At 49.4% G+C, this 70,244-nt stretch overlaps 3 protein-coding genes across 3 annotated transcripts in view; 2 read left to right on the top strand and 1 right to left on the bottom strand.

Annotated features, from left to right (window-relative positions):
• Window positions 1–14,367: 14,367 nt before the first annotated feature.
• DHCR24 (24-dehydrocholesterol reductase) lies at window positions 14,368–40,283 on the top strand. Its single transcript, XM_054573664.1, has 9 exons — window positions 14,368–14,681; window positions 17,892–18,047; window positions 22,663–22,768; window positions 23,481–23,599; window positions 26,098–26,361; window positions 31,067–31,210; window positions 35,746–35,943; window positions 36,327–36,505; window positions 37,541–40,283. Exons 1-9 carry the CDS (start codon window positions 14,451–14,453, stop codon window positions 37,692–37,694), a joined length of 1,551 nt encoding a protein of 516 aa, XP_054429639.1. The 5' UTR covers window positions 14,368–14,450; the 3' UTR covers window positions 37,695–40,283.
• Window positions 40,284–44,697: 4,414 nt separating this feature from the next.
• CIMAP2 (ciliary microtubule associated protein 2) lies at window positions 44,698–58,545 on the bottom strand. The gene is made up of 10 exons (XM_054572484.1): window positions 58,496–58,545; window positions 56,961–57,048; window positions 56,344–56,508; window positions 56,057–56,179; window positions 50,796–50,933; window positions 50,502–50,645; window positions 48,692–48,853; window positions 47,590–47,706; window positions 45,890–46,023; window positions 44,698–44,770 (listed from the first exon to the last, which is right to left on the bottom strand). The coding sequence occupies exons 1-10, from the start codon at window positions 58,543–58,545 to the stop codon at window positions 44,698–44,700; spliced, it is 1,194 nt and encodes a 397-aa protein (XP_054428459.1).
• Window positions 58,546–63,327: 4,782 nt separating this feature from the next.
• The window catches only part of TTC22 (tetratricopeptide repeat domain 22), a 21,100-nt gene continuing 14,183 nt past the window's right edge, over window positions 63,328–70,244 (top strand). The window contains exon 1 of the mRNA XM_054572475.1: window positions 63,328–63,932. Coding sequence (XP_054428450.1) covers window positions 63,363–63,932 — 570 coding nt within the window. The 5' untranslated portion in view covers window positions 63,328–63,362. The remainder of the gene's footprint in view (window positions 63,933–70,244) is intronic.

Raw genomic sequence — 70,244 nt, 5'->3', positions numbered from 1 at the left:
GGGCTTTTATTCTTTTAGGGCACGTCTCTCCTGGCTAGTTTTAGCAGACTTTTATTGCACATGTACAAGTAGTTATATTACTTTAAAGTTACTGCACATGTGGTCTCCCATGATTTCCTTGATTGGCCACAAGGAAGAAGGGTCCCACAAAGCTAATTTATTATAATGCTATTATAATGAAGCAGGGGTTAGGTAGCATCTTCTGCGCAGGTGCATTCTTGATTCACTAGGATTCAGTGCTTTTCTAGAAAGCAGGAACTGCCAGTGTTAGAACAGGGTCTCCGTCCTTCATCAATGTTCTTTATCTTAGCCCTGGGGTACCTCCCAAGTTTCCTCCTTCCTGACTAACTCCTGCCTCAGAGCATCTGGGTAGAAATGGCTTGAACGAAGCTTCTCAGATAAGAAAACCAACACACGTAATATTGTGGAGCGGGCAGGCAGGAATGACCACATCCCAGCCCCAAGGAGGCCCGCCATTTCTCCTGCCTGGATCTAGCCTCATCATTCTTCTGTGGACAATGACTGTACTTCCTACCAGGTATCCTTGAGAGATCACACAGGATCCCAGATAAGAGCAGAGACTACGCGGTTAGGCTGACCGAGGCTTGAAACCTTGGTTCGGCTGCATTACCTCATTGTTCTGTGCCTCTGTCTCCTCACCTGTAAAGTGGGGTGGTGATCACAGCCAGCACCTGCCCTGGTCTCACTCTGTGCCAACTACAGTGCTTAGCACTTCATGTACACACAGGGCTTTTGTTGGGATTGGATGAGCCTATTCATGGGAAAGGCTTGGAAGAGTGCCTGGCACATAGTAAGTGCTCAACAGATGTGGGCCATTATTGTTATTGAGGAGCCCAGCTCCAGCCCAAAAGTCTGTATGTGACCTTTCAGGTCATGCCACAGGCTGTTACAAAACTTTACCTGACAGGCCTCCGGGAAAGGCTGCCCTCCCACATGTGCACAGCCTGCACACAGCTGTCTGTGAGCGGAGCTGCAGCCAAGTACTCAGCCCCACACCCCTACCCCACGCCACCCCTGCAAATCTCTTTCGCTTATCTGCATCTCTACCCCAGGCGACACCTCCCCCCACCCCGCCGCACCCCCGTCTCCCAATCCCCCCCACCGCAGTCCCATTTGGATTCATCTCTGTGGGGCCTTTGACAACTGCCTCTGCTGGCACCTCCGTATCAGGATGGACCTGGGGACATGGAAGACATTTTCCTCCACTCTGACCCAGTATTCGGGGCTCTTATGCCACAGACCTCCCTCTCTCCCTCTCCCTGGAGGAGCCTGTTGTTTGGGGAGCTATCTCATCCTCCCTGTCTTTGCTGATCCAGCACTCCATGGCAGGAAATGGAACAGAGGTTTAGCCCTTCGTTATCACAGGAAGTGATTAAAGGCTCGATGACTTCTTTCCGTTAACTATGTCTTAATCAGCTATGGTTCTCTTCAGGCCAACAGCAGTTATCAACAATAATACCCACTGCCTCCCCCGCCTTGTCCCCTCCGGCACCAAAATGAAATCCTTAAAGCACAAGGCCCACCCTATCACTATGGAGCTTAATACCTTCTGCCTCTGTTTCTAATGGCAGAGTATCTGGACTTCTTCCTCAAGGCCACAGCCTAGCCCCTGCGGCCCTCCAGCCTCAACTCTGCGCCTCTAGGTTCCCCTCCAGGGACACTTGCTGGGCCTGCACACAGGAGGGCCCTCTGCCTCACTGCTTTGTCTAATTCCCACTTGTCTTTCAAAAACAATGGACCTTTAATAAAAAGGTAATAATAATAACTACCATTTACAGAGCACTTAATATGCGCTAGGCACTGTGCTGAGCATTTTCCGCACATTATCTCCTTTAATCATCACTACAGCCCTTTAAATTACATATTATCCCATTTTACAGATAAAATCCGACTTAGACCTGCTCAAAGCCACACAGGTAACAAGAGGAGAAACTAGAACTCAAACCCAGATATGTCTGCCTCCTGAACCAGAGTTCTCAGCCGCTAAGCTCTTTTTCAGGGCAGAGCTAGCCTCAGGGGTAGGCTTGCAGTGCCAGTGTATTAGCAGAATGGATTGCAGAGGAAGGCGGGAGGCAGCGAGGGCATTTAAATAGTAGGATGCCTCCAAGCTTTATGTTATTCTCTTGTTCTCACTTGCCCCTTATTAAATTCTGAATTCCTGAGGGCAGAGCCGACTTTAATCCACTTTGTAGCCCCAGCCGCCAGCCCAAGGCCCAGCACCCAGGACCGAGCACCCAGTAGCCTCTTGCTGATGGGAGTTGAATGAATTGATTCAATGTAGCGTGTGCTTCCAAAACAAGAAGCCTGTGCCATGTGTTTCTGCGTCCCTAGTGCCCAGCACTGGGTCTGGCAGCACGTGGAGGGTCCTCGTGTTTGTGAGCTGATGGGCCCTCTGTAGTCACCAGGCTCCTCATGACCTCAAAACCTTTGAGAAGAGTTTACACCTGACTCCCTCCCTGTTTACTTCATCAGAAAATTACCCCCCATTTATCTCATCTACATGGACAATTGAACTTCCCAGTTTACCAGGTGCTTCTTGTTCTTCTCTGCTGGAACCTGATTAGACCAGCAACTTATCCCCTGTGAACACACTGTGCCCTGGCAGCTCTCCAAGTGTGTTCTCTACCCACGTTACTTCTCATTCTAACAACAGCCCAAAAGTAGCGATTCTTATCGCTCATCTTCCAGAGGAGGAGATGGAGTAGAAGCGGGAACAATTTGCCTAATATGTGCAAGGATTGTGATTAGAAGCCTAGGTCCTGTTGATTTCAAAACTTAAACTGTTTTTTCATTTCTTACCACCTCAAAGAAGCCAAAATCTTATTTTCAGTTGAACCGGTATATATTTTATAATAAGGCCCTTCTGTAGGTGGAGCATGAAAAGTACATGACCGCCTCATCCATTCAGTGTGCGTATGCATTTGCTGCTATGCTCCAGGTTGTCCCTCCCATAGATGCTAGTCTCGGTGATGCAGTGGCTGCCCTCCAGGAATTTGGAGTCTAGGGGGGATGTTTTGCTAATTTGTAAATTAACATATCATAGAGTATATTAGTCACGTTCCAGTTATTTTAGCAGAGAATTTAGTATACAGAAATGTAAACTGAGTTAAAGCTGTTGACTCAGTCACTGAAAAATCAAGAAGAAAACACTTAGCTATTAGGGAGGGAGCCCGTGCAAGAAGCAGCCTCACTCCAAGGGCTCGGGTGAGAGGGGCAGAAGGAAGAGGTTGGAATTTTCACCAGATGGGCCAGGTCCAAAGCGAGTCTGCCTCGGGCCGGCTGCTAGTGTGTGGGTTCTTGACCTCATGCAGGAAAGATTTCGCGCAACACCAGTCCAGGTGATTTTGAGAGTGCATTTATTAAAGCTGGGGACAGTTAAACAAGGAAGGGCTTAGGATAGAAGCAGCAACAGGAGAGGGCCGAGGCGGGGCTGCCTTAGCTCTCTGGAAACGCTGTAGGGCCGAAGTGAGCCAAGGCGGGGCTGCTCTTAGCTCACTGAAAAGTCAGAAGAACCGGGGCCTTGGAGGCAGGTCTAGGGGGTTAGCCCCTGGCAAGCTGCCACTGCCTGCTGCTCTCCTGGTTGCAAGCCTCATGGGGGCCCTTAGAGTTTAGGAGAAAGTTCACACCCAACAAAGAAAAGCCATGGGCATGATCCAGAAAGAGCGGGCCCCAGCGTCCTTTGTCCTGAGGGCTTTTATGTCTCCTGCAGCAGGAACACTGTGGGGGGAGGGGAGGGTTCAGCAGCATATTCAGCAGTTTTCCAGGTGAGATTTTAATATGTTGATGTACCAACTTTTGGGGTTTCTGATGACCTTTCCACCAGCTCCAGGTCCAGGGACAAGACCATGGGTCTATCTGCCTGTGTCTCTACCTTTAGATCCCAAGGAGAAGAGGTTGGGGACAGGGTGGTGTCTCAGGCCCTCCTCTCCCCAAGGCTGTTGGATTCCTATGTCATTTGGCCCATGCTCCCCCAGGTCCTCTACTTATCAAGAGGAGAGGCAGTTTTGCCTAAGAGCCTCTTGTCCCAGAACTGTGTGGCTGAGTCCAGGCACCCAAAAACATCATTGCCAAGGCACTTTGCCTGAAACCTGCATTTCTGCCTTCCCAGACTTTCACCTCCCAGACAGGTGTGGGAGCCTCTGCATGTGGATGACGAGTGAGATTACACTGAGGGCGGGGGGAGGGGTCAAGCCTAAGGACAGAAGTGGGCCCTGAGCCACTCAAGGAAGACCCAGGCCCAGGGCTAAGGAGTCATGCTGGTGGAAGGAGGGTGCTGGCTCACAGGCCAGGGAGGACAGAGTTTCAAGGAGAAGAGAGAAGACCAGGAGGGCAGGAAGGAAGACGGAAAGCGGCCCTCGGGGTCTGGCAATTCTAAAGTCATCAGTAGCCTGGACTCAGGTATTTAGGAGAGGGTCACGGGAGCCAGCGAGATTGCCACGGTAACAGGAGTGAGGAAAAGGGGCAGGAGTATAAGCAACTTACCCAAGGAGCAAGTCTATAAAGAGAAGTGATAGTCCAGATGGCAAAGGAAGCAGGATCAAGGGAAGGCTTTGTTGTGACAGGGGCTCCTTGGAAGATAGGACAGAGAAGGGTAATTGAATGAGAGAGGAGAGAGAGAGACTGAGGGCAAAGGTGGCGGAACAATGGGAGGAGAGAGAGATAAACAGGAAGGGTGGGGTGGCCCCATCTTAGGTCATCTTGTGACGACTGATCTGAGGAATCTGTGCTTATACAGACAGCAAGGAGCTCTGGAGCTGGTTGAGCAAGGGCCGATGGGATGGAGCTGGGCTCGCAAAAGGCTCATTTCCCTGGGGCAGGTTCATACAGCCTAGCTGAGTGTCTCTGGGGTTGACTGTGTGTTTTAAGCTGGTTTATCAAGTGATTACCAATGACCTAATTAAAATATACTTCCACACTGATTTGTCAACGCTGCCGTCTCCACAGTGAGCTGAGCATATCACTGTGCTGGTGAAGAAAGCAGTGCTTGACTTGGACAAAAGCCCATGTGAGAAAGATAAACAGGCCAGTTTTAGGGGGCGGGGATCAAAGTGTTCAACAACTGAATAGAGTGATGGTTGCACAACTCCGTGAATATACTAAATAACCATTGAACTGTACACCTAAAACAGGTGAGCTTTATGATATGTAAATTCTCTTAATTCTCTTATTAAAACTGTTTTTAAAAAACCTAGTACCCAACTGATATGCAGCCTCCTGTGAAGCATCAAGCCAAGGGAACCAACTAGTGTTCCCACGATGATGAAGACCTTCTGCCTGGGAGCTCCAGCCTCCCAAGCTGCCTGCACGCAGCCTGTCTAATGCCAGCAGTAGCACAGTGCAGTCCCCGCCCCTGCTCCGGCACCAGCGCTGGCCGAGTTTTCATTCTGTGGAACAGAGTTCTAATTACAGAACATCTGGCCTATTCCCCATGGCATCTGAATCGCCTAACAGACCACCTGACACATGATAGGTGCCCCAGTAGGTATTTGTTGAATACATGACAGCACGACGTAGCTGAATGAACATTAAGGTTAATTTTAATATCACTAACTTTAAGGACCAAAAAACTGATGTTCATAGGGGTTAAGTGAACTGAGACCACTTAGCTAGTAAGAGGCAGAAGGTTCATTTCAACATGCATTTATTGGGCATTTATATATAGGGAATTGTTCTAAGCATTGCAGGCAATACCAACATGATGAAGATGCAGTCCCTGTTCTTCACAAATAGGGAATGTAAGTCATAGTACGTACACCAGGGAGAAGGGAACAGACACTGGAATTGGGGGACTTCTGTCTCCTACTCTCCTTTGGTCTTCACAGACACCACGTGAGGGGGATTTTATCCCCAACTTGCACATGAGGAAATTTAACCTCGGGGACGTGAAACACTAATTAGACGGACTCAGAATTTAAACCCAGGTCTATCTGGCGGCAAAAATCTAAGTTATTTTCCTAATACTAATATAATTTAAAACATGAAGTCCAAATGAGTTCAAAAATAAGAATTCAGACAATAAAGACCAAGTGAGTTCAAAGGAAGAAGTTGCCTGTGCTCCTTGGAAGTTGTAGGAAATGTTTCATGAGAGAAATAGCACTGGGTCCTTGAAAACATTTTGACAGAGAGCCGTGGAGCAGACAGAGCGTAAGATGGAGTCAGGGGCCTTTACAGGCAGAATAAATACAGGAGAAACTTCACGTATGAAGAAGGCCAATATCTTGGTTCAGCTGGAACCAGAGTCCATGTAGAGCAATAGTGGGAACAAGCAGGGAGGGGGAATTTAGGGCCATATCATATACAGACCCTTGAAAGCTTGGAAGAGAAACTTGAACTGAATTTGAAGATGGTGTTTCAGCAGTGAGACAACACCATAATCAGAACTGAACTTTAGGAAGATTAGCTTTTTAGCATGGGTAGGCTGGCTTGTGTAAGTCAGAAGCTGGAGACAGAATCAGTTAGGAACTTGCTGAAACAGCCCAGGTTGAGGAATAGGTGCGTGTGCAGTGGAGCTGGAAAGGAGACACTGATTTATATTGCTGTAATGAACATGTATCTGGATACAACCCATCTGTGTTATAATTATGTAATTGCTGAGTACAACTACTCACTAGTAATAACGGAGATACTTACCAAGTACTCGCTATGTACCAAGCACTTTGTTAAGTGCTTTATCAGCACTAATTCATTACTATTCATAACAGCCCTGTGAAGTGGAGGTTATTATTACCCCCATTGTACAGATGAGGAAATTGAGGCTTAGAGAGAATAGGAAACACATCGGAGGTTGTATACTTAGTAACTGCCGACTACAGAACCCCACCCAGATTTTTTGACTCCAGAGTCTCTGCTCTTCCCCACATGTTACATACTCAGCCCTCATGACCATCCCTTCCTTGCTCAGCCTCCCCTAAATTAATAAGATTTTGGTTGGAAATTTAAGAGCAGCCTGGTACAGTGGAAATAGCATGAGACCTGGAGTGACACACACCTGCGTGTGGAATCCCTGGCTCAGCTACTTAAAAACTGGTACCTGACCTCCCTGAACTTACTTTCTTTCTATAAAGTGGAGATAGCAGATCACCTTCCCAAGGTTGTTGAGAAGATTGAAAGTAGTAAGAGTGGAATATTCCTAGGCAGTGCATGGCAAGTAGTCACAAGTATTCAATAAATGGTGGTAGATGGTGGATGATGATGATGATGATGATGATGATGGGCATCCAGATGAGAGTGGTCAGGCTGACAAGAGGACTAGAGATCAAGCCATGAGAGGGCTGTGCTTACCTGCAGAAGGGAGCTCTGATAGTCACCTTCAAATACATGCAGTGTTGTCAAGTGAGATTAGACAGAGAGGACTCATTCCATGTGGCTCAAGAGGACAGAGCTGGGCCCAAGGAGGCTAGTCTAGGAGTTTCTAACCACCTGAGGTGACTCACATGGGAACAGGCTTCTTTGTGAGATGGTGGGATCCTGCTACTGAAGTTTTACAGAGAAAGCAGGTACAATCCATCTAGAAGGGTGCTTTCCATCAGCGGCTCCCAGGCTTGGGTGCATCAGAATCGCATGGGGGCTTGTTAAAACACAGATGGTTGGGCCCACATCCAGAATGTTTGCTTCATCAGGAAGTGGGTAAGGCCTGAGAGTTTGCATCTCTAACCAGTTCCCAGGGGATACTGATGCTGCTGGCCCTGGGCCAGCACTTGGAGAACCACTGCTTTAGAGATCAGTACTTTCTATATTCTAGGTCCATTTGGTTGGTCCATAACAATGCTTTCAGAAGTTACAACAAAGTCAGAAAAGCTATGAAATGCGTCAGGTGTTTCACAGTGCCAAATGTGTTCAATTTGAAGGATCGTCCTTTATTTTGAGACTATGACCTTTTGACTTTTTCTGACATTAAACTCCCCTTTCTTTCGACAAAAGATAATGATAATAGATGGTGGATAATAGATAAAAGATGGTTCTTTTGTTAGTTTGTTCCTTGGTTTCTTTACATGACAAAATAACAAGTCAGCAACCCTGGAATGGTCCTCAATTTTAAAAAATCGTTTTGGTCCAAGTACTTCTTAAATTGAGAACACGTTGCTTCTGGACATGTAAGAGTTTAGACCATGTGGTTTCTCTTCCCAAGTTCAGCTCAGGTGTCTTTTAAAAAGGCATTACACACCTCTTTGCCTGGCTGAACAGCTTACTCGGAACATATCTGACCTTTTATTGATGCTTCGAGTGACCATTATGCGCATCTATTACCAGAGAGAGCTGTCAAACCCACAACCATGCCCTGTAGGAGAAAGAACTCTTTGTCCCTCAGGAAAGGATGAAGGTTGCTTTTCCGTTGGTGTGAAGCTATCCTGCTGCCTCTGCAGTCCCCTCTCACCCCATCAGCTGTCCCTTCTCTGTGTTTCAACTTGTTCCCCTACCCAGCGCTCCAGAATGTCAGGCCGCCAAGCTTATCAAACCAGTGGTTTGATTTTATGCATCAATTTAAGTTACTAGTTTGTGACTTTGAGACCCCTCATCTCTGCTAAAGAATGTGATCAAGAACATTTTACGCCATTCTGTTGAGAAATGGTAATGATAGATAATATTTGCTGGAAAATTACCACATGCCAGAACTTATCTAGAGCAATTAAGTAACTTGCCCAAGGTTAATATAGGAAAGAGTCAGGTTTCAAACCAGAACTATCTGAATAAAATTGGTACAGCTAACTTTACTCTATTTGATTTCACTGGTGTTTCTAATAATGAGCTTCTGGAAGTCTGATGGAATGGCTGATATGTACAAACAAATGAAGATATATAGATGTTTTTGTTTGTACGTGATGCTTATTTACCAATAGTATTTTAAGGGATATTCTGACATTATTAGAAGAAACTGAAATTATTCTGATTCAAGAATCAAGCTGGGGACCAGTTGACCTTGGGACACTGGCCCTATGCTGGGCCCTGGGCACACAGATTAAAAATATGAAGACAAATAAATAACAAGGGTCACAAGCTAACGCATGGGGGCTTTATGATCATTCTGTTCAATAGTATTCAGTGGTTTATTAATTGATTTTTAAATGTATGAGCGTTGCAATCAGGAACCTCAGTCAGAAAGTTGGTGGCTCACCTGCCTGCGAAGAAGGCTGTAGCTACAAAGGAATTGCAAGAACTGCCCTTGGAAATGAAGGTGAAGTGTGAAAACACCCCAGGCTGCCACAGGGCCAACAAAAGAAATGACCATACCTCTGATCCCTGTGGACTGCCTCTTGATCAGTTGATCTAGGACTGGTCATTCTGAAATATTTACTTCAATCTTTCCTATCTAGAAAGCACTGAGAACTGGACATCACGGCAAACTGGAAAAGAGAGTGGTGGCTGGAGTTCCTTTGTGGTGGGCTGGTCTTCAGCAAACTCCGTATATGTGCGCTATGAGACGTGCTGCGAGGCCACGTGGCACAGCCAGCAACCGTGTCTGAAATTCCTGTCCTCTGAACAAACATGAGATACCACATTGTTAGTAAGGGCGTGGGGAAATTGCTATTTTTATATCCTGTGAGTAATGTTGTTGGAGAGCAATTGGGCAATGGGTTTTCTTTTTAAAATATAAAAAGAAATTTAAGAGAATGTCTTAAGTTCAAAAACATACACGATAATGAAAATTTGTTGGAACTTTGCTCATTATAATAAAACTTTGGAAACAAATGTCCTGCAATAGAGGATTGACTGAATAAATTAAGCTACATATATGCATGCACACACACATACACATTGGAATACAAGGAAACAACAACAAAAAAGAATCCATAAGTGTCAATAGCATATGGGTAACTTTTTAAAAAGTAAATTGTAAAGCTCATGTTGAGTTGACCTAGTTTTGTAAATTTATATATGTATAAGTATGTAGGCCTACAGATAAGTCTAGGAGGATGGTCATGACTATGTGAACTTCAGTTATCTCTGGATGATGAAATTTGAGGTGATTTTTTACTTTCTCCTCTGTGTTTTCCTGTATAGTTTTAATTGCTTATTAGCAAAAGCAACAAAATTATTTTTACATAAAAATAGAATAACTTATAGCTGTCATTAATCATTTTTTTAAAATATTGCTCCTTCTAAGAACCCACGCTTTAGTAAGGGCTAATTTGTCAGATTCATCATTGACATCTTAGAAAGAAGACAACAGCGCCCCAGAGGAAAGGATACCAGAAAAGGGCTCTCATTGCTCATCTGCTACTCCCTGATGCTGTCCAATTATTATTTCTTTGGACCAGACCCAATGAACTCTGACTCATTGCATCTGTCAGTTCAGTGTGCTATAACAGAATACCATAGACTGGGTGGCTTAAACAATCGACATTTATTTCTCATAGACATGGAGGCTGGAACACTGAGATCAGGGTGTGAACATGGCCTGGTTCTTGGTGAGGGCCCTCCTCTCAGTCCGTAGATGGCTGTCTTCTCACTGTATCCTCACATGATGGAGAGAAAGAGTTCTGGTCCCTTTATCTCCTTATAGTCTTACCATGGGGGCTCTACCCTTATGACGGCATCTAACTCCAATTACCTCCCAAAGACCCCATCTTGTAATAGCATCACATTGGGGAGTAGGATGTCAAAAAATAATATAAACGGAAAGGATTTCAATTGACATTTCTCCAAAGAAGAGAAGTGATTGGCCAAAAAGCACATGAAAAGATGTTCAACACCACTAGTCATTGGGAAAATGCAAATCAAACTACAATGAAAAAATACTTATGGGCATGGACAACAGCATGGTGATTGCTGGAGGGAGGGAGGCATGAGGGGACTAAATGGTAATGGGAAAAATATGAAGATTAATTTTAAAAAAACTAACAATGAGATACTACCTCATACCCATTAGGATGGCTACTATTAAAAAAGTGCAGAAAACAGCAAGTGTTGGCAAAGATGTAGAGAAATGTGAGCCCTTGTGCACTGCTGATGGGAATATAAAATGATACAGTCACTGTGGAAAACAGTATGGCCGTACCTCAAATATTAAACATAGAATTACCATATGATCCTGCAATTCCACTTACAGTATATACCCAAAAGAATTGGAAGTGGGGTCTTGGGAAGATATTTGAACTTTCATGTTCATAGTGGCATTATTCACAGTAGTTAAAAAATAGGAGCAACCCAAATGTCCATTAACAGATGACTGAATAAACAAAATGTAGTATATACAATGGAATATCATTCAGCCTTAAAAAGAAAAAAAATTCTGCAATATGCTGTAACAAGCATAAACTTTGAGGACTTCATGGAAAAGTGAATAAGACAGTCACAAAAAGCCAAATACTGTGTGATTCCACTTTTATGAGATCGTTAGAGTGGTCAAAATCAGAGACACAAAGGAGAATAGTGGTTGCTGGGGCTGGGGAGAGGAGAATGTGGAGTTACTGTTTAATGAGTATAGAGTTTCAGTTTACAAGAAGAGTAATAGGAATGAATGGCGGTGATGGCTGCACAATAATGTAAACGTATTTAATATCACTGAAATGGTGCACTTAAAAATAGTTGAGATGGCAATTGTTTTGTTAGGTGTATTTTACCACAATAAAAAACAAATCTTTTTAAAAACAGTTAATGGGGCCCAGATTACACACAACATGATTCTATTCATACGACAGTCTAGAAAAGACAAAACTATAGTACTGAGAATAGAGCAGTGGTTGCCAGGGGCTAGGGGAGGGGAATGGGTGTGAGTACAGGGGGGTTCAGGAGGGAGCTTTGGGGGAATGGAACTATTCTTTATTCTCATTGTGTTGGTGGTTACAAGAACCCTTACCTGTGCTAACATTCATACACTATACACAAAGATAAACACTTTTACTATACGTTAACTTAAAAAGTAAAATTAATTAATTAATCCAACTCATGGTAACTGTTTTCCTTGCTTAGATAATAGCAACCCAAGTTGTCATTTGTAGAGAGAGAAAAGAGTAATCAGAGGTACAGGTGAGTAGGCAGGAAGGGAGAATGAGAACATGCAAGCTGCGTAAACAATTGTTCTGAGTATTTTTCTATTCCTTTTCTTTTTAGAGAGTTGTCCCCTAAAGATCAGTCTTATACATTTCTTAGGGCTTCCTCTTTTTTCCAAGTGCAAAACTCTTCTGATTACTGGTAATTTCTGTTGTTTCTCCTACAAGGCACTAAACACTTTGGCCCAATGTTAATTTTTAGGTTGAACTTTGCTTTCCAGATTACCTCATTCCCCAATAATACTTAGGATGGTTGAGCTTTCAAAGCAACGCCTTCTCTAACAGTGCCAAAAGTTGAATTCAGACAGAGCCAGGGTTAAGACATTTTGCACAGTGCCTCACCTCTTTACTCTTCAATTATGCCTTCTTGATTGGAGCTGCTAGAGATATAATACAAGACAAATCTGTAATTTTTAATTTTTTAGTAGCTACATTATAAAGTAAATGAAGCAAGTGAAATCAATTTTAATTCTATTTTTATTTAACCCAATATATCCAAATATTATCATTTCAATATGTAATTCATATTAAAATTATTAATGAGATATTTTGCATTCTCTTTTTTGTACCAAGTCTTTGCAATCCACTGTGTTTCAACCTTAAAATACATCACAATTTGGCCCTGGCTGGGTAGCTCATTTGATCAGAGTGCTGTCCCCATAGGCCAAGATCATGGGTTTAATCCCATGTCAGGTACATGCAAGAATCAACCAGTGATTGCATACATAAGTGGAACAATAAGTCAATGTTTCTCTCTCTCACAAATTAATAATAATAAATGTTATTTTATTATTATTTATTATATTATTAATAATATATTATTATATTAATATAATAATATATTACTATATTATTAATAATACAATAAATAATATATTATTTATTATATTATCATATATTATTATATATTATTATATTATTAATTATATTATATATTATTATATTATTAATAATATAATAAATAATATATTATTGTGTTAAATAATATATTATTATATATTATTAATAATATATTATATATTATTATTTATTATTTATTATTAGTATTACAATTTGGACTAGCCACCTGTCAAGCCTAATGCAAACAGCCTCTATTTGGACTTTGATCATTACTGAACATTTGCGCCACTGCCTACATTCTTCATTCATTCATTGGTAAACAAACACCAGGGTATCCTCTATACACCAAACATTATGCTGGAAACTGGAAATAAAAATGTGAATCACACAATGATCGCTCTAAAGCTCAGTTTTTGAAGGTGAGAAACACATAAAGAGACAATTATGAAAAAATGTGAAAGAATCATGCATGACATAGGTGCACTATTTTTCAATACCTGGGAGGGAAAGGAAGTGACAAAACTGTAATTTTAGGGGTGGCCCTGAGCTGGCTTCAAGAATGTGTAATGCTAGCTCTGTGAAGGGGACTGGAAAGAGCATTCCGGAGGGCCAGCTTGAGGGAAGGCACTGAAACAAGCCTTTCCCAGGGAGCCCCCTAAGAGTGCATGTGAGGGGAAAGATGAAAGAGGAAAGTGGGTAGGTACGTAACGCCAGTTGGCAGGCCTGGTAAGTTATGTTTAGCTTCTAAAATAAAACATCTCCGACACTTCCTAAAATTTCAGAAGGGATGAAATGCAAATGACACCGGATTTAGGCTTTTTCCGGAAACAGTCACCGCTTCTCTGGGTTGGCTGCTCCATGAGGGCAGAGCCATCTGCTTTGCTCACCACTCTACCCCCGGCCTGCAACACTGCCTGGCACTGAGTGGGCACTGGAGGGTTTAAGGTAGCTAGAGTTCCCTCCATCATTCTTTCCCTTCCAGTTCTCCCCAACCCTCTCAGCAGAGTGGGAAACGGGGGAAGGTTGCTAGTCTGGTCCGGAATCCCCATGCTGCAGGGTGACTAACCCAGGACCGTGGGGGGGGGGGCCCACCCCACCCCTCCGGAGGCAACCTGACTCATGACCGCTTCACCCTCCTCTCGCGAAGGGGCTATACCTATGGATGTGGGGAGGAGGAAGCAGTCGCGCCCCTAGGTTGAGGAGCGGCCCTGGCAGTCCTCAGGGCGGGAAGCCCTAGTCACCCCCGCCCGCGCCCCCGGAGACCCCGCGCGGCAGAGCGCAGTCGACCCCGCCAGTGTGTGGGTCCCCCTCCCAGTGCGGCGGCGAGGAGAGGAGGGTGGAGCGGCCCGACTCCCGCAGCCAATAAAAGCAGCAGGTTCCTGGTCCGATCTCCCGCGCGGCTCGCCATTGGTCGCCACCCGGGTCTCGGCCCACCGAACCTTTGCAACCCGAGCCAATCGTGAGGCAGCGGGGCGACCCCCGGCTCTCTGGGAGCCGGCAACTGGAGCTGGCGGGCGCAGGCGGGCACTGAACGGGTGGCGGTGACAGGCGACGCGAGTCGGCACTCCCTCCCCCGCGCGGCGCGCTGCCGGCCCCACCATGGAGCCGGCTGTGTCTTTGGCCGTGTGCGCGCTGCTCTTCCTGCTCTGGATCCGCGTGAAGGGGCTGGAGTTCGTGCTCATTCACCAGCGGTGGGTGTTCGTGTGTCTCTTCCTGCTGCCGCTCTCGCTCATCTTCGACATCTACTACTACGTGCGCGCCTGGGTGGTGTTCAAGCTCAGCAGCGCGCCGCGCCTACACGAGCAGCGCGTGCGGGACATCCAGAAACAGGTGAGCTCTCCCAGGTGGTCGTCGGAGCCCCGGGCCCACGGGATTGGGTAGTCAGCATGCACAGCGGGGCGCGAGGCGCGGAGTGTTGTGCGGTGCTGGGAGAGCCCAGACTGCACGGAGTAGGTGACGTTCGAGGGGGATTTGAACTTAGAAATGTGTTGGTGGGGGCTTCCCTGTGAGGAAGTGTGGTAAGCAAAAGCTTGTAGAGAACAAAAAATTGTTCCGATGTTTAGGGAGTTCGCACAATGTGCAGAGTACGTGCGGATACCAGGAGGAATATAAAGAATCATAAGACAGGGGGTCGGTGGGCAATGAACGGGTAGTTATCACCAGGCCGAGCGATTTCAGAAGGAGGGTTTCCGGGAGGTGGAGCTGGCTAAAGACTGAGAAGTAGGGGACATGATTGGGGAGAGGTGTATGGGTGGAAGGTAGGGTGTGAGCCGAAGGCCGAGGTGGGGATAAGATTGGAAAGTCAGTTTGGAGCTAGGTTATGGAGGGGCCTGGAGTTTAGAGTTTACTCTGTAGCGGCAAGGAGCTTTTGACACACTTCAAATAAAGAACTAAAGTGACAGCCTCTAGTCCAGGTGCACACTCCTGGACAAGACAGTCGTCCACTTCCCAGTACCTCTGTACATCCTCCCATGTGTCAGCACCCACAGAGCTGTGCCCTGCTGCTGCTCAGAGCCAAGCCTCCTCCTTGTGTCCGGGGCCGACATGGGCACTGGGCCTGAACAGGTTCTTGGCTCCTTCTGCCCCTCCTTATGTTCCTCTCTTACTGGAGTCTGGTTGCAAAGGGCTTCTGTTTCCTGCTACCCCTCTCTCCGCAGGTGTAGCAGCCTCCATATTCTTTGTGCACCTTGCTGGGTGCTGCAAGCAAGAGTGTGAAGATGGATGCTGAGAGCATTCATTCCCATGAGAGAGAAGGTCGTGGGCCGGGTGGGAGAATACAGGGTCTGCAAGTACTTTACTTGGGCCGCCCTGGGTGTTGCTGGTCACAGTCCTGGCTGCAGAGCCCTGCCTACCCTCCCTCCACAGCCGCACCCTCTGTCATCGCACTTTCCGTGCGGTCAGATTCTCCATTTCCATGTTTGTCGCCCCCATCAGAGTGTGTGCTCCTGGAGGGCAGGGCCTGTTGTCCAACTCTTCTCTGGCCCAGAAGAGCCCACTGAACTCTTGTTTATTTAAACTGACCCACAGTGTTCACTGTGGACGAGAAGACAACGGGACCTGTCATGGGCCACACACAGTGCCACTGATGTGTATTATTTCTGATCCTCAGAGCAACCCTGGTAGGTCTTATACATGTTCTAAAGGTGGGAAAAATTGAGGTTCAAACTGTAGGTCAGCTGATTTCAGAGGCTGAACTCTGACATTTTTTCTTTCCCATTCCATTCCATTCCATTCCATTGCACCCCGTAGGTCTGGTTCTGTTGCCTCACACCTGGCATGTTGTAATAGCTACCAGACTAGTTGCCCCTGTCCTGCCCACCATCCCCACCTGCTTTTGGCCTGTACATAGTCACAAGGGCCCCTCTCCACAGCATTGCCTGCCTGCCCAAATCGTGGTTGACTTCAATCCAACCAATGTTTCAGGCTTCCATTTCACTTCATGTCTTGTGACCACCCTCCAGCTTGACTGTAGCACCCCCAATCCGACCCCCACACCTCTGAGCTTGGATTATGTCCTGGGACTGCAAAATTGGGCAGGAGCAAGGTCTACTCCGTCCGGGAATCCCCCCTCTGTGCCTTCACCACTATTCACAGGATCCCTTCCTCAATAATTTCGCCCTGTTCAGGCACCTCTACTTCCTGTGGCACCCTGGCCTCTGATCACAGCAAAGTTCTTATCCATGTTGAGCTGTTTGCTCCATCCAGCTTCAATGCAACCTCTTCCCGGATTCTTGGTTGCAAGTGATAGAAACTCAACTTAAACTGTTGAGCCAAAAAAAAAAAGAAGGGACTTTGTTGACCCAGGTCCTGAAAAGTCTGGGAGTAAAACTGGCTCGGGCATGACTGGATTTGGACCCGCCACCTCCACCTTTCCATCCACCTGCCATCCCTTGGCTCTGCTTCCCTCTGGGTTGACTTCGTTCTCGGGGAGGCAGTCTCCCTGTGGAGGCTCCAGCAGTTTCTGGTTTACATCCAACCAGCTTAGCAGCCCCAGTACAGCGACAGTGCCTCTCCTGGAACCAGTCTTATTGGCTTGACTTGGATGGTAGGCCCCATCCAAGAACCAGTCACTACGGCCAGGAGGATAGACTCAGACCTCAAGTCATATGCACACCTCCTGGGGCTGGGGGAGAAGCAGCATCGCCTGGAACCAAGGAAGATGGGAGCATTAGAAGCAGATAAAGAGGAAGTGGGTGGTCACAGGTTATAGTAACAGATAGCCACCTCCCTGCCTTTGTCCACCTCAGCAGGAAGGAAGCACTTCCTCCCATGTTCTTGATGGCTTGTCATCTTCTGCGCCATCTGTTCTCTGTGTTTTGTGCTCTGGTCACTTACAGTAGAGGTTTTGCAAAAGCTTTTCCTTTCATTGGTTTGGTGGTCCTTCCCTGCTCCTTCTCTACCCTACAAGTGATACAAGAGTTAACACATGCAAATGCTTAGAACAGGGCTTGGCACATAACACCCCTCTGTGCATGTTAGCTGTTACTCTCTTGACTACATACAAACCCTTCTGTCCTTCCAGAAGTCTGATAGTCCTGGTGGCGGATCTGGGCTCTGGCCTTCATTGGTTGTATGACCTTGGGCAAGTTATTCTGCTTCAGTTTTCTCATCTGGAAAAGGAGACCATCCCAACCTCCTGGGGTTGTTGTGAGAATTAAACGAGACAGTGCCCGGCACAGCGCAAGCATCTAATAAATGGTTATCATTTATATGGTTGCTCCTATTACCGTTACAAAATCTTCCCTGACCTTCCCAGTTAGACTTAATGTTCTCAGAGCATTCTGATCCTGTATTTTAGCTCTCTCTTCACTCTGCTTTGTGGTGCGGCAACACCCCAGCTTTTCTCTAAGCCTCACTAGCCAAAGAGATTCCAGAGGGTGAGGCCAGTGGGCCTTCCAGTGCCCAGAAGGAGGCAAGGGCTCAGTAAATTCTTGCTGACAAGTGAAGGTATCCTTCCCAGCTCCCTCTCCTGAAAGCAGGGCTGCAAGCTGCTCTGGGGATCCAGGTGGGGCTAACCCAGCCTCTGTCCAATGGTTGCAGGTACGAGAATGGAAGGAGCAAGGCAGCAAGACCTTCATGTGCACAGGGCGCCCCGGCTGGCTCACCGTCTCACTCCGAGTTGGGAAGTACAAGAAGACACACAAAAACATCATGATCAACCTGATGGACATTCTGGAGGTGGACACCAAGAAACAGGTGAGAGAGGCATGGTTCCCTGGCTCTGGGAGTGGGCGGGGCACTGCTCCTGCAGCAAGTGACTTGCGGGGAGATGATTTCAGCCAAGGCTGCCCCAGAGTGGACAGGATTGAGGACTCTGGCCATCACAGAAGGCTCTGTTCACCGCTGCTATCCTCCGAAGCCTCAGCTTTGAAGGAGCTTAGTCATAGCCCCACCTCACAGGAAATTTTTCAATTTATTGAAATTTACTTGGTGGCTCAGAATATGGTCTATTTTGGTGTATGTTTCATGCACGTTTTTTCTTTTGTTTCTTTTAAGTATTTATTTATTTACTTATTTATGTAGGTTACATTCAATATTATCTTGTATTAGTTTCAGGTGTGCAGCCTAGTGGTTAGACAATCATATACTTCATGCACATTTTTAAAAAATGTGTATTCTGCTGTTTTGGGGTGGTGTATACTATAAATGTCAATTAGGTCAAAGTGGTTGAAAGTGTTGTTGAAGTCTATATCCTCAAAAATTTTCTCTCTACTTACTTTTTCAGTTATTGAAATAAGGCTATTGAAATCTCTGCCTGTGATTGTAGATTTACTTGTATCTGTTGCAGTTCCATCAGTTTTTGCTTCATGTATATTGAAGCTCTTATTAGATATATGTTTATGAATTTTATGTCCTTTTGATTAATTGAAACTTTATAATTACAAAATGAACTGTTTTATTCCGAGTTACATTCTTTGCTCTGAAATATATTTTGTCTGATATTAATAAAGTCGTTCCAGCTTTTTTATTTGACTTGTGATAATATGGTGTATCTTTCCCATCTTTTTAATTTTTTTTATATATTTTGAAGATGAGTTTCTTGTAGGCAGCATTTAGTTAACTCCTGCTTTTTTATCCAATCTGACAATCTCTGCCTTTTCATTGACATGGTAAGACCATTTCCATTTAATGCTATTATTGATAAAGTTTGGCTTAGCTCTGTCACCTTGTTCTTTGTTTTCTTTTTTTTTTTCCCCCCATTTGTTCTTTGTTCCCTTTTTCTTTTTTTATTTTTTCCTATCTTCTTTTGGATTACTGAATAATTTTTTTTGAAGACAGAATGGTGTTTGTTGAATATTCTCTTTCTTTTTGTTGTTGTTTTCAACTAATATTTTTTAAATTTTTTTTTCAATTACAGTTTACATTCAGTGTTATATTGTATTAGTTTCAGGTGGATTACCAAGTAATCTTTATGATTCTATTTTAGCTCTTTTGTTAGATTTTAAACTATAAGTCTCTGTTTTGTTATTTTAGCAGCAGTTTTAAGATTTCTAGGGTACGTTTTACTTATCACACTCTACCTTCAAGTGTCATCCTATTTTAGGTATAGTATAAGAATTTTATAGTAATATATATACTTCCATTTCTCTCCTGACTTCTGTGCTATTATTGACATACTTTTATGTATGCTATAAAGCCCACACTACATTATTACTTTTTAATAGCTATCCTTTAAATAAATTTAAATAAGAAAAAAATCTTATGTACTTATCCATATAGTTGCCATGCCTTCATTCCATTGTATAGATTCATATTTCCATCTGTTTTTATTTTCCTTCTGCCTGAAGGGCCTCCTTTAACATTCTTATATGGTGATCTTGCTGGTAATGAATCTTTCAGCCATTGTATATCCAAAAACATTTATTTTACCTTCATTTCTTTTCCAGGTTTTACTGTGGTAATGCATACATGACATAAAATGTACAGTCTTAACCATGTTTAAGTGTACGTTCAGTGGTATTAAGTGTGCGTATATTCATAAGGTTATGTAGCCATCACCACCATCCATTCCCATAAGTCTTTCCATCTTGCAAAACAAGCTGAAAACAGTAACTCCCTATTCTCCCCTTCCTGCCAGCCCCTGGCAACCGCTGTTCTACTTTCTGTCTCTCTGAGTACCTCATGTAAGTGAAATCATACAGTATTTGCCTTTGTGTGACTGGCTTATTTCACTTAGCATAATATCCTCAAGGTTCATCCATGTTATAGCATATGTCAGAATTCCAGTCTTTTTTAAGGCTGAATAATATTCTATTGTATGTATATATCACATTTTACTTCTCCATTCATTTATCGTTGGACACTTGGTTGCTTCCACGTTTTAGCCATTATGAATAATGGTGCTATGAGCATGGATATACAAATGTCTTTTCAAGACCCTGATTTTAATTCTTTGGTGTATATATCCAGAAGTAGAATTGCTGGGTTACATGGTAATTCTGTGTTTAATTTTTTGAAGAATTGCCATATTGTTTTCCACAGTAGCTATACCATTTTACGTCCCCACCAGCAGTATGCAAGGGTTTCAGTTTCTTCACATCCTCACCAACACTTGTTATTTCCTGTTTTTCTTTTTATAGGAGCCATCCTAATGGTTGTACAGTTGCCTTCTTTTTTCTCTTTCAATCCTCACCCAAGGACATGTTTATTGAGTTTAGAGAGAGGGGAAAGGAGGGAGAGAGAGAGAAAGAGAAACATCAATTGGTTGCCTTTCCCACATGCCCCGACTGAGGACGGAACCCGCAACCCAGGCGTGTGCCCTGACCAGAATTGGACCCGTGGCCTTCTGGTTTACAGGACTGTGCTCCACCTAGCTGAGCCACACCATTCAGGGCTGCAATTGCCTTCATTTCTTGAAAGAAAGATATTTTCACTGGGTATATAATTCCAGGTAGACTTTTAAAGATGCTTCACTGTCATCTTGCTTACATGGTTTCCAACAAGAACTCTCTTATCCTTATCTTTGTTCCTCTCTCACATCTTTTCTTCCTCTGCCTGTTCTTAAGACTTTCTCAGTGTCACTAGTTTTGAGCAGTTTAATTATGTGCCCTGGTATAGTTTTCTTCATAATTCCCTTGCTTGGGTTTTTTATTATAATTTTCATCAAATTTGGAACTTCGGGGATCTTTATTTCTTCAAATATTTTTTCTGTCCACTACCTTCTCCGCTGTGAGGAGTGCCATCACGTATATATGGAGGCCACTTAAAGATATTCCCCTACTCAGCTCACTCTGATATACTGTTGATTTTAATTTTTCTTGGCTTGAGTGTTTTTCATTGTGGGTAGTTTCTCTTGCTGTGTATTAGTAAGTTTACTACTTTTTTCTTCTGCAATGTCTAATTTGCTGTCAGACGTGGTTTTATTTCTAGAAGTTTGATATGGGTTTGTTACTATTTTTTTAGTGTGTCTACTTAACTTTTGAGCATTAGGAATACAGCAATAATTATTTTAATGCCCTTGTTTGCTAATTTTAATAAACAGATTAATTGAATTTTCACCTCATTGTGGGTTGAATTTGTCTGCCCCTTTGCATGTCTAGTAAACTTTGATTGGATTTTAGACAGTGTGAGTTTTACTTCGTTGGCTACTGGCTATTTCTGTATCCCTGCAGATCTTCTTAAGCTTAGTTCTGGGATATAGCTAAGTTACTTGGAAATAGTTAGATACTGTTGGGACTTGATTTTTCAGGTGGGACCAGAGCAGCATTTAAATCTAGGGATAGCTCTTCCACTCCGTGAGGCAAGAGGAACTGAGTACATTCTGAGTACTGTACCCAGTGCCCTGTGAAGTATGAGGTTTCCAGGCTGGCTCGTGAGAACAGATACTGTGCTCTGCACTGTTACCTGTTATCCTTTCTGGTGGCTCTTTCCCTGGCCTCAGCCTCCAGGAATTTCCTCCTGATTATGCACCGATCTGTACTCAGTTGAATACTCAGTGGGCACCCTTTGCAGCTCCTCAGTTTTCTCTCTGTACAATTTGTTCTTCAGTACTCCGTCCTGCAGATTCGGTTCACATCAGTCTTCTGGGGCCCTCAGCTCAGAGTCCCCTTGAGTCCGTGGCCCGGCACTGCCTAACTCCCGGCAGTTAGCTGGGGCAGTCACAGAGCTCCTCTTGTTTGGTTTCTTGTCACTCAACGATCACTGACTTCCTTGCCTGGTGTCCACTTTGTTGAAAAACTTTGTTTTATGTATTTTGTCTGTTTTTGGTTTTCCGGCAATAAGGTAAATCTGGTCCCTTTTCTTCCATCTTGGCTGGAAGCAGAAGTCTACATGATAGCATATTAATGTGTCCATTAAAAATAATATTTTCCAAGAGTATTTAATAACAAAGGACAAAAATTACAGTATTGTGTTAAATTTTAAGGGCAAGACAAGAAAGTGTATGTCTGTATGTGTATGTGTATGCATTGCATTAAAACATACAAAATAGCAACATAGACATGCATGGAAAAAGACTGAAAGTAAATACACTCCAGTATTAACGCTGATACAGATGACTTTTATTTTCTTCATATATGCTCTTTCTTCCAAATAAAGGATTACTTTTTCTATAACCTAGAAGAATAATAAACTAAGTATTAATTGTAAAGATATTTGCAAGGACAAGATTAAACAGTAGCAAATCCAGATTCAGAAACCCCATTCACTAGAGGGAAAACTACTGTAATGTTCTGGAAAGAGACCAAAGGCTGAGTAGGAACCTCTGCAATGTTTGTTTGGGAAGGTGTGAAGGACACCTGCATGCAGATGGCCCCATTAGGCCCCCCCGCAGCCTCCTTGTGACTCAGCGTTTCTCTTCTTACGTCAACAGATTGTCCGTGTGGAGCCCTTGGTGACCATGGGTCAGGTGACTGCCCTGCTGACCTCCATTGGCTGGACCCTGCCTGTGCTGCCCGAGCTCGATGACCTCACTGTGGGTGAGGACTCAGGCGGCCTTAGCATCAGAGCTGGGGCACCTTGGCCCACCTTCCCTCCAGCACAGGAGTCACCACTTTCCATCTATAACAGAAGTCCCCGCAGTTCCAAAGACAGGGAGCTCCCTGCTGGCCATTTCGTTTCTGAACGGCTCAAATTGTCAAATAGCACTTTTTACTCTCTGGCTTAAATCTGCTTCCCTGAGGCACATCCGTGGCTCCAGTTCTGCCCTGTGGAGCACGTGGAATAAGTCTAGTCTCTCTTTCCTTCTGGAAGACTCGTGGTCCCCAAAGCCTTCTCTTCTCCAGGGGAAGCACCTTCAGTTCCTTTAACTCTTCCCATGGGGCACAGCTTCCTGCCACCCAAACAGCCCCCCTTGTCATTAAGGTCTCTCTGAAAATGAATGCATACATGTTTGAAGGCAGGGCCTGGCCAGAGATGAGAGCGGGAGAGCCCTGGGCAGGGTCCGTTCCCCATCCCCTGCCTCTGAGCAAGCCCTCGCGCTTCCATCCAAGCCCTCCCTGCGCTCCTGCTCTCCTGATCCACAGAGATGGGAGGTCGCCCCTAAGTGGACAGCCCGTGTCTGCCAGCCCTATCCTATCACCCCTGTGCCATGAGCACCCCAGCTCCAGTGACGTGTCCTTTACCTGATCCCCTCTGCCACACACAGACACCCCCTACAGCTCCTCCTGGCTCACACGTGTGTCTCTGCAGGGGGCTTGATCATGGGCACAGGCATCGAGTCATCGTCCCACAAGTACGGCCTGTTCCAGCACATCTGCACTGCCTACGAGCTGGTCCTGGCCGATGGCAGCTTTGTGCGGTGCACACCGGTGAGTGCAGAAAGTCGGGGTGTCCCCACCTGCCTGCCTCGGGCATCAAGGACCCTGGCGTTGGGCAAGTGGCACCTTGGGGTTGCTTTACTGCAAATACACCTGTTCAGCCTGGGTCTGTGTTCATAACAACAATAAAGATTTATAAGGCCCCTTTACGTGCTCAGACACTGTTTAAATGCTTTACATACAGTAAGGCTTTTAATCCTTCAACAACTTTATGAGGTAAGGACTATTAGCCATGTTTTACAGATAGGAAACTAAAGTATGGAGAGGTTAATAAGCTTACCCAAGGTCACAGAGCTACTAAATGCCACACAGCTGGGATTCCCGTCCAGGTTACCAGGCCCCCAGATCCATGTCCTTAGCCGTTCATTACACTTTACTTCCTGTGCAGTGGAAGTCAGGCCTCAGTATCAAAGCTCTATGCCAGGTGGTGCAAGGGGTAACTAAAAGTGGTAAGAGAGGCTGTTTTGGAGAAATAAAAGAAATTCTATTGCCCAAAGTGGGACATAGACATTTAAGACATTTATCCCAAGGAGTAGGGCAGGATTGAAACTTTAGAGAAAGTCAGGTGGCCCCGAGCATGTCTGGGGGCCCCTGGGATGGGGGTGACAGTGCGAGCCTTCAGAAGCGGGTGTCTCAGAGAGCCACCGCGGTCACTGGCTGCACGGGAGAGTCCAGGGTGGGACCCCTGGCTTGGGAGCCCAGGTCTTGGACAAGAGTGACCCCTTTCATACCAGTTTCGCCCATTTTCCTAAACAGGGAGGGCCCTGCCTTCCAACCTGTTTATTACCAGCAAAGGGAGACAAACATTCATGAATGACTTACGTCCTCTGCGGCCCAGTGTCCTAGGTGACAGGTGCATTGTCAGGAGGAGAAAGTAGATGCCACATGGGAAGCTCCTAGCTTGGAGCTGGGCCCGCGGCAGACGCCTGGTTGGTACCGCTGTGACCTGGCGGTGGGGTTGCGGGCGGCCCGGATGGGAACCCCTTGCCTGCTTCGGCTGCTCCAGAGGCTCCGGCCAGCCTGCTGCAGAGCTTCCCTGCGCCAGCCCCTGCCCCGCTGGCCGAGGGCAGCAGAGGCCACTCAGCGGTCCTCTGGGGAAAGCCCAGGCAAGGCTGGACTTTTTCAAAAGGCGCTTTATTGGAATCAAAGAATCAGAATTGGAATGGTGAGATGAAAAGTCGGTTGTCTGTATCTGAGACAATTACCAAAACAAGAAAATGATGAAGTTAGAGCAGATTTTGGGAAGCAGATGAGGCTTTGCAGGCAGAACACTGGATCGGGAGTTGGGTGATCTTGCCTGAGCCCCAGCATCATGGCGCTCGCTGTGGGGAGACCTGGGCGAGGCGCGCACCTCTGGGCACTTCCTTTTCCTTACCTGTCTGACTGGCAGTGTTAGTGCTCTCCCTAGGCTGTGGGGGGGATTCTGTTAGGTAGGATAGGTAAGGTAAGGTAAAGTAAGGTAAGGCGGGGAGGAGGAAGGAGACACGTCTCACCCACTACTCAGCAGTCCTGAGCCGGGTCAGATAAGATTGCCAGGCCTCTGAACATCACAAGCAGGGGTAGCACAGAAGGAGGGGAGTCCTTGAGACTGTGTGCTGGGAAAGGGAGCCTCTGTAGCAAGTTCACTGAGACAAAAAGCCTTTACTAGCTGAGGAAGAAAGTCTTTGTAGCTGCATATTACTCGCAAGATTTAAAGGGGGAAGAAGGAAGGGGAACCTAGAAGCTGATTAAGGTATATAACCCCTAACCCCAGTAGTTGGCACACTCAGATTAGCTGAGTGCCCACTTGCAGTCTCAGCTCAAGTGTATAAAACAAACTTATTAACAACTTTATTTCCTCTGTATGCGGGGCATTCAGACTAGCCAGCTGCCTGCTTGTAGCTTTGTGCTCATAGGTGTTTCATAAACAGGCTTGCTATCGTTTCTACTATACATTTTTGTCTCTCGTTTGAATTCATCTCTTGTAAACAAGAAAAGAACTGAGGAACAAGAGGGGGGTGTCCCCGGACTTGGTCTCCCCCCAGTAACAGTTCCACAGCTAATGGACAGGGAAAGGCTTTGGAAACATGGGTAATGGCCCAGAAGGGAGGCGTTGTAATGTCTCCTCGTGTCCGTGGCCCGCAATGAGCATTCAACGTGTTGTTTAGCCTGGCCTGGGCTGGCCCTCAGCCCTCCGTTTTGGGTCTTCAGGCAGTGCTGGTCATGACCTTGCCCTGGGTAGCCTGTGGTCTGGGGGCCGTGCCAGGGGCAGCAGGGCGAGGAGGAGGCCGTCTCCGGAGCACGGATGTAAGGTCACATGTCATGCAGAAGCTGCAGAGGGAAACAGGCCAGAAAGCACAGTTTGTGAAATGCCTTGTGAGGTTTACACAAAATGGCGACAGAACAGGAATTTAGTTCAGGTCCCGGGTTCTTTGCACCCCAGTTGACAACATGTTGCAATATGGGACCCAGGGTTCAAGTTCTCAGCATGTGTTGACTCTGCTTCACAGTCGGAAAACTCAGACCTGTTCTACGCTGTGCCCTGGTCGTGTGGGACCCTGGGCTTCCTGGTGGCTGCTGAGATTCGCATCATCCCGGCCAAGAAGTATGTCAAGCTGCGGTTTGAGCCAGTGCGGGGCCTAGAGGCGATCTGTGACAGGTTCAAGCAGGAGTCCCAGCGGCAGGAGAACCACTTTGTGGAAGGGCTGCTCTACTCCCTGGATGAGGCCGTCATCATGACGGGGGTCATGACAGACCAGCTGGAGCCCAGCAAGGTAGGCCGGGGCGTCAGCTGCTGCAGACCGAGGCCTGGCAGCGGGTCGGGCCGGGGCAGGGAGCAAGGCCTGAGTGGGCTGGGACGGAGCCTGCCGCCCCACCCCGACCCTGACAGCCGCCCTCTTCAAGGCTGCAGCCTGGGTCGGCTCACCTAGGGTCTGGGCAGCAGGGTCCTTAGTCAGCTGTTTTAAGCAGTGACAAAATCTTCCATTTCCTCTTTTCCTACCACCTGCTAGGTATGTGCGTGTCTCTTGATAGGTGTGATATTTGATCCTCACAGCAATGCCATTTTATAGATGAGGAAACTGAGTTCCAAGAGGTCATATAAAGTGCCACAGGATGACAAAGCCAAAATTTGAGTAATTGATTTGATGCTGCAGAATATAGATGGACACTTTTTCAATATACTCTATAATTTTTAATAGCAGTTTTTATGAGAGTTTTTATGGGTTTTATTATGAGAGACTTTGAAAGCATAAGCAATAATAGGAAGAAAAAGACTCTACCTATAAACATGACCCAAAGCCAGCTGTTGCTAACGTGTTTGATATCTTTATTTCTTATGCTTTTTGATGCATAGATTTTTTTTAAGTTTTTAAACTACAAAAATAGTAGCAAAACAATGTTGAAATATATAAAGAAAAAGTTAAAATGTGTCTCTTTACCCCCAGATATACGACCACTTGTAATAGTTCGGGTGTGTGTTCTTCAAGGCCTATCCCTGTGTGTGTGTTCACGCCCTCGTTTCATTCCATAGAATCCCATTGTTGCATGGAAATAATTGGCCTCACTCACTGCTTACCGATGAGTATTTATATTGCTTAAAATGTTTTGTTCTTAGAGGTAGAGCTGCAATGAATATTCTCTTACATTTAACCTTTGCCTCTTGGGCAAGCATTTCTGTAGGATCGAGTCCAAAAAGCGGATTTCCTGACCCCAGAGTTTGAGCATGTTAAGCTCCAATAGCTGTCGATAGCTGCGACCAAACAGCTCTGCAGAAAACCCGTACTCTGTCCTCCTCCAGCAGCAGTGTGTGACAATGCTTTTCCCCTCCATTGTTGCCAGCGCTCGATAGCATCGCTTTTTCATTTTGCCAATCTGATAGGGTTAAAAATAGTATCTCGCTCTCTTTTGCAGCCCTCAGGTCACTTGTGAGAAACCTCTCTGCACGGTTCTTTGTTTTGTCTATCTTTGGCTGTGATCACCTGTTCAAATTTGTTTTTCTTGCCTAATGTCATAAGCCTCTCCCCATGTTTTTGCATTGTCTTCAAAACTGTCATACCTCAGGGCTGCAGAACATTGCCTTTAGTGAATGCCCTGTTGTTTACTAAACCCCTGCCCCATAGTTGCAAGTTTAAGTTGCTTCCAGTTTTTCACTATTTAAATTAATGTTGCAATGAACATCTTTTGTTTGTAATTTAAACACTGCCTTAAAGTAGAATTAGTACAGTAGATCAAGGGACTCTTAAGGTGTTTCATCGATACCTACATACTTAAAACATTTTAAAATCAGAAAGGACTCGAAAATCACCTGATACAGTTCCTCCTTCGAGTAGGGAAACGAGGCCTAGAGGGGACGAGCCTCCTGAGGACACACGGCCAGCACGGGGCAGGTGCTAATTTGGGTCAGTGTTTCTTCTCCTCCGTATCAGCTTCTAGAATTTAGCACCATACGCCAATATTGATTGGGCACAATTCCTTGTGGGACACTGGTGAGCATGGGAGGGGGGGATCCAGGACCAGGAGTCGAAACACCAGGCACTGAGACAAGTGCCCTGACGCTCCCGGGGCCCTGGCTCCGCCCGACCTGGGCCGAGCGCAGTCAGCATGTGTCGTCACCCAGCCACCTGCCAAGGACGTCTCATTCAGAGCTTTTCCAGCAGGTCTGAAGCATCCAGGCCGCCAGTGGTGATACTGAGGGAGAGGCCAAGGGGAATCACTGTCCCAACTGGACCAACTGCTCTGTCACCTGTTTGGTGTGTTAGATGCCACCTAAGCTTACAATTGGACGGAGGAATTTGAACAGCTTTTAAAATATTTGAACACCCTGACCCTTTTTCCCAAGGAGAAGACCAAGACCTTATCCAGAGGCTTGTCCAGTGTCATTGGCAGAGGGGCTGGGGCCCCAGGCCACAGCCTTTGGCAAACTGTCCCAATAAGCAAGATCCTGATGCCCAGTGGGAACAGGGCTGGGGGAGGAGAGCAATAGACGCCTTTATATGTGCGGACATTTCCTTTGAGGAACGTTTCTTCCATCTGCTCCTGTTTGGGAAGCTGCTCAGGAATTTGCCCCTCCTCACCAGACACCGCGACACGGCCTCTGCAGGCCCTGGGCCCTGGTCTCGCCACGGCCCTGGGAGGAGGCGGCCCACCTCCCCTTCCCAGAGAGGCCCAGAGACAGGGCGGCTTGTGACCTAAGTGCCTGGGCTGGGATGGGACTCACCCAGCCACCTGGCAGCCCCGGCTGTGTGCCCGGGGAGAGGCGAACAATCTGGGTTTTTCATCATGTCCTGGGCCTCTCCAGCACAAAAGGTTGCTGACGAGTCAGTCCCCAAGCCCCAGGAACACCTGTCTACAGGCACCCCCAAGCCTCAGTTCCACTCTGCAGCTGGTGCCACTGGTAGGTGCATGGCCAGGCCCCACCTGGGGTTAGATCAGGTTGCTGTGTCCGTTTTGGGCTCAGTCCCCTGTACCTCAGCAGGCAGGGGCCAGCGCAAGGTGTCTTTTGTCCCGCCCCACACTGTCCTCTCAGAAATGGACTTGGACAAACAGACTCTGTAACCCAATTTCCTGGTACACAGTGGTCCTGGGTTTCCGCCCCACAGAGCGGCCTGCACAAGAGGGCGACATCTAGATAATCAACCACCCAAAGAGTTGGCCGGCTCCAGGGTGAAGCGGGTTGGCAAGGGGGTGCAGGGAGGTGGAAGGCCAATGGGGACCGGGGACTGAATACCCTGCCCCCACTGTGGGCAGTCACCTTGCATGGCACTTTCTACATTCCATTTCATCTTCCAACCACTCCAGGAGGTAGTAGGGTCTCTAGTTTGCCTGCACAGAAGATGAGGCTCAGAGAGGAGAGGCTGACCTACCCAGGGCCATCTGAGGGTGTTAGAAGTGAAAGCGTGTGCACCGGATTGTCCAGTTTTATAAATCTGTGAGTGTGTGTGCACAGGAAATAAAGCCTAATGCATACACATTAGATTTAGTAGGCTACAGGGCTGAGGGTGAAGCTCCAGAGGCGTCTCTTTCCAAGTTATGTATTCCTGCAGTGTTTAAAGTTTTCACACGGTGTACATTGCTTTTAGAATCACGAAAGAAATGAATAGCTTTTGTGTTTTGTTATGACAATGCCCACATTCCAGAGCCCACCATTCAAGGTTCTTGCCCTGGCCTTGTGGTGCAACATAGGGTGCGTCCTTGCGCTGCTTCTCGCCAGCCTTCTGGCCTCAGGTGATCTGTTCAACCTTGATGGTTCTCAGTCTCATCCCTGAAATAGGGACAGCCCCCACCCTGCGAGGTCGTGGCAGGGATAAGGGACACACTCATTAGGTGCCGGTGATGCTGCCTAGATCACGGTGCTCGGCACACAGTGATTATTCTCCACCGGCTGCTCTGCTCCTGCCTTTCCCTCCCTGTTGCTCCCCTGGCCACATTCTCCCTCTCCTAAGCGGCCTCCTTCTCTACTTCCTAACCCTTTGCCGAGCCCACCAGCTGGGTGTGCTCTTACCTGCCCATAGAACTCTCTGCCCCTCCCGCCCCCCAGGGAAGCCGGCCCATGTGGGGCCTGAGCATCTGCAGTATGTGTGCGTGTGTGTGTATCGTTTCCATAGGCACCAAAACAACTTCCACGGAGCGTGTGTTTTTAATACCATTTTACATGTGAAGAAACACCCTGAGAGAGTGACCTGCCCAAGGTCGCAGGGCTAGTGGGTGACTGGGCCAGGGTTTGGCCCCGGCCGCCCAACTCTGGAGCCGGGGCTCCTTCAGGGCTGCTGCCCCACCTCCCTCCAAAAGCATCTGCCCAGAATTCATCTCACGGGAGAAAAGGCTGGGGTCCAGAGAAGCTAAGTCATCCTAGGGCTGAAGAAAACATCAGCTAAACAGGAAATTTAGGCAGCGGGGGCCGCAAGGCCCAGGGCTAGAGAAGCGCGAGGGTTACTCTGTGAGCTTCCTCCATTGGTGGCGGCTGCAGGTGGTGAGCGCCATGCTCAGGATTGTGGGACTTGGTGTCCAGTGGCCAGGAAAGTGCCGTGGTTAATCAGTGCTATTGGCCATGGGACGCGGCGAGGAAGAGATGACCCGTGCTCCGTGTTTGTGCTGTCACCAGCCTAGTGGAAGGGAAGGAGGGAGAAATGTGCCTGCTGGGGCACTGCATTGTGACAGATGCTGGTAAACATTTGCCCTTTGATTTTCTCACTGAGAAGGAGCCACAGACTAGCTCAGGGTCACTGAGCCCTCTAGACTGTCAGAAACTAGCTGTTTGGCCCTAAGCACAGCACTTAACTTCTTTGAGCTTCTGGCTCTGCTAGAGAATCCCCGCTGCGCTTACCCTCACCAGGCTTTCAAGGATCTCAAAGGTGATAATAGACATGAAAGAGCTTTGAAAAGGCCAGGAGTGCTGAACAGAAGCCGGGTATCATTGTTACGCCCTGATGGCATTTGGTGCTTGTCTGTAGGCTGACACAATGCCTTCTGTCATTTCAGCTGAATAGCATTGGCAATTACTACAAGCCGTGGTTCTTCAAGCACGTGGAGAACTACCTGAAGACAAACCGAGAGGGCCTGGAATACATCCCCTTGAGACACTACTACCACCGGCACACGCGCAGCATCTTTTGGGAGCTCCAGGTGAGGCTCGGATTTCCCTGTCGTCCTGGCTGCTCCCGGCCTGCTGGGCAGGGAACCAGGGTAGTTAACACTGCGGCCACGCTCTCTCCGTTAGGGGAAAAGCATGGCTTTGTCCTATGGAACTGGAACACCCGCTTATACAACAACACAGTCGCTTCTTTCTGAGGGATTGAACCATCTTCACTTAAAACAGCAGGCTGTCACCCAGCACCTGAGAATGGGATGCCAGGCGAGTCCTTTGGGAACACTGACCTGGTCCATCGTTGAGGAACTGTAGCCTAGCCAAGCAGACAGACTTTGCCCTGTAAAGGGCCATAAGAAGAGGAAGAGGAAGTGGCTAATCCACTTCTATCTAGGGCTGGGGGTAGCCAGCAAACTTGGACTTGACAGGTGAGCAAGAATTTGCTGTTGTGTGCGGAGGGATGGGGAGCAGCGACATTTTAAATAAGGGCGTCAGGGAAGGCCTCTCAGGAGATGACTTATGAGCAGGGACCTGAACATGGGGGACAAGCCATGCAGAGCTCTGGGAGAGAGCACTCAAAGCAAAGAAATTATACAATTTAGTGGCATTGAGTACACTCATGGTATTATGCAACTACCACCTCTGTCTAGTTCCAGAACATTTCATCACCCCAAAAAGAAATCCTAGTCATTTCCCATTCTCCCTTTCCCTAGCCTCTGCCAGCCATCAATCTTTTCTGTCTCCATGGATTTTCCTGTTTTAGATTATTTCATACAAATGGAATCATACATTATTATAGCCTTCTGAGACTGGCTTCTTTCATTTAGCATGCTGTTTTCAAGGTTCATCCATGTTGCCTGTATCAGTACTATTTCTTTTTTATCGCTGAATAATACTCATTGTGTGGTTAGAACACAATTTGTCTATCCAATCATCTGTGATTGGACATCTGGATTGTTTTCACCTATTGGTATTGTGAATAATGCTGCTCTGAACATGTGTATACAAGTATTTGTTTGAGTACTAGCTTTCGATGCTTTGGGGTATACCTATGAGTGGAATTGCTGAGTCATAAGGTAACTTTGTGTCTATGTTACCAAGGAACTGCCCGACTTTTTTCCACAGTGGCTGAGCCATGTCACACTCTGAGCAGTCGTGCTCGGCGTCTGCATTCTCAGCAGCACTTGTTGTATTCTGGGTTTTGATTATAGACATCCTAGTGGGTATGAAGTAGAGTCTTACTGTTGCATATTTTTGGGAGACCTGTCTATTCAGCTCCTTTTCCCATTTTTAATTGCTTTGTCTTTGTTGTTGAGTTGTAAGAGTTCATATATTTTGAATACTAGACCCTCATCAGATACATGACTTACAAATATTTTCTCATTCTATAGGTTGTCTTTTCACTTTACGATAATATTTTTTGATGCACCAAAGTTTTTAGTTTTGATAAAGTCCAGATTATCGTTGTTTTTGTTGTTGTTGTTGTTGTTGTTGTTGTTGTTATTTGTGCTTTTGGTGACATATCTAAGAATCCATTGCTAAGTCCAAGGTCATGACGATTAAGCCCATGTTTTCTTCTACAGCTTATGGTTTTAGCTCTTATATTTGGTTGTTGATTTATTTTGAGTTAAGTTTTTTATATGGTAGAAAGTATATAGTTTTTCAGTTGTCATGGCAGGTTGCATGCTTTTGAAAAACAGCAACAAACCCCTGAGCTAGAACCATGGTAGAAGACAAGGCCACACAGCAGCCAGAGCCTAGATTGTATGTGTCCTCATAGGTCAAGGAAGGATTTCATATTTTCCTCAAAGTGTGATAGGAAACTGGTGAAGGGCTTTGCACAGAAAAGTGATATGACCTTATTTTTTTAATAAAGATTTTATTTATTTATTTTTAGAGTCGGGAAGGGAGGGAGAGAGGGAGAGAAACATCAATGTGCAGTTGCCTCTCGAGCACCCCCTACTGGGGACCTGGCCCACGGCCCAGGCATGTGCCCTGACTGGGAATCAACCTGGAGACCCTTCAGTTCACAAGCTGGCACTCAGTCCACTGAGCCACACCAGCCAGGGCTCTTCATCTTTTAAATACAAAGTAAGAGCATTTAATGCTTCATGCATATGTATTTCATTCTTAAAAGACCAGCAGAAACACTGCACAAAACTAAATCTACTGTTTTTATTTCCCTTCCTGATAACATTCACGTTCTACAAACACACATCTTGGTAACTGGTGAACAGGAAGGACTGAAAGGACAAGGGACTGCGGGCAGCCCCGTCCTTCCCTCCCCTCCGAGGTCCTCCTTCTCAGCGGTGTAAGTGGTTGGCTGGCACAGGGAAGAAAGGAAGAGTAGGTAGGCCCCTTGGTTGTTCATGTTTCTTAGAATGCCATTGTCACAGGGTCTGCCCCTGGGGTTTGGGGTCCCGGGTCAGGCTGGACCCGTTGGACCTGTGCCAGTAGTGGGACCCCGGAGCCCTGGAGAGCAGAGGAGGCCAGTAGCGGGCTGGACACAGGGGGAAGCCAAGGGCAGCTGGAAAGCATGAGGCTAAGGAGAGGCCGTGGTGAGCGGGGAAATGTAGATGGCTTTTAAACATAAGAAAGGTGATACAGTCTCACTTGGAACTGAAGGCGGGCGAAACAAGACTACAGGCGTCTCATGTTCTACTTATCTGAATGAGAGATGCAAAAGTTCGATAACACGCGTGGCAGCCGGGTGTGGGGAAACAGCAGTCTCCTCTGCTGTCTGGGAGAGTATAGAATGATACAAGCTCTTAAAATAGTACCCATTAAAATTGCATACACTGTCTGAAGCAGAATTTTCCACTTCTAGGAATTTCTCTTACAGATAAACATACATGTAAATGGGCAGGGACACGTGCACAAAGGAGAATCAGGAAATAATCTAAATGCCCATCAGTACAGAGCGGATGAAATAAATTAGGCTACATCCATACAGTAGAGCAGAGGTCAGCAAACATTCTCTGTAAAGGATGAGGAAGTAGTTAGGCTGCATGGACCATGAGGTCTCTCTAGGAGTAACTCCGCCCTTACAGCCTGAAAGGAGCCAAAGATCGCCTGTAAGTAAATGGGCATTGATGTGTTCCAATAAAACTTTATTTACAAAACCAGAGGGCGGACCAGCTTTGTCCCAGGAGCCATAGCTTGTGGGTCTCAGGAGTGCAGTGTTAGGCTCCGAGATGAAAAATGCGGTAGCGCTCCGGGTGCGGGTGCTCAGGATTCGGTGATAAGCAGGAGTCTGTTAGATGCCACCGTTTGTGAATTGCGTTTTTGTAAAGCCCATCTGCTTGTGTGCATCAAATGTCCCTAGAAGGTACGCAAATAATCCCTAACAATGGTTGCCTTTGGGGACAGGAACAAGGAGTCAGGGACATGAAAGGAGGCTTAACATTTTAGACTGTTGGGGTTTCTGCTGTGGGCATGTGTGGCTTTTCCAAAAACAACCAAGGACACAATGTATTGCTATGTATTGCGCCCTCGTTGTGTGCCAGGCATTGGTGAAGGTGCCGGAATCTAACAGAGAAGAGAGCAGACAGGTCCCTCCCTCGAGGGAGTGCTCTGGCGATCAGACAGGTGATTCCAGGGGAGTGGAGGGGAGTCGTCGCCCAGACCCCAGAGCTTAGCTTGGAGGCTTCTTTGGGAAGCCTTGCCTGATCCTTAGTCTGATGTGGATGGACCCTTTTATAAGCTGCCTCTGCATCTTTGTCCCAGCTCTTTCCCGTGGGCTGTCTCTTCCACACCTGAGGACAGGGTCTGTCTCAGTTATCTTGGTATCCCTGGTGCCCAGCACAGAACCTGGTACTGGCCTCATGGGTACCTCCTAATTGTCTAATGAATGAAAGAATGTCCTTGGCATCAAGGGCCAGAGAGCTGTGAGAAGCGGGTATCAAAAGACCTGGGTGACCCTCAGGAAGACAGCAGGCTGGGAGCAGCTCTTTGCTATTGACTGGTGGGCAGGATTGCCGGCTGGTGGGGAGCAGAGCGTGTCTCTGGAAGGCGGCAGTCCTGGGTGAGGTGGCTCCTCCCTCACAGCGATTTGAGGAACAGATGAGGAAGAGCAACCCCTGCTCGGGAGGGTTTCTAGGGAGACTGGGTTAGGGCAGGCAGGTTGGGGGGTGGCGCTGTAAGGGCCACAGGAACACAAAGAAGAAATGGCTATTCTTGTCTAGGGGTGAAGATAGCCATTAAGCTTGACCCTCAAAGGTGAGCAACAACTAGAACAGCAGTCATAGTTACACATTTTGCTCCAGGCACTGGGCTGAATGCCTTGCACTTGGTAGGTATGTCACTATTCTCAGAAGTCCCATTTTACAGATAAGGAAACTTGAGTTCAGAGAGGTTAAGTAACTAGCCCAAGGTCGTCCCAGCTGGTGAATTCCAGAACTGAGAATCAAACCGTAATCCAACTGGGTAAATCCTGGGTACCACTATGCCCCTGCAAATTGGAGGGGTGGACCCTGTCGTACATGTCTAGCTCTGAACAAGGACCTGGCCCCTGGCACAGAGACACTCAGCCCTTATTGGTTCCATCTCCCCATCTTCAAATTTTTTCTTTCAGGACATCATCCCCTTCGGCAACAATCCCATCTTCCGCTACCTCTTTGGATGGATGGTGCCCCCCAAGATCTCCCTCCTGAAGCTGACCCAGGGCGAGACCCTGCGCAAGCTGTATGAGCAGCACCACGTGGTACAGGACATGCTGGTGCCCATGAAGTGCCTGGAGCAGGCCCTGCACACCTTCCACAACGACATCCACGTGAGTGGGGCAGAGCAGCGCCAGCCAAGAGCCATCCTGTGGAACTCAGTTTTCCCCCTGAACTGTGGGTCATGCCTGACCCCTGGGCCTCCATTTCCCCCGCTGCAAAATAGACCTGCTCAGCCATGGCCCTGATGGGAGAGAAGTCATAGGGCCCAGAGAAGGGTACTTCTGTGAACGGCTCAGATTGTGCGCTGCAGCGGGGTGGAGCTGGGTGTTCTCCACCGGGGCTTGAGGGTGAGAGCGAAGCTGTGAGCAGCCAGAGGAGGGGCCCCTGGAGAGTGTGGCAAAGCCTCTCTTCGGGTAGGTGTGGGGCGGGCCAGCTGCGGGCCTGCCACCTGTTGGAGAAAAAGCACCAACACCTTCCTCCCTGGTCCTCCCAGGTCTACCCCATCTGGCTGTGCCCATTCATCCTGCCCAGCCAGCCAGGCCTGGTGCACCCCAAGGGAGATGAGACTGAGCTCTACGTGGACATCGGAGCTTACGGGGAGCCGCGTGTGAAGCACTTCGAAGCCAGGTCCTGCATGAGGCAGTTGGAGAAGTTTGTCCGAAGCGTGCATGGGTGAGTGGCTCAGAGCATGGTGGCACAGTCTGTTCAACCGCCAGCCCCAGGGGACTGCTGCAGAGAGTACAGGGAAGGGCCAAGGTGGCCAGCTCTGGGGCCAGGCCAGCTGGTCGCTCCGGGACTCTGTCACCGTGGCAGCCTCTGCTTTGGGAAGTACCTTGTGAACAGTAAAGAGGTGGGAGCACCAGGCTTCTGCCCGTCTTCTCTTCTCTCTGCATCCCCCTCCTCCAGTCAGCACGCCTGCACCCCCACACCTGCCTGCCACACGGCAGATGATGCGGGCTTTGCCGTATGTTCAGGGGCTGCCACTCCAGGTTAGAAGACCAACACTAAGGAGGGAGGGATTCATGACTGAGAGCTACGGAGAGGCCTGGGACAGAGCAGTGCTCAGAAAATGGCCTGGAACAAGCTATTGCCCTGCACAACACAGACAAATCTCAGAATAACTATGCCGGTTGACAGAAGCCAGGAAAAAGAAGTTCAGATGTTTCCATGTGTAAAATTCCAGAATTCGTGACAGAAAACAGACCTGCCTGGGATGGTACAGGGCGGTAACACAGGCACATAAGGAACGTTTGGGAGATCATTTCGGTCATTATCTCAACTGATCGTTTCTAGGTTGTATACATATGTCAAGTTTAGTAAGTTGTACACTTTCAATATGCGCAGTTTATCGAACACCAGAAAAAAATAAAAGGAAAGCAGCCAGTGGCCCCATCAGGGAGGCAGTGTTTGGGGCACCGAGCACAGGGGAGAAGCCAGCAGTCTGAGTCTACTCCTGACTTTGCCTCCGCTGCCAAGCCACTTAATACCCTGAGCCTTGATTTCCTGCCTACAAAATGGGGATAAGAATTCCCACACCACCCACCCCTACTAGGTCATTAGGGGCTGAACAAGAGAAATCCAAAAGCATTTCCTGCACTGCAAAGCATGCTACACGTAAGGGCGGCTGGGGCTCTCTCTCATCCCCTCTCCCTCCCTGTCCCACTGACATTGCCTCCCCACGTCCTCACCCCTGTCTCTGCTCTACAGGTTCCAGATGCTGTACGCCGACTGCTACATGAACCGCGAAGAGTTCTGGGAGATGTTTGATGGCTCCCTGTACCATAAGCTGCGGGAGCAGCTCAGTTGCCAGGACGCCTTCCCCGAGGTGTATGACAAGATCTGCAAGGCCGCCAGGCACTGAGCCTGAGCCCGCCTGCAAAGAGACAGACGTGTGGGGTGCACACCGTCCCCGGGGCCAGGAGGCATCTTCCCGTCACTCAAGCTTGGCTGCTCTCCCAGATCCACACTTTCAGAAACAAACCCCTCCAGAAATCCCAGGCAGAAGCCCCAACGGACTGCTCCCAGCTTCCAGGGGCCACCCCGTGGAGAGGGAAGGACATGGGATTTGTAGTCAGATGAACCTGAGTCCAGTTCCCAGTTCAGCCACTCATTAGCTGTGTGACTCTGGTGAGTCACTCAGCCCCTCCGAGGCCGGCTCTTCCTCTGCTGACAGGGATGACAGTATTTGCCTACAGGCTGTGGTAGCTATTGTTGCTTCCCGTCGGGTATCAGATCTGACCGAAGTGCTTTGCATTCAGTGGTTGAGTCCAGAGGGCTCCATGTTAGGTCCCCTGGGTACAGGCTTGGCTGGAATGAGGAAAGCATGTCCTGGAGTTGCACTGCCACGGCTTCCATCAGCCAGCCATTGCTCCTCACCGGGGGGAGCGAGGGTCCTCTCCAGCCCTGGGGTCTCAGGAGGGCAGCAGATGGGCGGGCAAGCCCAAGATGTGCTGTGCCAAAGCCAGGTCCAATCCCAAAGGTTTCTCTGCCGTCCTCGGTGATGATGTCCTGTCCTCCCTCCTTCGCACTCAGGCTCACATGCACCGCCCCCTCCCCACCCCCACAGCCATCACCTAGTCTACTCCTAGGGGACCATGTTCCTGGGGAAGACACTTCAGGGTTGAATCCTGTCCCTGACCTGGGACACCCGCCCAAGTGGAATGAGTGGTTTCTGCTCTGCATTGAATCCAGTGGATCGGGCTCATCCTTGGCTTTCTGTCCCTCCATGCCTCTTGTCCCCAGAGCCCGCTTAGCTGTGGTGGGGTGCGTCCACGCTGCTCTGCGGCATCGGGGCGGGGGAGTGGACCATACCTGCAGGAAAATGGAGCCTGCTGTTGTTAGGGTCCATCACCATGGGGCTAAAAGAGTAGACTGTCAGCTTAATTTCTGCAACCACTCGTCCCCTTTTTTTCTTTCTCCCCCACGTCCCCAGCTGTAGTTAATTTCAGTGCCTTACAAATCCTAAGCTCAGAGAAAAGTTAGCTCCATTTCCGTTCCAGAGGGAAGGGACACTCCCTAGGTCCCTTCCCCACTTATTAAAGCTTGGTTGTTTATGCAACCCCATCTTAAGAACTGCCCGGGCTCAGCTAAAGACCCAGTATTTGGGAAGGAGTTGCATCCCATAAGGGAAGCTTGTATTAAGCGAGCTGTGCCCAGCAGTGACGTTCTGAGAGAGCGCGCACCGCACCAGGAGTCAGGAGACCTGGGTTTCAGCCCCTGATGAGCTGTGCAACTGTGGGCAAGTCATTTGTTCCTCTGAACTACAGTTTTTCCTCATCTCTCACATCAGTACAGACAAGACCTCCCTGGAGCCACTCTGCTATAGAAGTGTATGGCTGTCTTAGACCCCGTGGTTGCAAAACCCATGGAAAGCCTCATTTATGTGGAAAATCAGAGGAAAAATAAATGATCGAGTGGATACTTGGGGGTGGTCTGCTCATTTTCAGAAAGGCTCACAGGAAGCAGCAGTGCTGATGCTGCAGGTTGCCAGAATCCTCACAGTCACGCTTTGGTGACGGATGCTCACCCACCCCACCCAGGGCTTGGCACACTGCAAAGTAGCTTAGCGTGATCCTGAGTGCTGGGTGCATTCATGGCACAGAAGGCAAAGGAACCCCCTTACCCATTTGGCCTCTGAAGGGGGCCCAGGAAAAATAGAAGAAACCTCGTTCCCTAGCTTGTATGCAAAGCACGTGAATTCTGGCATTGGTTCTCATAGTGGGCCCGTGTGCTTCCTGCTCAGGGTTAAACTGATGATCCTATTTGCTGTGGAGGAATGGTTAACCCGGGCAGATTAACCCAGGAGAAAAGACCATCATTTCACCAGTGGGGCCTCCATCCCTAAGCCACTGGGAGGGCGGCCAGAGATGCCAGCAGCCTCTGTTGTCCTTTGCCTGACAAACCAAAATCCTGTCCTTCACAGACCTCACTCAGAACCTGGGGCTTGGAAGGGAAGTTCTTGGCACCATACCAGCCCCAGGTTAATGTTTTGCTCCAATAATCTCTTGTCTGGCAAGGGCAGCCTTCCAAGCACGGTGAGCTGTCAGCTTTTCCTTGTAGCCAGTCCCGTCACTGTCCAACCTCGCGGTGGTTTCAGGTGGAGCTGAACTTCGCACTGGGGTGGGAGGACAGTGTGTGGAAAGTCAAAGAATAGGCCTCTCCCTCCGGAGCCGCGGGTTTCTGAGCTGCGCAAAGGTTTTCTGTAAAATCAATTATAGCTGGTTCCTTTGGCTGGAAGGATGCATAATTTAATTGGGTGTTACTAAAAGGAAAGGGAGAGCTGGGGATGTTGTGTGATTGGTTTTTTTCCTCCTCGATCATGGGGTCCAAGGAGAAAGGCATGAGCCTCCCTTAGCAGGCTCTTGCAACCGCAGGCACTATGCCCACTGTCCAGAATATCTCACGTCCCTGCAGCTGTGTGGCCGCCGCTTCTGTGAAAATAAAAGTGTGACCTGGAAAGCTGCCTTTGTTGTTTCTTGCCCTGGGGACCACAAGATGGAGTCAGACCTGGCTCAAGTGCAGGCTCCCTCTGAACCTGAGTGCCCATGAACAAGGACTGAAAGACAACATAGAGGAAGTGACAAGTTTGTTAGGGCAGTGGGGTCCTGGGTGATTTTATGTCGTTGGTCACGATGTGATCTGGGGTAGATGTTAACAGGATCTCCCATCTACAAGGTGGAGAACAGACTGCAGCGGGGAAGGGTAGAAGCCAGACCACCAGAAACGAGTCCTGGTGAGATGCGGGTGGCTCAGAGAGGGCAGGGTTCTGTGCTTTTGAAGGCACCAGACATGGTTGTCAGGAATGGTGGGCTCCAGTCCTGGCTTTGTCACCACCTTGTAACCTAACAAATTTTGGCAAGTTACCCTGTTCAGACTATTTCCTCGCCTACAAACGGATGGAGACTACTAGCTATCCACTAATACTCATTCCTCCTTTCCTTGGGCACTGCAGGACTATGCTGCCCAGCCTCCCTTGCACTGAAGTGTGTCCTCGAGTTACAGTTCTCTAGAAGAATATGGACAGAGTGGTAAAAACCTAGGCGAGGTTCTCCTGGTTCTGATGCCTTCTGTTACCTGGATGCAGACGACCACCAGGCCATGGGCAGGGGCAGAGTCACAAGCTGGAAGGAGCCTGGTTCCCTGAATCACAGAGAACTACCTGCCCATAACCCTGAAAGCCTGGCCTGCTTTGTTATGGGAGCAAGAAATAAAATGTTTACTGTAGTTGAGTCCCTACATACAGGGTCCAGCACAAATAACACTTTTTTATTACAAAATCTTTTATTACAAAACCATAAGCATGTAATTCTGTAACATAACAGTATCGCTCTCAAGCACACCATACGACATTTTAGGTGAAATCTTCAAATTAGAACTATAAATTGTTATGCCCATATTATTACTCTACCAACCACACGGTAGAGCAATTTAGCTCACCCCAACCGTTACAGGGTTGTCAGAATTAAATGAGCAGAGATAAAATAGTTGAGTTTAGTGCAATAAAGTTTTATGCGCGTGTATAGATATACATGATGGACACTGTCCTAAAGTGGACACGAGGTGGGCATCCCTTCCTAAAGTTATTTCAGGGGAGCCTTTTAGGAAATTCCTTTTCCGATTGTTCAGTTTCACAAACCTGGATTTTGTGAATTCACCATAAACAGGGAGAAATCTGTAATGTTCCCTAAAACAGATTTTGTAGTTTAAGCCTTCGATCCCACCTTACATTTGAATTGCACACAACACGCAACGGCTTATTTAACCCTCACAATCCTGTCACAAAAGTAAGTCCGTTTTTATCTCCATTTTACAAAGAAAGAAAGTGAAGCTCCTTGAAGGTCAGGTGATTTGCCCAAAGGCACTTCCAAGCTGTTAGCGAGTTAAACAAGGACGCAGACTCATCTAGTCCTACGACAACGGAGAACTCAAAGGGCCTTCGCTGGAGCTGCCGGAGCCGCTGAGACAGGCGCTCCAGACCTAGAAACGGTGGAATGAAGTCTTCCATGGCAGCGAGAGAACCTTTCGCTCCGTTCCAGTAGCTGGCTGTCCCTTCCCACCATATGTGGCTTCTGTAACAGAAGTCCATTGGTATCTCACGGCAGAGTACTTAAAAGAACTGCCTAGTTTAAAGTTGCCTCACAGGTGCCTCTTATAAAAAAGCAAGCACTCCAAATTCGCTGACTTTCTGGTAACAGTAACGGTCAGTAATAGGATAGCTAATGTATTTGAAAAATGCGCTTTTTCTGTGAGGTAAAGCAGTTCTAAAAATTTTTATTGCATATTTTTTAAACCTTATTTTGAATTAATTTAGACTTACAGGAAAGTTACAATGATAATACTAGATAGATTTTTCTATCCCCCTCACTCAATGTCCCCTAATGTTAACACTTCTACAAAAGCACAGTAAAATGATCAAAACCAAGACGTTGTTGCTGGCATAATCCAGTTAACTTAACCACAGCCCTTGTTTGAATTTCACCAGTTTTCACACTAACATTCCTTTTCCTTCTGGAGTCCTTTCTAGGAACCTACATTGCATTTAGTTGTTATTTTTCCTTAACTTCTTCCAAACTGTAACAGTTTATCAAGGTATAACTAACATATGGTAAACTGCACATATTTTAAGTGTACAGTATGCTTAGTCTTGATATATGTATGAATAAACCACAATTACTTATTCATTCACCTGTTGATGGACATTTGGGTTATTTCCAACTCTGGGGCTTTTATTAATAAAGTAGCTGGAACATTTCTGTATAGTCTTTGCATGTACATATGCTTTCCCTTCTCAGGTAAATACCCAGGAGAGGAATGGCTGGATCATATGGTAGGTGTTGGTTAACTTTTTATCTTGCCAAACGGTTTTCCAAAGGGATTGTAGCATCTTACCTTTCCACCTGCAGAGTATGAGAGGTCCAGTTGCTCCACATCCTCACCAACACTGGGTATGGTCAGTCGTTTTAATTGCAGCCATCCTGATAGGTGGGTAGTGGCATCTCATTGTGGTTTTAATTTGCATTTCTTTAGTGACTATGAATTCTGGATATAAGTTCTTTATCAGCTATACAATTGGCAAATATTATCTGTGGCTAGTCTTTCCATTCTTTTAATAGTGTTTTTAAAAGAACAAGTGTTTCATTTTAATTAAATCCAATCTAACATATTGTTAAATGGTTAAACATTTGGATAAGTAGTTAAATTGGTATCTAAGAAATATTTGCCTCACACAACATTTAAATATGTCCTCTTCTGTTTTTTTCCAGAAGTTTTATAGTTTAGATTTTACATTTAGGTCTATGATCCATTTTGAGTTAATTTTTGTCTGTGATGCAAGTCTGATTGACTCCAGTGTTTGTTTTGGTTTTTGTTGTTGTTTTTTGCATATTGATATCCTACAGTTCTAGCACCATTTGTAGGAAACACTATTCTTTTTACACTGGATTGTCTTTGCAGCTTTGTTGTAAATTAATTGTCCATATGTGTGTGTGTGTTTCTGGGTTCTGTATATTCTATTTCTTTAATCTAATCTCTCATAACACCAATTCCACATTGTAGGCTAAGGTAATGTTAATTCTGCAGCTTTGTTCCTTTTTTTAAAAATTTGTTTTGGCTATTTCAGATCTTTTGTATTTCCCTGTAAGTTTCAGGATAAGCTTGCCAACTAAAAAAAATTATTGAGATTGCTTTGAATCCATTCTTAACAACATTGAGTCTGATCCATGAACACGGTATATATCCCTCCCTTATTTAGGTCTTCTTTAATTTCTCTCAGCAGCATTTTATAGTTTTCAATGTACAGATCTTGTATAACTTTTGTGAAATTTAAACCTAAGCATTTCATAGTTTTGATGCAATTTTAAATGGCATTTTCAATTTTTAATCATTTATTTATTTAATATAGAAATAGTTGATTTTGGCATATTGATCTTCTTAAAACCTTGCTAAGCTGACTTATTAAATCTAGTTTATGTATAGTTTGGTGTATCAGCTTTTTTTTTTTTTTTTTTGAGGATATAGTGTGATTTTTACACAGATTCATGTTGTCTATGAATAAAGACAGTGTTGCTTCTTCCAAAACAGTCATTTCAACATGAGTGAAAAAGAAACTTTTTTTGTAACACACTCTGGCTCTGAAGGAAGTATTTGAAGTATTTTTTAATCATTATGTGGATTTTAAGGCTGAGGCTGTGGTGTCCTGGTCTCCTTTTCTCTAGGGACAACAGCCTCCTATCATCCCACCCAATCTCTCACTTACAAAAAATAGCTCAAGATATTGTGATCAATGCCCACAGACCCACCTTCGTGCTAGACTGGTGTGCTCAGGAGGCACGACTCTAGGGGTGAAACACATTGCTCCCAATGGCTGCATATTGCCTGCAGGTCAGCATGAGGCGCTGCTGAGCTTCCAGAAGCATCCTGGGGTGGAGACGGAATACTCCTCGAGGGGACCTAGACTGCCTTATGATATATGCCACACTCTCCTGCCTCTTTTTGGATTTTAATGAACAGGGAGTCAAGGACTTTGGCTTTAGAATAGAAGGGGTCCCAAAAGTGTCCACGCTATGTTACCCCTTTTAGTCCACCTGCTGTCTGGCTCCCACGTTCACATGACTGGACAATTTAAATTCTCAGAATAACTGCTCTCTTGTAGCAAAAGATATCTGGCTCAGATGTTGCAGCAGACACCATGACCTCCAGGTAGATGTCCCCAGTAAACGTGATCCCACCACATCCCCACCTCTCTCCCCTCTCCCACGCATTCCCATGTGTCCTTTCTCCATGTCCTCTTCCAGCCTCCCATCCCCAGATTTGTCTTCAGTCCTTTGGGCCCTCTGGTCACTGCAGGCTGTCCTTCATATGCGGCTTTAAGGAGTAGGATCTGAATTGTAATCCACAGTTGGAGGGCACTTCCCCTTAGTAAACGGTGTGATCCTTTCCCTTTAAAAAGAGAAATAAAAAAAGAAAATGGACCTGGTCCCTTGGAAAGGAGTGAGCCCCCCCCCCACCCCGCCCATCCCTGGAGAGCACCCACAGGGATGAACAGGTGCCTGCCGCTTGTGCTTCCCAGAAGATCCTACATTGGGTGAGAGGCCAAAATGGACACCCTCCAAAGCTTTTCCATCAAAACAGCCTGGTTCTAACAAACACACTTGAAGCTCAAAGACAAGGGAGCAAAGCCTTCAAAATTCCAAGGGATAATCATTTCCAACCTAAAATTTTATTTCCAACCAAACTATTGACCAGTTGCACAGGTAAGAAAAAAAAATTTTTTTTTCAGGAATTCTGTCTATCAAAAATGTTACCTCCAATTACCTTTTCTAAGGAAGCCACCAAAACAAGGGAGTAGATCAAAGAGGAAGACACAGGACTATTTCGATAAAAGTAAACAGTTAAAAGCTGGTTTTCCCTGAGCGCTCTGACCCCAGAGTCTGGTCCTCATGCCCTCGCCAGGATTTCCAACAAACGATCCACTCTGAAGTGCACACTTACTCACATTTTCACATTTCTGAAATTGAGAACCCACTGTACTGACAGCCTCTCAGGTCAGTAAAATATGGCAGCGGCTAACATTTGTGAGCCGTTTCCCAGCTAGCCATGGTATTTCATGCACTTTTTCTTTTGGCTTCACAAAAACTTCCTTTAATGACTTTTACCAACCCCATATGAACACCAAGGAACTGAGGCCCCATGGGCGAAGGCCTGCAAGGCAGAGCCGAGAATGTGTGGGTGGTGGGTGGAGGAGTCAGTGTTGCCACCACCTTTTTCTCACCACAGCTTTAGATGGAGCGTCTCATCTGGGCCTCCACAATCCTCTGCTCCTTTGACAGTTGAGGAAAATGAGGCTCAGAGAGGCTAAGCGATGTGCCCCACCTCACGCAGCCAGGAAATGGCAGAGTCAGGACCTGAACTCTCTCCACTGCCACAGCTGTGGCTGGCACTAGGGGCAGCAGCTGTGTTCCCAGGGGAACCAAGCACAAGGTGGGGGAGGACCCTGCCTACCCCAGAGTGAGCCCCTCCGTGCCCTGGCTCCCCTGCTGACGCTCCAGTGGCACTCACTGCAAGAATCTGTCCCGGTCTGGGTCCGACGGGTAGCGTTTGGATTCTCCCAAGAACAGGGACCGATATCGCTGCCGGTGGTCCTTCATCTCCATTGGCCAGGTGTTGAAGTAGCGGCCCACACCCACAGGGTTCTGCACCAGCGAGAGGAGGCAGGATGTTAGCAAGCTGGATACCTGGCCTGCAGCCTGATCTCAGGCCTCCTTCCCCTGCTCCCCGACTCTGGCTCTTCTCTCCGACATCTGTTATGGGTTGAATTGTGTCCCCCAAAAAGATGGGTGGAAGTGCTGACCCCCAATACCTCAGAGTGTGGCCTTATTTGGAAATACTGTAGCGGCAGATGGCAATTAGTTAAGACGAAGTTGTGCTGGAGTAGTGTGGGCTCTTAATCCAACGTGACTGGTGTCCCTTTACAAGAGGAGCCAGGGGCAAGGTGGCCATACGGCACAAAGGCAGGGACTGGAGGGATGTGTTTACAAGCCAAGGAATTGCAAGGATCGCTGGCCAGCACAGCTAGGAAGAGGCCAGGAAGGATTCTCCCCAGCAGGTTTCAGAGGGAGCACAGCCCCCTGGATCTCAGACTTCCGGCCTCCAAAACTGTGAGAAGATACAGGCCTACTGTTTTAAACCATCTAGTAGTTTGTTATGGCAGCCTTAGGAAATTACTATACCATCCCGCCCAGATACCTGGGTTGGTTGTAGATACAAGGGGCACCAACAGAGGTTCAGAAAGGACACGCCTCCTGCCCAGGGTGACTAGTGAGGGCAGAAGAATGTCAGGACAGGGACTGGGCCATCTGCAGAGAAGCAGTACCAAGGCTGAGCTGGGGGATGTTAGGAACCAAACAATAGTCCCATGTGAAGCCGAACTTGCTGCCACCAAGGGAAAGTCCTGTCACGTGCGGGGGGCGGGGCGGGGGGTGGCGGGTAGGCTCCCAGCCAAGCATGTAGGCAAAGGACTTCCTGCCTTGGGCGCCAGGAGAGCTCAGCCTCTGGAACCTGGACCTCACTCCAGCCCCTCCCACTCTGGCCAGCCCTGTGCTAGCAGCGTGGCCATTGGGCTCTTTTCTAAACAGGAGATGCAGATGAGAAAAGGAAGGACTCAGAGGACTGACCGGCTGGTCCTCATGAGAATCAGGTAAGGCAGGGGCAGCGGGGAGGTTGTGGGCACACTGGGGATCAAGCCATCACTCAGGGAGGTGCGGAGGTAGGGCGATGAGGTGGCTGGCACGCTGCTCTCCTCAGTGTCAGGGTGGGGATGGGGTAGCGGGAGCTTAATGAGAAGGCAAATGAGTTACAAGCAAGATGTTCCCAGGAGAGGTCTTAAAATGTACAGCTATTTAAAGCCAGGCAGGACAGGGGAAGATTACATCACCACGTGGGGTTGGCTGCCTCTGGGGAGGGGAGGAGAGGGAAGGGGAAGGGAACCCCAGGGGTCCTTTCTCAACCAGGGATGAGAAATGGGCCACCTCCTTGAGCTGCCTGATGCCTCAAGACAAATACAAAGAGAGAGCAGAGGGAGCCTTCCCCTGGAAAAGTAAGAGAATGAGACAGTTCTGGGGTGATATAGCACCGTGGTTCTCAAAGAGCGATACCTAGAATAGCAGAGAAAAGAGGGGGAATCCGCCTCATTCAGAGCCAGAATTCCCAGGGGCATGGAGAGTCCTGGACTCCTCACCATCCCATGGAAATCCACTCACCCAGCTTCCCAGAAACATCTGGTAGGCCCGTAAGCCCGTCCGCTTGGAGGACAGCAGGAACGGTGGGTGGTTGGTGTGTCTGCACTCCTTCTCTGGAGGAAGCCACATGCTGGGGCCCTAGGGGTAAGGAATGAAGACCCAACGCTGGGGAGGTCTGGCAGTGATCAGCCTGGGGCCAGGGCAGGCAAGGCTCCCTGCAGCCCCAGCCATCCCCCCACTCACCGGGAGCCCACCCTCCAGGGCTGAAGGGCCTTATGGTGCCCTCATGATCCAGGACACCCATGCGAACCCCCGGGCACTAGCCTGACACCCCTCTCCAGGTTCCCAAGGGCCCTGCAGGCCTAGCAGAGTCCAGAGAGATGCCCAGACCCTAGTCTGGAAGGCAGAGGCCACGCAGGCTTTGGAGCTAGATGAGTTGGGTTTTGATCCGCTCCTTCTTGCCCTTGCTGGGGGAGTCTGGGAAAATCCCTGCCTATCTCTCGGGCTAGTTTCCTTTTGTGAAATGCAGATGGTAATCTCTCCATGGGGCAAGGTGCTGGAAATGCAGGCATTCAGAAAGTGTTGGCACCCTTTTTCCTCCCTATACCCCACCCCTTCCCAAGCCCTTAGCAGTTCTCTCAAAGGGAGCAGACCCCGGTGGGGCTCAGCTACTCTCAGGGGCCTTCTCAGATGACAGGCTACGGAGCCCAAGCCTGCGTTAGCAGGAACAGGTGTGCAGTCCTCTGCCAGGGTAGAGCCCTTATTCACACTCTGCCCCACCGCAGTGTCCCCCCTTATTTTCTGAGGGACCGGGTAGAGATCAGTGCCAGCCAGGCACTTTTGGGTACCAGGCTCCACATTATGGGCTGCGGTCCTTAACCTCATTTAATTCTCACGGCCACCTGGTCACGCTCCTGATCAGATCAAGTGTGCAAACCAAGGCTCAGAGAGTGCGGGGGACTCCGCAGGGTGACTGGTAAGTGCAAGACTGGGAACGCGGTGGGTCTGGCACTGCGGCTGCGCCTTCCCCCGGAACTACCCACCCCTCTCCGCCCCAGCCCCAGCCGTGCAGGAGAGCCGCCCTCCGGGAGAGGAAGGCAGGCAGGCCCTGGCGGGGACGCACTAGTTTTCGAGGACACTGGCTGAGGGTGGACCAGCAAATCCTCTCTGTAGGGGTTGTCGGGTTGCGGGAAAGTTTTGAAAACGCCCCACGCTTCTTATTGTCACGGGAGTTAAGTTCTTCCACGAAGCTCTTGAAGCCAATCAGTTCCCTGGGCTTTTTTTTCTGAGAAACAGAGGTGAGAAGAGGTTACCTGTTATGCCAGGACAGTCAGTGGTCCCCTTTCTGGACCCTCGGCAGCAGTCAGAAATGAGGCAACACTACCCCGATGCCTGAGGCCGTCCTGCCGCCAGGCCCGCCCTGGGCAGACGAGGAGCGGCCCCCAGCCCAGGGCGGGGGGCGGGGCAGGATTAGTCGGCAGGGTCTCTAGAGCCCCCTCCACCCCCCTAGCCCGACCCCCACCCCCAACCGCCTATGAGCCACACCCTACAGCCCAGCTTGAGTTCATCCATTCCTTCTTCTTTTCACTCATTTGATGAACACTGAACTGAGTCAGGTACAGCTCTAAGCAGGAGAGATGGTCCAAATATTTAAAAACCAGTGTGGTGGGGGAACACAGAGGACTTTTGGGGCAGTGAAACTACCATGTGTGATACTATAATGATGGGTCCCTTTGCCCAAACCCACCGAATGACCAACACCAAAAGTGATGTCTATGTAAACTGTGGACTTTGGGTGATGATGTATCAACAACGTTTCATTGATTATAACCAGTGTACCTCTCTGGGGCGAGATGCCGTTGGTGGAGGAGGCTGTGCGTGTAAGGGGGACAGAACCTACATATAGGAACTCTGCATTTTCTGCTCAATTTTGCCATGAACCTAAACTAAAAATAAAGTGTATTATTTTTTAGATAATAAATAATATTATGTGGTCTGGGTACTGCATTCAGAATGGGCATTGACTGCAGGGCCTGAGGAGGGTCCCAAGGCCCCTGCTGTGCTGGGCAGGCCCACCTCGTGGCTGGTCCTGGCAAGGCCCATGGGACCTGGCACCAGGCGGGGGCCCAGGGCAGTGGCTGTTCACCCCCGAGCTCTTCTGACACCCTTTACCATAGCTCTCACCACCTGCTAACACTTTACGTCGTGTTTTCCTTGTGACTGTGTTTCTATTCCCATTAGAATGTAAATGCCAAAGGGTCAAGTTTCCCCTGTACCTAGGCTATTACCTGGCCTAACAGTACACGCTGAGTGGATGCATAGTGGAGACAAAAAAAATAGATAATTACACACATACTTCAGTCCAGTTGCTATGAGCATGAAGAAGGCAAAGCACAGGGTGGTATGGATCACACAACAGGAACTTCACGGGTGCAGGAAAGGGAAGATTGAGCTAAAATTCTGCCTCAGTTTCCCCTCCTGGCCCTCTAGTTCTCTGCCTTGTTAACAGGACGCCACTAACCCAGCCAGCTTAGCGGGGTCTGTGATGCCTGAAAGTATGTCATGAACAGCAGGACACCCAGACCTGGGCTGTCAAGGTCCCTGAAGGCTTTGTGGCGGGTCTCCCACCCATCCAGGCCTGGCACCATGGCCATCCGCACTGCCTCCGTAGTCCATGCCAATGCAGAGGAGTGCGAACTGGCAGTGCAGTCAGAGAGACGTGCCGGAGTTCAAATCCCAGCACCGTGCCTTATCAGCAGTGGGGTGGCCAGCCTCAGGTTCCTCATCTAACACTGTGATGGAGAAATAAGCAGGCTGTGAGAAGGGCCCTACACGGCGCCCGGAACACAGGGTGGTGTTCCCGGTGGTGGCGAAGCCTGTTATCCCGCTGGGGAACGCACACCCCGCACCCACACCCCCACCTGGGTACCCACCTGCATAGAGTAATGTCCATAAGGCTGGGGCTTGCTTCGATCACCAGAGAAAATATCATAGGGGCCTCGGGTGCCCATGGATCGTTCCAAGCATGCCTCTATGCCACTTTTGAAGGAGTAGGTGCATGGTGCCAGACCACTACCCTGGAACAGAGCACAGATGCCAGCCCCTGCGGGAGGGCTGCTGAAGAGGCCCATCGCCCCCTCAAAGTCTCCGTTTCCCCATCTGCTCCAGGAGTCTGCCCCCAGAACTGTGCAGCAAGGCAGCCAGGCCTGGCCAGGGGAGCGGGATACCTGATGAGCCAAGGGCGGCGGCTTGTTGGTCATCCTGCTCATGAGGCCCTCAGAATGAGAGCGGTTCCAGGCCTTCTCCTCCAGCTTTGTGTACGGGTTGCCTTTCTTGCCATAATTTCCAGGGCCTGGATAGGAGTTCTGGGGGGGGGGGAGGGACATGAAGGCCATCAGTCCCACTCCTCATGCTAAGTGCAACAGAGGAAGAGGCGCTGCCAAGTGGGGACCTAGATTTTCAGGGACCCTGGGTATCACCACCTCCCAACACAAAGCAGGGACGCTCTGTGAGCCTCCACCACCGATCCAAGTTCAGACTCTTCACCAGGGCCCCGCTGCCTTGTCAACTTATCTTTTACTGCTCCTTTCCTACCCCCGCTTCAGCCTAAGTGGGTCCTCGCTGGTCCCCAAACACATGTCATTCTCACAACCTCCTTGCCTTTGCTTACTTGCGCTGTTTTACTACCACCTGAAATATCCTTCCTGCCTTCTTTGCCTTTGAAAATCCTTCCAGTCCTGCAGAGCCAATGTAAACAGACCCCAGCGACTGCAGCCAGCGGAGCGAGGTGTGCTGTGTCTTTTGTCCTGGGAATGAAGCCTTCCTTCACCTGTTACCTCAGACAGTTGCTTGCTTTGGTGGTCTCAGAAATTCCATCAGTCACACCCATGTCTTAGCCCTACATTTGCACAAATGGGTTTCATACTGTGCTGTGACCTGGAAGGATCTGGAATCCTAGGTTCGAATCCTGACTCTGCTGCTGCCCCGATGAGTGACGTTGAGCAGACCACTTAATCCTTCTGAGCCTCATGGTCCACCTTTGTAACATGGCAATAGTAATACTTTCTTCCAGGGTAATGAGGATGAAATTTTTAAGTGTCTCTAAAGCCCCTTGTCCAGCGCCCAGCCCATGGTGGGGCAGCTGTCTTGGAGAGGGCGGGAGGAGGTAAGAGAGGCTGAGAATTACGACGGGAAGGCGGAAATGACCATCTGGGAGCTTGACTGCCAAGGTCGGAAATATGTTCATTGTAGGTGGTGTGAGGAGAGCTACGCTGCCACGTAGGTGGGTGGGGGTCCTTCGGAAGAGAACCAGCAGGATCTGTGTTGCTGTTCTGCATCTTTTAGTCACCAGGGGTCGCTGCCGCTCCACGATCGCTCAGCCCTTCCCACCTCGGCTACTCTAGAAGGGGGAAGCCTCGAACCAGGCGGGGCCGAGGGAGGCCAAGGAGCTCTGCTGGGCAAGTCAGGCAGCTGCGGGCATCCGAATTGTTCGCCTTCAGAGGAGCACGACTAAACATTGCCCCCTTCAAGGGCCCGGGGTTTGCAGTGTGTTCAAGAGAAAAGCCCCAAGGTAGGAATCTGGGTCCCTGCTTCATATGTTAGGTGTTTCACGAGCCTGCTATCTCTTGGTCCTGGAGACAACCCGATGAGATCAAATCAGCGCCATTCGCAATGAACAGAAGGGGGAACCGACGCTCAGAGAGTCAGTCTTTGTACCCAATGTCCCACCTCCGGCAAAGGGCAGCACAAGAGTGCCAGCTCCAAAATCCACGATCTTTCTGAGCCTCTACTGTTTGCCAGGCACCATGTAGGCACTGGGGTAGGAGGGCAGTGAGCGCCACAACGTGGGAGTGGGGGCGTTAAAAGTAACGGCTGTAAAGGGGTAAGAGCTCAGTACTGGGGACTCTGTGGGCAAAGCCTAACCCTCCCTTCGGACTTACAGATCCAGAGGTGTAACACACTGGGGCTGATGGGAAAGCCCGTGATTTTAAGTAGAATGGTACGTTGTTGGAGCTTTGGGGGCCCAGGCAGGAGTGATTAATTCTGAGGGCAGGGGTGTGTGGGAATAGAGAAACTGGCACTTACCGATGTTTTAAACTGGACTTTAAAGAATGAAAAGGACCCCAGGAGATGGGTGTGGGGAAGGGGGCATTTCCCCCAGGCAGAGGGGCAAAGGCAGGGAGGCGGGAACAACGCTCTGAGGTGACTTGGGAGAGGTGTGCCGGGAAGAGGGTGGGAAGGGGGTGGGAAGGGCCCTAGAGGCCCGACCGAGGCAAGTTAGGACCTGATTCTGAGGTGTGAGGTACTTAGGAAGGTGCTGGCGATGAAGGAGACCAGCAAATCCATCAGGAGGCCACCCTTGGGTGGGGGTGGGGGTAGGGATAGGGTTGGGGCAGTGGTTTGGGCCAGGGCAGAGGCAGTAGGGATGGGGGGGGGGAGAGGAGGCTGAGAACACAGACCCCAGCGACTGCAGGGGAGCGAGGTGTGCTGCGTTTCTGGCTCTGGCAGCTGGGTGGAGCGACTCCCTGGAAGGACAGGCCTGGGGAAGATGCTGTCATGTGATGAGTGGGGGTTGCAGAGTTTGAGGTGTCTGAGGAACCCTGGGGTGGGGTTCTGGAACCATCTGCATGGAGCCTGGCTGGGTGAAAAGAGATCTCCCCCCCAAGGAGGGGAAGAGGAGACATAGCAGGAGGCTGGCAGAGGAACTTCAGGGCTGCAGAGCCCAGTGTCCCCAAAGCCAAGAGAAGGAGGAGTGCACTAAGGCGGGAGGGCGGAGGGTGGGTGGAAGCACCCAGTGCCCATGGAGGATGGACTTCAGAAACCATAGGAGAAGGCACTGCCTTTGCAGGGTTCGACAGCCCCATCCTCTTGGGGGAAGGAGTCATGGGACCCCACAGCAGGCACCCACAGCTTTGGCAGGTGATGTTTATAGACCTGCAGTAGTGGTTGTGGTGGGGCGGGGTGGGGGAGACAACAGTAGGGACCAGAGACCAGAAGAGGCCATCAGGGTCCCAGCCCAGGTCTCACAGCAAGACGATGACTGAGAAAATCAGGCCTTCAACACGAGCCCCTCACCCCCTCCCCAGGCACTGTCTTCGCCCACCCAGGCAGTGACACCTCCCTGAATTTACTGTCCGGGGCTGAGCCTAGGAAAGCGGCTCAGAAATCCTGCAGGGCCTGGCGAAGGTTAGCGCTGGAGCAGGTACAGGGACCACAGGGGAGAAGAGACAGCTGGAACGGAGGGACCCACCATGGCCCTGTCACCCTGTGCAGCCAACACTCACAAGCGCCCCAGAGCTCCCAGAGCTGGGGGTTGGGGACACAGGAAGGAAACACACAGTATCAGATATGTTCCCCCAACTCCTCTGCCCTCAGCCGGGCTGGGCTCTGCCATTAGACCCTGCCCTTCACAGTTAGTCGAACAAAGTCCAAAAGAGCCAAGCCTACGGGCACAATGCAGCGGTTAGGTGTGAACACCTGCTTTCAAATCCTGCTTCTGTCACTTAGTAGCTCGGTGACCCTGGGCAGCTACTGAAACCCTCTGCACTTGTTTTCTCATCTAGAAAGTGGAGATAATGATAGCGCTTACTTCATAGGGTTATTGTGAGGATTAAATTAATTAGTGCACTGAAGTCCCGAGAACAGTGCCTGGCTTGTGGTAAGTGCTGTGTTCAGTGCCAGCTATTACTATGTTAGATTTGAAGGTAATGACTCATTTTTAAGTGCCTGCAGGCATCCCCTCTCCCTGAGTTGCAGTTATAGCACCTGAACCTGACGATGCAGATGCCTGTCCCCTAAAAAAGGCAAGAAGTCATTTCCAGGCCTCAGAGGCTTCGCAGCGGTGAGGTGCGGGGGACAGGCCCGGGCAGTGGGCCTGGACGTTCCTCGCTTGCGGCTCTGCAGGCTGGGCCAAGCCGCCTATCCTCTCGGAGCCGCCAGGGCCTCATCAGGAGTGAACATAAACAGGGAGAACGTTTTGGAGTACTTGGTACTTAGGAGGCGTGCCGGCATGTAGTCCACAGATACTTATTGCTTGCCTGCTATGTGTCAGGTGCTGCTAGGGCCTGAGAGTTCTGCAGTAACTAGGCAGATGTGGTCCGCCCTCAGGGGCTGATGTCCAGTGGGAGAAGGGGAGACACTAAACACACGATCACAGCAGGGACTCTTAGGAAAGGGAGGTGTCACCTAGCAGGGGCTCAGGTCAGACCTTGGAGCGCCGAGCTGAGGGCTGAGTGGGAGTTCTTCAGGTGAAGGGCTACTCAAGGAAGAAGGGCATTTCTGACAACAGAAAGAGCAGAAGCAAAGCCCTAGTTGAAAGAGTCTGGCGCCTGTGGGGAGCTGGGAGAAGGCCGAGAGCGTCCGGCCCCGAGCTCGAGGGCCTGGGAGGTGGGGCACTCAGCAAACCACAGCCCTCACGTGGTGTGGCGTGACTCCTGCCTTCTCTCTCATGACCTAACTGAGCTTGAACCCCACTCAGTGTCTGCACCGCCCCCCCCCCCCCCCGCCCCAGCTACATGAGATGTTCCCAGCCCACGCTGATACCACTGCGGCCCTCCTGCCTCCCCACCGCCCACGGCCGTCCCCTCCCATGTGGGCCAGGGCAGCCTGCAACCCTCACCCGCACAAGCAGGGTGCACCCCTGAAAGTGTAAGTCAAGCCCTTCCTGTCAAAACCCCGCACTGACCTCCCACAGCACCTGGAATCAAACCCGAAGGCCCGACAGTCCTGCAAGGTCCTCATGGCCGCCCCTCTCCTCCACCCTCTCTCCTCCTCCCGTCCTTGCCCACTCTCTCCAGCCCCACTGGCCACCTGCCTGCTGGTCTCGCTCAGGGCCTTAGCCTTTGCTGTCCCTGCTTGCCCAGCATGCTCTCTCACAGACGCCGTGAATCTCAGTTGCTCCTGTTCTCCAGGCTTTGCTCAGATGTCACCTCTTCCCAGAGGCCCTCCCTGACCACCCCTATCACTCTCTACCCCTTCCCTGCCTCAAGTTTTCTCATAAGCCTGATAACACATGACTTGCTTCTTTACACGGCTGTTTCTAGCACTAGGATACCAGCTCCAGGACACTAGGAACCTTGTCTTCATGACTGCTGGGTCCGCAGGACCAACAACAGTGCTTGGCACTTAGTGGGTGCTCCCTTGTTATTTGTCGTCTGGCTGGCTGGCTGGCTGGATATAAAGATGAATGAATTTGTTGAGCACCTAATGTATGTGAGGCTCTCCACTGGGAACTCAGAGGTGAACCAGATGCATTCTTGCCAGCAGGGAACTTCCGGTCTAGTTGAGGGACAATCGCAGGGATAGAGGACAGCCAGTGGGCTTGAGGCCATGGCACTGGAAAACTGGGGGCTATGGGGACCCAAAGGAGAGCCTGGCCAAGCCTGGGGAGAAAAGGGCATGAGAGCGGCGCTTCCAGCACCGCCCAGGCTGCAGGCTCTGAGGAGAGCAGAGGGTGAGAGGCTCCCCCTCCATGTAGGAGCGCACCTACCCCGATGTGTCCTCGGAAGCGGACCTCCCCAGAGCTGAGCAGCCCCCGGGTGCTGCATGGCTTCTGCTGCAGCTGTTCTAAGAAGTCTTTGAAGTTGTAGGTGCCGGGCCCCAGCTTATCCTTCTGTCCCAAGAGAAGAAAGAAGGTGAAAACCTTGAACTTGGGGATGTTCCCATGGGAAGGAGCCCGGGGATGATGGTGTTCCTTAAAGGATGAGCTCTACCTAGGCCCCGGAGGACACTGAGGCCACCCTTGGAGTGGGGAGGAGGATGGCCTAGGGACCTCACCTGCAGCCGCCTCTCCCTTATGATGGGCTGGTACTGGAAGTGAGGCAGCTGGGTCAGCCGCGTGGCTTCCTGGGCCTTGGCCCAGCCCGTGCCCACCTCCTCCTTCAGCTTTTGCTTGCTGAAGCAGGTGCCCTTGCTGGCATAGGTCCCAGGTCCTATGTGGGACTGAATCAGAACACAGTCAGAGCTAGAACAGCCATACACACTCCGTCCACCCACAGAGCAAGCTCTCATGAAGCTGCCACGCTGACCAGGGCATGACCTGCTGTTCTGTAGTCCTACCCCCAGCCCCAAGCCTGGCAACGACAGGCATGGTACTCAAGATGCCATCTATCATTGGCCCCCTCCCACTTCGGAGAGGAGTAGTAACTCATTCAAGATCCCACAGCCAGTCAGTGCAAGAGATGGGAATGGGACCCAGGTCACTGTGGCCCCAACCCAGGCTGTTTTCACTACAGTCCTGCCCTGGCTCTGAACCAAGCTCAGTGCGGAGGATGGAGGGCATGGAGAGGCGTGAGGCACATCCCTCCCATGGCTCAGCTCATCCGCCATGGTGGGGGGCTTGCGGAGCAGAGGCCGGACCACGTGGGAGAGCCAGCGCAGCAGGGCACGCTCACCATTGCTACGGAATGAAGCCTGGAGTACGGGACCTCCGTGAAGGTGCTCATCTTCTTCTGGTTGGGGTGAACGGCGGAGACATCAAACCTGGGGAAGGCAGGGCCCAGTGAGAGCCGGGTGCCCGGTACCCAGAGCCGGCCCGTGAAGGGTGGGCAGAGCTGCCCCTGTCGCAGGGCCTTCATCCCTCCTGGTTACCTCTCCGTGGACACCACTCTTGCCTGGTCCCCTGTCCCCGGCTGGGAGCCTTTACTCAGAATTCAAGTGCAACTCCCACCCCACCCTCCAGCACTTACCAGATCCTCCTCCCAGTTTTCCTTTTCCTCATAGCCCTTATCACTACCCAACATTTTATATATTTTTCTTTTTTGTTTATTATCTGCTCCAAACTCCCCCCGCCCCGCAAGAATGCAAACCTTGAGTACATGGTTTTGCTAACTGCTGTATCCCCAGATGCTACAACTGTGCCTGATATATAGTAGATGATAGACGAGGAGGGACCCCAAAATAGAACACCAGGATTATTTTCTGAAGGGCAGGCTCTTTGTAGTACAGGCTTCCCCCACTAAGTAAGGTTCTAGGAACCTGGTATCAGTGTGCCAGCTGGAATTGTTGTGAGAGGCTATGTTAGGCTTAAGTGAAATATTTTGAAGACTCTTTCAACGCATTTGTCCATTTCATGATGGGTGATTTATGAGTGCACCTGCCCACACCTCGCTGAGTGTTCAGCAGTTTTCGATCAAAAAAATGGCATTGACCCCGCCCCCGTGCCCCGCCCTCCCTATTCACCCGATCTCCCCCCAAGCAACTTTTTGTTGTTGTTGTTTCCTCAGTGAAAAAAGTCCTCAAAGGGAAACGTTTTGCTGATGTGGGAGAGGTGTAACAAAAAAACTGCAGAAGCATTAAAAGGCATCAAAATTGACGAGTTCAAAAACTATTTTGAGCAGTGGAAAAACATCTTGATAGGTGTACTGCATCAAATGAAGAGTACTTTGAAGGTGACTGAAGTTTAAACACGTAAAAATAGATACACCATTTTTCATAAATAAGTTCTGGGTTTCTTGGGATCAATAATCTGTATATATCTCACCTATATCATATATACATTAAAAATAGGTGATGTGTATGTATGTATACATATATGACCTATTTTATATATGTGTATATATGTATGTGTATATATATATAATAGGTGATATATATACATACATATATATACACACACCTCAATATCCTATGAATGTATGAATAAAGAAAGACACTTGGGCTGAAATCCTACCCACCACTCTTAAGCTAAGCGACTTGTTACGGGCCAGGCCACTTTGCCCCTCTGAGCTTGGCACCTTGTAGGTGCTTTCGAGATGGTTTTAAATATCTTAATAGCAGTAATCAATGGACTTCTGGACAGGAAAGTGCAGCCGCTATGAAGGGAAGAGAGAAAGGCCAGCCCCCACTCCGCCCACAGCTCCCTCCTCCCGCAGGCTCCAGCCCTGCCTCAGGGGCCCTCTCTCCCTCCGGCCCCCCTGCCCAGCCTCGCCTGTGGCTCTGCACCCCGAAGGGCGCCCCGGTGAACCACTTCACCGCCATGGTGCTCTCTGGCCCGCCCCCAGCAGCGAGTTCCCTCCCTCCTCGCGGGACTCCGGCGGCGGGACTTCCCCGCACAGCTGGTCCCTGGTCCCGCCGCCGCTGCCACAGCAACCGGGCCTTTGAGATTTGTGATTCGCCAGAGAACTGCGGCCGCGTCTCTGCCGACGCGACTCCTCTCACCCGCCTGCCCGCGCAGTCTCCTGACTTTTTCTTTTCTTTCTTTTTTAAAAAGAATTTATTTATTTATTTTTTAGAAAGAGGGGAAGGGAGGGGGAGAAAGGGAGAGAAACACGATGTTCGGGGGTAACCTCGATCGGTTGCCCTCGCACGCCCTCAACCGGGGGATTCGGCTGAGACTCACGAAAGGCCCGACTTTGGCAGAGGACGCCTGGTTCCTTCTCGCCTTCCGCCTTTCGGGGGAGAAGGACAGCCAGAGGGAAAGGCGTGAATGAGGCTGCAGGGAGGAAAGGAAGGATTGCAAGGATGGAGTCGCGACTCATCGTGCTTCAGACATCCCTCAAAAACACACTCACTCACATCACTCTGTAGAGGCTGTACAGAGTGCATGGGACTCACATGAGGTCCCGGTCATGAGAGTCTAGTGGGAAAAACAATGTTCACAAAGCGTGGCCAGGCCTCTGAGACAGGAAGATCCCTGACCCAGCCGGTGGGTAGATCAGGGAAGGCTTCCTGGAGGAGGAGAATTCCAAACTCATTGAAGAATATGTATGACCTGCTAGGTAAAGAAAACAATTGAGAATATATGCTCTCCTCTCTCCTTTATCTGGAACAGGAGAGAGCTACATCTCATTTATGATGTCAAGACTTAAGTCAGAAATAGGGCTTCTTTTGCATCTAGCCCAGGTGGAAGTGGACTACTGGGACAGTGGGTCTCCTTTCGGGTCTCACTCAATGTGCCTCTGGCATCTAGTACAGCATTTTTTTAAATGATTTTATTTATTTATTTTCAGAGAAAGGGGAAGAAGAAAGAAGAGAAACATTGATGTGTGGGAGAAACATCAATCAGCTGCCTCTTGCACACCCCTAACTGGGAACCTGGGCCGCAACACAGGCATGTGCCCTGACAGAGAATCAAACCAGTGACCTTTCGGCTCACAGGCCAGAGCTCAATCCACTGAGCCACACCAACCAGGGCCAGCATAGCATTTAAATAGGAAGTTGAGATGCCAAGCCCAGGCACCATGAAGCCCAGGCACCAGGTCAAGCAGGCACATGGCCATGGCTGGCAGAGTGTCCACCTGCACTGCTGAGCTGAACACACACAGAACAGACACCTGGGTCATCTGAGCACAGATTCTGCCCCTTCCCAACTGTGTTACCTTGGGCAAGCACTTCCTTTTCTGATTCTCAACTTTCTTACCCATAAAATAAAGCTAATAATCTCTGTCTCTCCAGATTTCTGTATGGATTAAATGAGCTAATTTAGGTATTCTCCTGGGAAGTAGCAGAAGCTCAGTAAGAGGTCATTACCTGCCCTTGGAAAGGGACTTTCAGAAGGCCCAGGGCAGAGACTGTGTCTCATTCATTCCTGGTGCAGTACCTGGCACATAGTAAATGCTCGGTATTTGTTGAATGATAAGTGAACAAATACATGAATCTAATCCAACCTCCCAAGAGTGCATAGATCGTCGAAGAGACTCATGTTTGAATCATGGCCTTGTTGCTTCCTAGCTGGTGATCTCAGGCAAGTTACCCTGGCCAAGGTTCAGTTTCCTTATCTGTGACATGAACATATGACTGCAGCCTCCTGGAGCAGCTGTTTCCGTGTGTCAGTGAGGTGTGGCTGTGCAAACAACCGAGTCCTGTGCATGGGGTGTCCCTGCAACCAGCACTAGGCCTGCTCAGATACTCTCAGTGTGGCCCAGGCCTGCCTGCAGCTGCTTCTATCCCAGCCTGAGCCTCTTGGTTGTAGGACTCATGGAGGAGTGACCGCAGGATATAGGCCAAGTTCTGCTGGGTTGGGAATCCTGGCTGCCAGACAGACCAGAGCAGGCCCGGCTGAGTCAGCTGTGCAGCAAGGCAGCCTGCCCTAGTTAGCCCAAGCCTCCCCGTCACAGCAACTCACTCTTTCTCTCTTGTAGGTAGTGCTGAAAACTCCTCCTATCCCCATTACACAGAAGACGAAAGTAAGGCTCAGACAGGGAGAGTAACTTGCCCTAGGAAGATCTAGTGAGGTGCAGGATCACACAGTGGATAAGAAACCCATAACTAGGGTTGGGAGTTCCCTGGCTGGAAGAGTTTCTAACTCTTCTTTCCCTCTTCCTCCCTCCCTTCTCCTCTCTCTATAAATACATGCATAAAACCCAAACAAAGAAAAGCCCTGACTGGTGTGGCTCAGTGGATTGGGGCATCCTCCTGTAAACTGAAAAGTTGCAGTTCAATTCCCAGTTAGAGCACACGCTTGAATTGCAGGCCAGGTCCCTGGTTAGGGGAGTGTGAGAGGCAATCGGTCGATGTTTCTCTCCCTCTTTCTCCCGCCCTTCTCCTCTCTCTAAAAATAAATAAATAAAATCTTTTAAAAAAGAAAAGAGAAAAGAAAAGGAAAAAAAAAAAAGAAAGAGTTTCTAACTCATCCAGATTCTGGAGCCATCTGTTATGTCAATCGAGTCAAGTTAAGCTTCTCGACAAGGATTCAGGCTTCTGTGATGGGGCTGTGGCCACTGCTTCAGTCCTCGTCCCCTGCCATCTCCTCTCCACCGTGTAAGCTTTGACCGTATGGGCCGCTCTGTCCCTAGACAGAGCTGCATGGCAAACCTCTAGCCTTTTCATATGCCTTTCCTGCTGTTGACGTACAACTCCCCATCCAACTCCTACTCATTTTCTGAGTCAGATCAAAAGCCATGATAAAAAGCACACAACAAAAACCAGAAAAAATAACAAGTGTTGGCAAGGATGTAGAAAAATTGGAATATGTGTGCATTGTTGGTGGGAATGTAAAATGGTGCAGCTCCTGGGGAAAACAGTATAGCAGTTCTTCAAAAAACGAAACATAGAATTACCACATGACCCAGGGATTTCACTTCTGGGTGCATAGCCCAAAGAATTGAAAGCAGGGTCTCTAATAGATATTTGTATATCCATGTTCATAGCTGCATTGTTCCCAACAGTCAAGAGGTGAAAGCCACCCTCTTGGGGTGAATGGATGACTAGATAAACAAAATGTATAATATACATATAATGAAATACTCAGCCTTAAAAAGAAAGTCAAGTCTGACATATGCCACAATGTGGATGAACACTGACATTGACGACATTATTCTGAATGAAACAAGCAAGACACAAAAGGGCAGATATTATATTATTCCACCCATCTGAGGTAGCTAAAGTAGTAAGTTAATTGATACGGCCATTGAAGGCGGGGTGGTTACTGGGGCTAGGGAAGGAGGGGGGCGGGGCATTCTTGTTTAATGGGTACAGGGTTTCAGTGTAAGAAGAAATCCCGGAGATGGGTGGTAGAGATGGTTGCACAACAGTGTGAGTGTACTTAATGCTACTACACTGTGCACTTAAAAATGGTGAAAATGGTAACTTTTGTTAAGTATGTTACCACAATAAAATTTTTTTAAAAAGCCAAACACTCTGGAATCCATTCCTGGTCGTTCCCCACAGGTCAGGGCCCACGTTTTGTCCCACAATCACCAGAAATTTATAGTAACACTCTTTTTAATCAAATTATTACATTTTATACTTTAAAATTGCAGGTGAAAAATAGCACCAGAACGTTGTTTTAATTTCCTTTTTTTTTTTTTTTTTTTTGTTCAAGTCCATTATTTTTTTCTAAGTTTACTAGTTGGCTCTATTTTCTCTTTTGAAAATGAGACTGTTTTTCAAGGAAGTTGAAGCACAAGGATCTCAGGGAGCCCAGCCCCAGTGAAAAGAGGGACAGGAGGGACCGGGAAGTTCAGACTTGCTAGAAAAGCCAAGCACTGGAGGACAAACGGTCTTGTTGCAGGGAGCAAGCCCAGCCTTGGAGAGTGTAGTGAACCCAGGCTTTTCAAGGCCCAGGTGGAGTGCAAGGTGGGCTGGGAACCACGAATAAGGAGCGGGAGCTGGCGGTTCTCCAGAGTGATACTTACCAGGTTTATCCGTGATATCTACCCTGCCCCTGGATGAGAAGGTGTCATCACCTTCCTGTCTGGAGACGGGGAAGGCTGAAGTGGGAAATTATAAAGGTCACACTTCAGCGGTAGAGAACCAGCATTAGAACCAGCACTTGGAGCCCCTTTGTTTCCCCAGTGGGGCCAACTGCAGGGCAGAGAGAAGGCAGCGAAATCCCAAGTGGAGAACAGGCTGTGTTCAGAGGAAGGAGAACCCTGGGGCACTGTGGTGAGCATGGGACAGCAGCAGGAGCGAGGGGGCCGATGTAGGCAGCTGGCAGGGCCGCTCCTGACTCTCCTGGTCAGCGAGGGTGGAGCAGTGCCCACCGAGGAAGGCCTGGTTGAGCACATCTCAGTTCTGTGACGGCCACAGGTCCTTTTTCCTTCTGAGTCTGTTTCTTCGGCAGAAAACGAAAACACGCCTTTTGCCGTGCGCCCGCGTTTGGCAATGCACCTGTTTGTCGGGCGCACCTGGTCGTGCAATGCAGGTATCTAAGAGCCGCAGAGCAGCGAAAGCGGAAACACCCACAGGGACCCACCCACCGGCGGGAGGCGCCCCAGGACCCGGAGGTGACTGCGCCCTGGGCCGCCGACCGCTGACCTTCGCCTCCGTCGCCGGGCTCGCTCGGGGGTGCGTCTCATCCACTGCCCTCCGCAGCCTCCGGGGCAAGGGCCAAATCCGGGGAGCAGTGGAGAGACATGGCGGACCCCGAGGCCGTGGCAGCCGAGGACCTGGACGCCCTCCTCGACGACCTGGACTACCTCCCGGGCCACTTCCACCTAGAGATGCAGTTGAACTTCGAACCGCGCTCTCCGGCCTCGCTCCGCGCCCGAGACCTGAAGCTGCAGCGGGATGGCCTGCGGCAGGAGCTGGAGCTTGCGGCTCCCCGGCAGCGCTCGGCGGTGCGCCACCTTCTGGGCACGTTTGCTTTCTACCTGGAGGAGATAGATGAGGCCCGCGAGAGCTTCCTTGAGGTGGCCCGTGAGGACTCGGGCAACCTCAACGCCTGGGCCAATCTGGCGCACGTGTACGGGCGACTAGGGCAAGAGGAAGAGGAAGAGGCTTGTGCTGGGAGGCTGGCCGCCCTCATGGGCCTGGCGGCTGACCCCAAGACCGACGGAGACCCCCAGCTCCGAGCCGCGCGCTGCCTGGCAGAACAGGGCTATGCACATGGCTTCGACGTGGGCCGCACAAGCCCAGAGGAGCACGCGCGGGTGCTGGAGACCGGCATCGCTCTCTATGACAAGGCGCTGAGCTACGGGCAGCAGGTGGGTGACCCTGCCCCAGGCTGGGAGGGCTGAGGTTGTGGCCCCTAACATCTACAGGGATGCCCCCGCATCCCCAAGACCCCCCAAACCCTGGCCCTTTGGCGTCCGGAGGACCTTCCCAATGCGCCTCTCCTATCCAGCATCCCCTTTGGTCCCATCCCGGACAAAGTCTGTTGCTTTTCTCTGGGGAACCAGGGGCGGACCTTCTTCCAAGTGGGGAGGCCTGCGTGGGTGTTTCTTCTGACACCACCACAAACTCCACTTGGCCAACTCATCCCTCTCACTGTGCCCCTCCCAGCAGTACCGTCCATGTGTCTGTGCACACCCACCTAAGTAAAAGGCACAACCCGACATCCCGCCAGAAATTTGGGCGGTATTCTTACCTTCTCACCCCCTATCTCCATCCATTCAGACCTCAAATCCTATCCATTCTGCCTCCTCATGTCTCTGAGGGTCTGTCCCCTCCTCTCCCGCCTGCCTCCGCCAGCCCAGCCTCCATCATTCCCTGCCTGGACCAGTGCAGTCGCCATCATCCCCCTGGGTTCCTGCCCTCTGGTTTGACCCTTCTGCCTCGTGCACCACCCTGCTACCAGCGCCATGTTGCTCAGCCTTGCTGGCCACGTCCCTAGGCTGCTTACAACCCCCAGCGACCCCCCGGTGCTGGGCAGAAGAGTCCAAGGCTCTGCGGCGGGCATTTGAGGCTTTGTGTGATCTCGGCCCTCCCTCTGCTATGTTCCCCTTCCAGCCAGACTTTTCCCATGGTTGCCTCCCCTGGTTCCCCCCAAGCCAGGTCTCCTTATGACCCACCTTGCCATTCTCTCGGCCTCTTTCCTAGGTGCCCCCTTCTGCTCACTTTTGCCTGGAAGGTTCTCACAGTCTTGGACATCCCTCCACGGACTTCTCCAGGCTCCGTCAGGTGCCTCTCTGGGCTCCCATAGCACTGCGCACGCTCTGCGTTTACAAGTCTGTCTCCCCAACTCAACCTTAAGGTCTCTGAGAGTGAGAACAACGTCTGTCTGGCTTTCCACTGAAAACCCAATGCCTGGCACAGTGCCTGGTACACAGGGGCACTCACTAAATGTATCCTGAGTGAATGTAGGTGCAGCATAGTGCCTAGCACTGAGTAGACAAATACTAGGTATATTAATTACCTATTGCCACATAACAAATATCCTCCAAAACTTAGCTGCTTAAAGCAATAAGCATTTATTATCTCAGGGTGTTTGTGGGTCAAGAAGCTAGGCATGGTTTGGCTGGGTGCCTCTGGGAGGTGGCGTCATCTGAAGGCTTGCTTGCTCTCCTTCCAGGCTCTCTCACTTGGCAATTGACAGGATTCAGTACCTCACTGGCTGAGGCCAGAGGCCTCCCTCAAATCCTTGCCATGAAGACATCCCATCATTTTTGCTACATTCTGTTCAGTAGAGGCGAGTCAGTAGGTCTAGCCCACTCTCAAAGGGAGGGGATTGCAGAGGGCCCAGGAAGTGAGGATCTCTAGGGACCATCTCAAAGGCAGCCTGCATTGGATGACAGACGAATAAAGGGCATTGTTTTCCTCCCTACAGAAGAGGGATCCTCAGTTCAGAGAAGTACCATGACTTTTCTGTGAAGGCACAGCACAGGCAGAGTTGAACTGATAACAATGGCATTTTAATGCTTTAGATCTGTGATATTTAAATAACAGCATGCCTTCCCACAGGGCTCCACTCACAAAGCCTCTGCACACGTCCTTGGAGCCTTTTCCACAAAAAGGCTTCGCGGCTTCAGAAAAGAAATGTGGAGTCCAGGCCTCAGGGGGTGCAGGGTGGAGGGCATGGACTTAGGAGGAGCAGGACAAGGTGGAGGTTAAGATGGCAGACTCTGGGTCAGCGGGCCAGGTCCAAATCCCACCTCCTCCACGCTCTCTCACCTCCGCTTGGTCCTTAGCATCACTGAGCTTCTATTTCCCTCTCTGTAAAATGGTAATGCTGATGTTACTTACGTCCTCAGCTTCCTCACCTGAAAAATGAGGACATTCTCATCTGGTTGACGTTGTAAGTAAGAGCCGGTATTTGGAAAGCACCTGGAATAGAGCCTGCACACGAACTGCAGGAGCACAGACGGCCCCTGCCTCTCCCAGCCTGGGAGGCGCACCTCCCCAGCCCCGCACTGGGTGTAGCTGTGGCCAACGTGTGGAGCCAGCAGGTCTCCTGTTTTAAAGCCCGAGCCCGAGGCCGAGGCCCTGAATGCCAGCTTCCCTCAGTGGGAAGGTGCAGCCAGCATTGTTTGTGTTGAGTGTGGTCTTGGTGGCAGAGTGGAGCCTAAAGAGCCCTGGGCTAGGAGCCAGGAGGCCTGCCGGGGCAGGTGGCGGGGTCTTCTGCTGTCTGGGCTGTGGTTTCCCCATCTGTGAAAGGGAGCAGGGAGGGGACTGGGTGGTCTCCACGGCCTCTCCTTGCTCTCCGGAAGGGGTCCACTGAGGGAAGGCTTCCTGGAGGTGAGCAGGAGGCAGAGGTTTGGGCCTAGGGATGGACCAGAGGCGGGCTACTCCCTCCCGGGGGCGGGGCACCTACCTAGAGAGGGGCCTGCCAGCGGAGGGAGTGCCAAGCAGGCCACTGTCCCGTGCTCCAGGGAGAGAGCTGATTGCACAGGTAGGAGGTGGCCCCAGGCGGCATGCTGTGTCCTCAGGCCTGGCCTAGCCACTGCTCCCCGGGTCTGGACAGAGGCTGTAGTCGGTTTCCCCTAACAAATCCCAGGAGAGAGTTGGGGATTTGGAGCTCGGTTTTGTCATCTGAGGATTAGAAGAGATGGTGCTTATAAAGTAGCTGGCGCAGTGTAGTTGCTCAAGAAGCAGCCACAGTCGGGATAATGATGATGATTTCATTATAGTTGGGGGAAGGCGGCTTGGGTTCGAGCCCTCACCTCCCATTATTGTGCTGTGTGGTTATGGACAAGTTCACTTTTTGCCTCTGGCCTCGGTGTCTGCTGCATGAACCTTAAATAATAGTGATCTCAGTTTACTGATTACCCGACTGAATCATGAGGTGAAAGTGTGCATAAACTGGTCAATTCTGGGCATGTGTGAGAGGCATATACTCAGCATCTTACCATCTATTGAGCCCCTGCTGTATGCCAGGCCCTGTCTTTAAGAAGCTCATGGACGAAGGGAGGAGGTAACATTTGTTTCTTCATTAACTAGTCTTGCCCGGGCCCCTCCTCTGTGAGCAGGAGCCAAAGGGACAAGTTAGAGATGTGCCTACGACAGTACTCAATCACTCTGAGTACTGTACCAAAAGACCATACTTTCTGAACCAAAAACAGGCCCCCACAGGCTGACGGGGGACATGTGCTTTGGGGACATCAGGATCAACGGAGGAGTCAGCGGTGACCTGGAGAGTCCCGGTCCTGGGGACAGAGTGGCAGTGACTGAGTTTCAGAGAAGGAACACTTCCTTTCAGCGTGCACGACCAAGGGAGGCTTCTGGACGAGGCAGGAGGGCTGGGCAGGAAAGAGGTGAGGGCGCTCCCAGCTGAGGCCTGCGGGGGGGCCTGCAGAGCCCCCGGGCTTTGATGACAGCTGCCCTGGAGCAGGGGTGAGGCCTGAAAAAAAGGAAGCCGGCAGCTTCAGGGGGAAGAGCACAGGATGGCCCTGAACGACGGCTGATGGTTCCCGCCTTCCTCTTTAGCCACAGTTCCTCTTACTTCCCTTGAGCCTACTTGCCAGCAATTCTCACCCTTCTCCAAACATGCTGTGCTGTGGCTCGCCTCCCTGTGCAGCTACTGTTCCCTCTGCCTAGAAAGCAGACCATCCATAAAGACCCAGCTCGAATGTCACCTCCCCCTTGAAGCCTTCCTCCATACAACACACAGCTTCATCAGTAATATTCATGTCTTCTTTGGGTGCCTTCCAGATTTGGCTTTGACAGGCCTCACCAGAACGCTCTGATCCCATTTTACGATGTGGGAACTGAGGCACAGCCAGGCTAAGTAACTTGCTCAAGGTCACAATTAGTGGAGTTAAATCCACTCCACTCTGCCTAGCTTCAAAGCCCTTGCTCTCTCTGGAGAGGTCAGAGAAGTGGGGGTGCGATGAGTATAGTGCAGATGGCTGGTGGGTGGGGAGGGGCAAGGGGAGACCCCTCACAAACCACCTCCTGGAAATCTGGGGTGGAGGAAGTGTTGAGAGAAAGAAGGTGGTTTTGATACAGAGAGATGTGATCAGATCACTGGGGAGAAGTAGGGAGGGGCTGTAGGCGGAGGCAACGGTAAACTGTCTAGGATGGGATTGGCTGAGAAGCTGACTGTCTCCAGAGCACATGGAATTATGGGCAAGAAGATTTGGAATAAAAGACGGGCTCTCAGGCTCTCGAATGGGCTGGTGCTGGCTCAAGCTTTTCTCCCCGGAGGATGCCTGGATGATTGTGTTGCAACTGCCTGTGTTTCCCAAGGGATGGTATTTTGGATGGAAGGGAGCTCCGGGCGCAGCCTAGGATCGGGCTGGCCTGGCAGAGGGTGGCAGGGTTATCCTTCTTTGGGTGCACTGGAGGGGATGAGCTGTGAGGGGCTGAGCCTGCCATTCTTCCAAAATTGTGTAGCTTTTGTATCTTATGTTGTTTTAGTTTGTAAACTAACCCTATAGAAACAAGATAATTGAAAACAGGAAGAATGCTAGGAGAACTCAGGTGTCAGAGTTTAGCCTTAATTGATCGGTTTAAGTGATTAAAGCTGTAACTAAAGAGTTAAAGAGTTTAGCCTTAATTTAGAGGCTTAAGTGACTAATCCATGGGGAAAGCTGTTACTCCAAAATTGGGAAACTTTTGAATAAAGACCCCTTTCCGTTATCACCAAACCTTTGCCTCTGAAATTTTGCCTAGAGGGTGGCGGCAGGCAGCGGGACCCCAACTGCTGTTTGAAAACAGTTTTCCATGTATCATAAGAGGAGCCTGGAAGGATGAGGGCGGAGGAGAAGTCCAAGTCAGGGGCCAGGGGAGGAGGCAGTGGGACAGCAGAGCAGCAGTTGTGGGACTCCCCCCAGTGAAGAGGGTCACCACCCACAGGAGCAGAGAGGGGGTGAGTGGCTGGTGGTCTGACGCACCCTGTGTTGCCACTCCAAGAGATTGTCCATCCTGACGGGGCTGGGACTCTCCCAGGCAGGGGGGAGCCCCTGGCATTCAAAGGATAAAGAGCCGCTAAAGAATCCATGAACAGCTGCTCCTCTGCTAATGAAAATTGCAAGAGAAAACATTATAAAAGCTAATAATCTGGCCCAAAATCCAAATATAAGCAGTGTTTGTGCGTGAGCGGGCAAGTGTTTATGGCTTCCTTTCCCAGATCCTCGTGCCTTCCCTTCCTCTTCCTCAAGTTACAAAAATATGATCAGGCAGATTGCTTTTATCTGTCATTCCTCCCATCCCCCCCCCCCCACACACACACATGCGGGTGTACACACACACACTCAGTCACAGATGGATTCTTGGTGGTAAATCACAAGATTGAGTGGGTATTAAGAGCATTTTGGAGTTAGACCAGGTTAAAATTCGGCCTCCATCACCAGGTGGCTACAGGCAAGGCATTTCACTTCACTAAGCCTCAGTTTTCTTATCTGCAAACTGGAACTTTAACATCTGTCTCACAGGGTCGCTGTGACGGGGAAGGAGAGAACAGGAAAGGCTCCAGGCAGGAGGCAGATCACAGTAGCGGCCCACCCCTTCTCCCTACCCACCCCTTCTCCCTGTCCACCCTCCGGCCCAGGGCGCTTTGCTGTTGCTTCTGAGAGCCATTCCCAGCCTCTGGCTTATCTCCAAGGGATTTGCCCTCTAGAGGATGAGCCATCTGTCTTGGGCCTCCCCTCTACCTTCCCCCACCAGCTAGTGGCTGGCACAGAGTTGAACACCCAGTAGGAGTTTTGTGATTACTGTTTAATTTAGTTGAATAACTGAATTTTAAGTCTTAAAATCCCCTCCTTATTTTTTTGTAAATAAGGTAACTCAAACTTACAATTCTTTAAAAAGTAACATCTCTACCCTGGCTGGTGTCACGCAGTTGGTTGGAGCATCATCCTATAAACTGAAGGGTCATGGGTTCAATTCCCAGTCAGGGCACATACCTGGATTGTGGGTATGGGTCCCAGCCAGGCACATATGGGAAGCAAGCGATCAATGTTTCTCTCTCACATTAATGTATCTATCCCTCTCTCTCCCTTCCTTCCCTTCTCTCTAAAATCAACAAGCATGTCCTCAGGTGAGGATTTTAAAAAGAAAGAAAAAAATAACATCCCTGTCCCAAGCTAACTCAGCGATTTGAGTTTCTTCCCTTTTTCCCGTGGTTTAACACCTGCCAC

The sequence above is a fragment of the Pteronotus mesoamericanus genome, unplaced genomic scaffold, assembly GCF_021234165.1.
Source record: "Pteronotus mesoamericanus isolate MK-2021 breed Mesoamerican mustached bat unplaced genomic scaffold, CSHL_Meso_final contig_105, whole genome shotgun sequence".
In the NCBI taxonomy this organism is placed as follows: Eukaryota; Metazoa; Chordata; class Mammalia; order Chiroptera; family Mormoopidae; genus Pteronotus; species Pteronotus mesoamericanus.
Note: the sequence above shows the minus strand (reverse complement) of the source record. Positions and strands in the feature narration are given on the sequence as shown.

Coding starts and splice junctions, on each gene's coding strand:
- DHCR24 (XM_054573664.1), top strand. CDS start 14,451: ATGGAGCCGGCTGTGTCTTTGGCCGTGTGCGCGCTGCTCTTCCTGCTC. Junction 14,682..17,891: donor TGCGGGACATCCAGAAACAG/GTGAGCTCTCCC, acceptor CAATGGTTGCAG/GTACGAGAATGGAAGGAGCA. Junction 18,048..22,662: donor AGGTGGACACCAAGAAACAG/GTGAGAGAGGCA, acceptor TTACGTCAACAG/ATTGTCCGTGTGGAGCCCTT.
- CIMAP2 (XM_054572484.1), bottom strand. CDS start 58,545: ATGGCGGTGAAGTGGTTCACCGGGGCGCCCTTCGGGGTGCAGAGCCAC. Junction 50,646..50,795: donor CGCCGCCCTTGGCTCATCAG/GTATCCCGCTCC, acceptor GCTCTGTTCCAG/GGTAGTGGTCTGGCACCATG. Junction 46,024..47,589: donor AGATGTTTCTGGGAAGCTGG/GTGAGTGGATTT, acceptor TCGCTGGTGCAG/AACCCTGTGGGTGTGGGCCG.